Consider the following 71916-nt stretch of genomic DNA (forward strand, 5'->3'; position numbering starts at 1 on the left):
TATCTCCGAAGGGACAGAGACAGGATGGAGGGGTCCAGAGAAGGGCGAGCAAAAAGGTGGAGGGTCTTCATTGAATGACTTGTGAGGAGAGATTGAAGAATCTAAATATGTACACCCTGGAGGAAAGGAGGAGCAGAGGCGATATGATACAGTCTTTCAGATACTTGAAAGGTTTTAATGATCCAAAGACAACGATAAACCTTTTCCGTCAGAAAAAAATCAGCAGAACCAGGGGTCATGACTCAGGGAGGAAGACTCAGAACTAACATCAGGAAATATTTCTTCACGGAGAGGGTTATGGATGCCTGGAACGTCCTTCCAGAGGAAGTGGTGAAGACCAAAACTTTGAAGGATTTCAAAGGGGCGTGGGATAAACACTGTGGATCCATAAAATCTAGAGGATGTGAATGAAGAGAAGAGGCACGGGGGTGGCTTGTGGGAATGTTGGCTACTACCTGGAGATTAATATCCTTATTCAATAAACATACACACAGTTAATGCAACTCCAACATTGCTCTATGCTTCAACAGCAAGAGGAAATGTGGAAAAAAGGATTTGCATCCACAAAAAAGCAGGGGAATAGCTTGCTTGTTACAGCGGTTACTACCCCAAACCAAATAAGCCTGATACTTCACTTGGAATACATATCCAGCGCAGCTCACTGCTTCAACGGCAGGGAGAATGAAGAAAAGATTACTTATATTCAGACAACCAACAAGGAATGAATTACATAGTCGGGGTAAACAAATAAGCGTGGATGTAGCTTGCTTAAGAACATAAGAACATGCCATACTTGGTCAGACCAAGGGTCCATCAAGCCCAGCATCCTGTTTCCAACAGTGGCCAATCCAGGCCTTAAGAACCTGGCAAGTACCCAAAAACTAAGTCTATTCCATGTTATCGTTGCTAGTAATATAGCAGTGGCTATTTTCTAAGTCAACTTAATTAATAGCAGGTAATGGACTTCTCCTCCAAGAACTTATCCAATCCTTTTTTAAATACAGCTATACTAACTGCACTAACCACATCCTCTGGCAACAAATTCCAGAGTTTAATTGTGCGTTGAGTAAAAAAGAACTTTCTCTGATTAGTTTTAAATGTGCTACATGCTAACTTCATGGAGTGCCCCCTAGTCTTTCTATTATCTGAAAGAGTAAATAACCGATTCACATCTACCCGTTCTAGACGTCTCATGATTTTAAACATCTCTTTCATATCCCCCCTCAGCAGTCTCTTCTCCAAGCTGAAAAGTCCTAACCTCTTTAGTCTTTCCTCATAGGGGAGCTGTTCCATTCCCCTTATCATTTTGGTAGCCCTTCTCTGTACCTTCTCCATTGCAATTATATCTTTTTTGAGATGCGGCGACCAGAATTGTACACAGTATTCAAGGTGCGGTCTCACCATGGAGCGATACAGAGGCATTATGACATTTTCCGTTCTATTAACCATTCCCTTCCTAATAATTCCTAACATTCTGTTTGCTTTTTTGACTGCTGCAGCACACTGAGCCGACGATTTCAATGTGTTATCCACTATGAAGCCTAGATCTCATTTTTGGGTTGTAGCACCTAATATGGAACCCAACATTGTGTAATTATAGCATGGGTTATGTTTCCCTATATGCATCACCTTGCACTTATCCACATTAAATTTCATCTGCCATTTGGATGCCCAATTTTCCAGTCTCACAAGGTCTTCCTGCAATTTATCACAATCTGCTTGTGATTTAACTACTCTGAACAATTTTGTGTCATCTGCAGATTTGATAACATCACTCGTCGTATTTCTTTCCAGATCATTTATAAATATATTGAAAATTAAGGGTCCCAATACAGATCTCTGAGGCACTCCACTGTCCACTCCCTTCCACTGAGAAAATTGTCCATTTAATTCTACTCTTTGTTTCCTGTCTTTTAACCAGTTTGCAATCCACGAAAGGACATCGCCACCTATCCCATGACTTTTTACTTTTCCTAGAAGCCTCTCATAAGGAACTTTGTCAAACGCCTTCTGAAAATCCAAGTATACTATATCTACCGGTTCACCTTTATCCACATGTTTATTAACTCCTTCAAAAAAGTGAAGCAGATTTGTGAGGCAAGACTTGCCTTGGGTAAAGCCATGCTGACTTTGTTCCATTAAACCATGTCTTTCTATATGTTCTGTGATTTTGATGTTTAGAACACTTTCCACTTTCCACTATTTTTCCTGGCACTGAAGTCAGGCTAACTGGTCTGTAGTTTCCCGGATCGCCCCTGGAGCCCTTTTTAATATTGGGGTTACATTTGCTATCCTCCAGTCTTCAAGTACAATGGATGATTTTAATGATAGGTTAAAAATTTTTACTAATAGGTCTGAAATTTCATTTTTTAGTTCCTTCAGAACTCTGGGGTGTATACCATCCGGCCCAGGTGATTTACTACTCTTCAGTTTGTCAATCAGGTTACTACCCTGAATCAATTAAGCCTGATACTTTACTTGGAATACATATCCAGCGCATCTCACTGCTTCAACGGCAGGGGGGAATGAAGAAAATAGGATTTATATTCAGACAACAACCAATAAGGATTGAATTGCAGAGGCAGGGTAAACAAGCGTGGGAGTAGCTTGCTTATTACGGCGGTTACTACCCCAAACCAATTAGCTAGATACTTCACTTAGATGCAGCTCCAGCACTGCTCTCTACATCAATGGTGGGGGTGGAAGGGAATTGGAACCAAAAGGTTACCAGTAAGGGCCCTGACCTCAGCGGTCAGAGTAACAGATAAGTATGAAAACAAATAGGTGTGAAAGCTTGCTGGGCAGACTGGATGGGCCATTTGGTCTTCTGCCGTCACTTCTATGTTTCTATATAGCCAGTATAGTGGAAGGTGTCGTCCAGAGCAGATTAAGAAGGCTTTGTGGGAAGCTTGTCCCCCAGGGATGAATCCAAACTGGAATTCATGTACCAGATCTGGTGCCAGCTCTACAAGCCTGTTACCAGAATTTCTCTTGGTACAAAAGGGAGACGAGAGGAGTATAAAGCTAAGCAGAAGGTGTGGATGGGTAGACTGGATGGGCCATATGATCTTTATCTGAATTCATATTCTGTGTTTCTAGTATTTATTAGGGTTGTGCAGCCCCCAAAAAATTGTATTGGTTCATTTCATGGGTACCTCAATTCATTTTATTAATTTTGTAACAAAAAAAAATATTGCTTATTCATTCTATTTGTTTTTTGTTTTACACTGAAGTCAATGGAGGAAGACCCGATTGACTTCACTGTAAAAGAAAAATGGAGGCTCAGGCCTAGGCCCAAGGCTTAGGCCTAAGTCTGATGCCAGAGCCTGGCCAAAACAGGGTCCTGGTCCCTTTGGCCCAGGCCCGATGCCAGGACCCGGTTCGAGACCAAGTTCCAGTTGCCTAGGCCTGGGTCCGGTGCCAGAGCCTATTTAAGGCAGGGTCCCAGTTGCTGAGGCATGGGTCTGGGCCTAGGCCCGGACCAGATGCTGGAGCCCAGCTGAGGCCAGATCCCAGTCACTAACATCTAGGCCTGGGCCAAAGCCTAGGTCTGATACTGAGACATGACAAAGGCTGGATCCTCGTCGCTCAAGCCCAGGTCTAGGTTTAGGCCTGGATCCTACACCAGTGCCCAGCCTGGTCAAGGATGGGTTCAGGTCTCTGAGACCCAGGCCAGGGCCTAGGCCTGATAAAGGGAGCTGAACTGAGGCTGGGTCCAGTCGCCAAGACCAGGGCATAGCCTAGACCCAGGCCCAAAGGGTAAGCCCAGAGGCCTTGAAGTAGGCCTTCCAGCATCTTCTTTTCTTGATCCAGTAACTACAAATGATGTCCTCCCCCTGAACAGCACCCCATGTCTCTAGCAAGGAGGATGTAAATCAGGGTATGACAGTCCTCGGTCCTTGGACATAAAAAAGGCATGAAGGTCCTCACTGGTGGGACAGGATGGTGTGTGTGTGTCTACCAGCAAGGTGTGGCTTAAAGAGTGAGCACCCTCAATGCTGGGACCGAACAGCGAGTCTCTACCAGCAGAACAGCTCAGTCCTGGGATAGGACAGGCGTGCAGCTCTTCCTTCATGGAAGAGTACAGTGTCCATCACCACTGAGGGAGATCATCATTCCTCCAGCTCTCTGCCTCTTTGAGTTGTTCTTTCTTCCCAACAAGGATTGAGCGTCAGTGCTGGAAACGGGGCGAGCAGATGTGGGCTGGGATGGGTAGAGCCCCGTACACCCCTTCTGCTGGCTGTGCCAGCGATAATCCCGAGCACAGGGGCTCATGGCTGCTCAGCAAAGACGAAAAGTATTTGAGTTGCTCCGTGAGCTGCTTGATCTCCTTGCGCAGGGAGGCGTTCTCTCGTTCCAGACTCTCACTCTCCTAGGGGAAGAAGATGAATAAATGTTATCAGAGGGTAGTACACATGATAACCGACCCCTCCCTGCTACACTCCAGTGCACAGGCCCAGCGAAGAGGTGCTGCCTCAGGCAACGTGAGAAAGCGTTCTGCAAACAGAGACTCTCCCAGCGATGGGTGGCAGCGCAGAGCTAGGACGCCTCCCCTTAATGCACAAGAGAGAATAATCAAATTCTGCTGTCACCTCAGTAACAGCGACACAAACTCCCTGCAGTCCCAGGCGCTCTGTGCAGAGAACAAAATCCTGCAAAGCAGGCCCTCAGCAGCTGCAGGAAACCTCCCATACCAGGACAGCACTGACCGCCAGCAGCTGCAGGAAACCTGCCATACCAGGACAGCACTGACCGCCAGCAGCTGCAGGAAACCTGCCGTACCAGGACAGCACTGACCGCCAGCAGCTGCAGGAAACCTGCCGTACCAGGACAGCACTGACCGCCAGCAGCTGCAGGAAACCTGCCGTACCAGGACAGCACTGACCGCCAGCAGCTGCAGGAAACCTGCCGTACCAGGACAGCACTGACCGCCAGCAGCTGCAGGAAACCTGCCATACCAGGCAGCACTGACTGCCAGCAGCTGCAGGAAACCTGCCGTACCAGGCAGCACTGACCGCCAGCAGCTGCAGGAAACCTGCCGTACCAGGACAGCACTGACTGCCAGCAGCTGCAGGAAACCTGCCATACCAGGACAGCACTGACTGCCAGCACTCAACAGCAACAACCCTACCCAGGAAAAGGCAGCACTGAAAATGTTACACAGGACCCTAGAGGCCCAATACACCTTCTGTGTGGGAAAAGAAAGTAAACTGGACTGCTATAGAGAAAATATAAAGAAAGCACACAGACAGACCCTCACCAAATACAAAACAAATGACCAGAAATTAGAAATGTAGAGATCAAAATCAAACTGGAGATGCCTGAAGTCCAGGCTCAGCATGCAATGTAAGCGTGGAGAAATAGGAATGTATTCCCTCTTGCACTGTGATCTGTGATGCAAATTCCCAAAGCTGAGAGAGAAAATCCCGGACCTCCCACAAGGGAATGTGAGCAGGAAAACCTCAGCCGAATCCTGGAGTGAAGGCCGGAAGCAGCACCAGGACCTGGCACCGACCTTGTTACTGTCCTGTCTGTACTGTAACTTTAATTCACTGCTGTCATTGGCTTCATATTTTTTAGGTGTATCTGCTTTATTGTTCACCTCTCTTCTTTTTAAGCTGCGATGGGCCGTGCGGTCCGTCCACGTTTGTTGAATCCCCAGGGATTTATTTATTTTATTTATTTATTCGGTTTTATATACCGATGTATAGTTTTTCAACCTTCACAACGGTTTACATTGTAAAAATTTAAAAAAGAACAGACGATACTTAAATCAAATTACACAAATTAAAATACAATTTGGTCTTAAAATAAAACTGAAATAAACATTAAGTAGTTCATAAATAAAATCACTTACAATAAATGGATTAAAATGAAATAAAAAATAATTAAAATAAAGATAAAATCATTTGCTCAGTTCTATATCAACTGCTTGATTAAAAAGCCACATTTTTAGCTCCTTTCTAAACAGTTTCATATCTCTTTGTAGCCTCAATTCAGGTGGCATAGAGTTCCACAACTATAGTTCAACCTCTATGCCAACGAGACAGCTCTTTCTCTGACAGTAGTTAGTTTGGCACTTGCCACGGAGGGAACAACAAGAAATCCTTTATTAGCGGAACGTAAATTACGTTGGGGGGTGTGTATGCGCAACATTGCATTCAGCCAGTCAATCTGTTCAGCATAAATTGCTTTATGAATCAAACAGAGTGTTTTATATTTGACTCTTGCATCAATTGGCAGCCAATGTGGTGCTACTAGCACAGGAGTAATATGTTCTGTTTTGTTTATTCCTGTTAAAACTCTAGCAGCCGCTGAGTTCTGCAAAATCTGAAACGGTCTTAAGGTTGTTTGAGGGAGACCTAGATATATAGAGTTTCAGTAATCTATAATCGTAAACACCAAAGCCTGGAGCACTGTTCGAAAGTCTGCTTGGTTAAGAAGTGGTTTTAACCGTCTAAGTACCAATAGTTTATGGTATCCTTCCTGTACTTTCTGTGAGATATGTTGTTGGATACTAAGCTCAGGGTCAAGGTAAAAGCCTAGATCGCGTTCTTTTGTTCCTAACACTATTGTAGATTTTTCTAAGGTCATCCTTTTTGCTTGATCAGTAGGTAATTGTTTCCTTTCCAATAACATTATTTCTGTTTTTTCGACATTCAAGCAAAGCTTCATTTGATTTAACACCTTTTTTATAATATTTAAGTACATAGTGGTCATTTTAAAAGTTTTTTTCTACTGTATCTGATGTTGGAATAATTAGCTGAATATCATTAGCATAGATATAGTTATTAAGTTGTAGACCAGATAGCACTTGACAAATAGGAAATAAGTAAATATTAAACAACGTGGCTGAAAGAGATGATCCCTGAGGGACTCCTGTTTCTAAAGGAAAGATTTCAGACACTGTAATATTGATAGAAACCTGGTAGGTACGATTTTTGAGATAAGAAGCAAACCATGCTCTCACTTCGGCCAGTAAAAGGTTGCACGAAAGGGGCGAGGATGGGACTTTCACTGTGAAATCCCCACCTGTGCTGTGGGGAGAGCACTGCACCCGGCCTGCAGGCGGAGGAGAACGAGACATCAGCTGAGGAGAGACAGGGAGGGGTAACAGAAACAGCAGCACAGATGTGCTGGGGCGAGAGATGAGTCCCAGTCAGCTGGGGGCACTGGCAGGAGCGAGAGAGAGTTACAGGGGCTGCGGAGGCTCCCATGCAAACAGCACTAAAGGTTTTTCCACACTTGCAGCTTTACGGTAAGTAGCGGCCTTTAAATGAAAAATAGCCAGGTAAATCCCCCACCCCTGAATCTTTTCGCACATCACAAACCACTTCCCCTGTCAGCCTGTCATGAGACACGCTGTGCATGGTTAACCACAAGTACCTGTGCCAGGAAGCTCGCAGAGAGAGGGATCACAGCATTCACTGATGGGAGAGAGGGCAGTGAGGATCACAGCATTCACTAGTGGGAGAGGGGGCAGTGAGGATCACAGCATCCACTGGTGGGAGAGGATAGTGAGGATCACAGCATTCACTGATGAGGGAGAGGGCAGTGAGGATCACAGCATTCACTAGTGGGAGAGGGGGCAGTGAGGATCACAGCATCCACTGGTGGGAGAGGACAGTGAGGATCACAGCATCCACTGGTGAGGGAGAGGGCAGTGAGGATCACAGCATTCACTAGTGGGAGAGGGGGCAGTGAGGATCACAGCATCCACTGGTGGAAGAGAGGGCCGTGAGGATCACAGCATTCACTGGTGAGGGAGAGGGGGCAGTGAGGATCACAGCATCCACTGGTGAGGGAGAGGGGGCAGTGAGGATCACAGCATCCACTGGTGAGGGAGAGGAGACAGTGAGGATCACAGCATCTACTGGTGAGGGAGAGTGCAGTGAGGATCACAACTTCCCTGGTGAGGGAGGGGGCAGTGAGGATCACAGCTTCCCTGGTGAAGGAGAGTGCAGTGAGGATCACAGCTTCCCTGGTGAGGGAGGGGGCAGTGAGGATCACAGCATCCACAGGTGAGGGAGAGGGGGCAGTGAGGATCACAGCATCCACAGGTGAGGGAGAGGGGGCAGTGAGGATCACAGCATCCACAGGTGAGGGAGAGTGCAGTGAGGATCACAGCTTCCCTGGTGAGGGAGGGGGGCAGTGAGGATCACAGCATCCACAGGTGAGGGAGAGGGGGCAGTGAGGATCACAGCATCCACAGGTGAGGGAGAGGGGGCAGTGAGGATCACAGCTTCCCTGGTGAGGGAGGGGGCAGTGAGGATCACAGCATCCACAGGTGAGGGGAGAGGGGGCAGTGAGGATCACAGCATCCACAGGTGAGGGAGAGGGGGCAGTGAGGATCACAGCTTCCCTGGTGAGGGAGGGGGCAGTGAGGATCACAGCATCCACAGGTGAGGGAGAGGGGGCAGTGAGGATCACAGCATCCACAGGTGAGGGAGAGCGGGCAGTGAGGATCACAGCTTCCCTGGTGAGGGAGGGGGCAGTGAGGATCACAGCATTCACTGGTGAGGGAGAGGGGGCAGTGAGGATCACAGCATCCACAGGTGAGGGAGAGGGGGCAGTGAGGATCACAGCATCCACAGGTGAGGGAGAGGGGGCAGTGAGGATCACAGCATCCACAGGTGAGGGAGAGGGGGCAGTGAGGATCAGAGCATCTACTGGTCTGAGATGGGAGAAGGAAGGTAAAGATATTGCATTGGGCCTGGAGGTAGGTAGGGGGAGAGTGCTAGGGTGGGTGGAGAGAGTGTAATTGAGTCTAGGGAAGGGGAGGGATAGAAAATGTAAGGACAAAGGGAGACAGGGAATCCTGGGGCTTCACTGCAGGCTTTTCTTTCATCTGAGAGAGGGAGAGTGGATGGTGCAGTGACACAACTGATTTATGTATTTAATAGCCGTTAAGCCCCTAACAACGGGCTACATTTAAAAAACATTTTTTGGTCCATTTCCTTCCCACTCCCTCCCTCTCATTCTCCCTCCCACCTCTATTCTCCCTCCCTCCCTCTCACCTCCCCCCTCTATTCTCCCTCCCTCCCTCCCTCTCACCTCCCCCCTCTAGTCTCCCTCCCTCTCACCTTCCCTCCTCCCCTCACTCCCTCCCCCCTCCCCTCACCTCTCCCCTCCCCTCACTCCGCCCCCTCCCCTCCCCCTCTCCCCTCCCCTCCTTCCACTCACTTCCCCCTCCCCTCCCCTCTCCCTCTCCCCCCCTCCCCTCCCCTTTCCCCTAACTCCCCCCCTCCCCTCACTCTCTCCTCCCTACCCCCTCATTCTCTCCTCCCTCCCCCCTCCCCTCAGTCACTCCCTCTCTCTCAATCCCCTCCCTTTTCAGCTCATCCACAACCCGCAGACGGAAGATCTCTGGAGGGGGTCCTTCCCTCGCTCCTCGCTGCCGCCGCCGCTCCTCGCCGCCGCCGCCGCTCCTGCTCCTCCCAGCACCATTTTTTTTTCAGGCACGCTCCGCTCTGACCGACGTGCTCGCCCGCGCATGCGCGGTAGAGCTGCTCTCTACGGCGCATTTGCGGGCCGTCGGTCAGAGCCCATTTATAAGGTAGATTTTAAACTATTTAATGAGACCTTCTGGAGGGAGGGACGGATGGGAGGTGGGATGCACACAGCATATCTTTTTAAATCAAAGCCCATGGAGTGGTAGGTTGGCTACTCAGATTCAGAGCCTGCTCTTGCAGTGCTTAGATTTGCTGGCCAAGTTATGTGGCTAATGCTGAAATCAACACTCCCTGCCTTATTTATTGTCTGTTTATTTATTTGATTTATATTCCACCTTTGAGGCCCTTCAGAACAGATTAAATTCAGGCACAGCAGTTAGAGGACTCGCAATCTAAGGGCCTCATTTACTGAGCATTCTTCCCAAAGACACACAATGGGAGAAAAGTCTCAGTAAATCAGGCCCTAAGTTTATACCAGAGGCAGTAGAGGGTGAAGGGACAGCTGAGGGAGGATATGATAGGGGTCTATAAAAGTCATTAGTGGACTGGACAGGAAAATGTTCGGTTATTTATTCTTTCAGACTATAGAAGGACTAGGGGGCACTCCATGAAGTTAGCAAGTAGCACATTTAAAACAAATCGAAGAAAATTCTTTTTCACTCAATGCATAATTAAACTCTGGAATTTATTACTGAAAGTATGTGGTAAAGGTAGTTACTGCAGCTGGGTTTAAAAAAAAAGTCTTGGAGAGGTTCTTAAACTGCTATTATCCAGCTAGACTTGGGAAAAGCCACTATTTATCTCTGGGTGTTAACAGCATTGGATCTATTTAGTGTTTGGGATCCAGCCAGGTACTTGTAGCCTGGATTGGCCACTGTTGGAAACAGGATGCTGGGCTTGATGGACCCTTGGTCTGACCCTGTGTGGCAAATTATTATGTTTAGGATTTGAACGCTGGCTTTCTTGGGTCGCAGCTTGCTGCTCCCAGTGCTAGGCTACTCCTCCACCACCCAACTTTCTCCCAACAAGCCCCAGGCTTCTCCAGAATTCCACTGGCTGTATTTACCCACCTAGTGAGGTTTTAGGTGACTAAGGCTTTTATCTGGCCTGCGAGATCCCTTTCAGCACTGGCCTGTGTGTGAGCAGCAACACCCCCATACCACAGACAGATAGTGAGAAGCGGTAATCAGGGATGCGTCAGGGCCTGGCTTCCTTCTGCTTCTCTGTCCTGCGTGTGTGACTGACGTGAGGGATGCAGCCCGGGAAGGTCAGGGGTGCTGCTCCGTTAAGGCTGTTCTTATGACTGCACGCACCGTTTTTAAACTGTTTTATTGGGATGGATTTTACAGTTGTGTTGTCAGAGTTGTCCTGTTGCTGCAGTGTCCATACTGTAATTCGCTTGGAATGGAAAGCTTCACTATAGGCAGAATGTAAGAATTTACAAATAAATAATAACTACATTTGCTGCATACGTACTGAGTATGCTTTTGCAGTTTGGTGTTATATCACAGAGTTAAAAATTTTGTTATCTGAGGTCATGTGACGTGGCGAGAACGCGAGGACCGGGATCCTTGGTAACTCCGGGGCCCCAATCCCTGTATCGAGCTGTGTCTGCTTTTAAAATTCGTGGCTATCAGCAATAAATATATATAGCGAATAAAAGGGCATAAACTATTCTAGAAAAGCGATTTTTGCAACAATTCGAGATTTGGATGGTGACAAAAGCAGTCAGAAAGGAGAAAGCCAAATCTGTGGTGAGCAAGATGGCAGGCTGCCCTAGTGATGCGCCGTCACCAGCGTCAGTCGGAGGAGAAACGGGAGATATTGCTACTAGCAGTCTAATTGCAATAGACACTAAGGGGTAGATTTTAAAAAACTACGCCCGCTCGTACTTTTGTTCGCGCGACCAGCGCAAACAAAAGTACGCCGGATTTTAATAGATACGCTCGTAGCCGGGTGTATCTTTTAAAATCCGGGGTCGGCGAGCACAAGGCTGCGCAAAGTTGGCAGGCTGCGTGCGCCGAGCCGCGCAGTCTGCCTCCGTTCCCTCTGAGGCCGCTCCGAAATCGGACCGGCCTCGGAGGGAACTTTTTTTTTTGTCGTCCCCCCCACCTTTCCCTCCCTTCCCCTATCTAACGCACCCCCCAGCCCTAACTAAATCCCCCTCCCCTACCTTATTTCGTTGAGTTACGCGTGCCTCTGGCAGGCATAACTTGCGTGCGTCACCGGCTCCCTGCCCCGGCACAGGCCGCTGTGCCGGAGCACTCGGCCCCGCCCCCGGACCGCCATCACGCCTCCGGACCCTCCCACGGACAGCCGCCATGCCCCCGACACGCCCTCCCAAGCAAAGTCCCGGGACTTATGCGCATCCCGGGGCTTTGCGCGCGCTGACAGCCTATGCAAAATAGGCGCGCCGGCACGCAGGGCTTTTAAAATCTACCCCATAGACTCGGCATGCGCAGGGGGAGCTTGGGGCAGGTTTTCGGGGGTACGCGTGTATCTTACGTTCGTACCCCTTTGAAAATCTGCCCCTAAGTTAGACAAAATATTCGCCCAATCTGATGACCTACAAGCGTTATTTACTGATAATACCCAGCATAATGCCGATGTCGAAACGCATCTCACAGGAGTGGATGAGCGAGTGCAAGCCTCGGAGCACGAGATGGCTGTACTTAAGTCGTAAGTGGCAAAAGAGGACCCCAAATTGGAAGACCTCGAGAATCACTTTCATAGGAATAATCTGAGGTTCCTAGGTCTCCCTGAATCTATTAGTGACCGCGAGTGAACATGGACGCTGTGTATGGGAAACTTATCATAGACAGAGTGCAAGGTTTGAGAATGCGTGGAAGGAGTCAGGGGAGGCCTAGGCCAAGCCCCAGGCCCGTGAATTTCCAGCATAAAGAGGAGGCACCAAGGCACGGTCGTCAAAAGCAAGCGTTGACCTATGAAAGGCAGCCAGTGCTACTTTTTGCAGACTATTCAGAGGAAAGCTTTTGCGCCTTTACGTGCTAAATTGGTGCAGCAGCAAGTGTGTTTTGTTTTACAGTTCCCGGCGCGGCTGAAAGTCACAACAATGCGACTCATGCATTTGACACTAAGTAGGAAGCAGAATTCTTCTTTCATTCTCGATTAAATGCACCAGAAATTCGAGGGGGCGAATGAGAGACTTGCGATAACGCAATAAGGCCACAGCTATGAATGTTTTTGTGAACAGGGAACCTAAAGAATGGAGGAAAGGGACTTGGTTTGGGGGTTTTTTTCTCTTCTTCTCTTTCCATCCTTCTTCCCCGGGAGCCTGTGTGAATTTTGGGTATGAGGGTAAGCCCGTTTTTAAATACCAGACCTGATAATGCAAGAGTTGAATTGCCCAATTAAAGTTATGCACTGTTTATAGATATCAGGGGAGTGGGGGCCCAGCACAAGCAGATCACGTTTCCTCTAGTTCATGCTGAGCCAACGCTGAGACTTAGGCTTAGACCTCTGGGGTGTAACAGGGGGGTTTTGAATGGGGAGGGGCGAGTGGGAAGGGTGCAGTTGGGGAAAGGGGAGACAACTGGGGAGCCACAATGTTGTTAGAGAATTCATGTGCCTCATCTGATTTGGGACTGAGGTTAGATGGGCTCGGGGGCTCTAACTGGTTCTGCACGTTGCCAAACCTGAATGGGTTAAATGGCTTTATGTAGCCTGCGACCTATAACCTGGAATGAGGGAGGCGGTGGCTGTGTGACGAAGCAATGGAAAGGTGGAAAGCGCAGCTGGCCGTGCTGCAGGAGACCTGCCTAGAGGTGGCAGATCATAGGGACTTGCACAGACAATGGGTGGGGAAAGGCAGGGGCCGCACTTCTGATGGCGAACACCGCACCACTTCAAGACGCTGGAGTGCTTACAGATACTGAGGGCCGATACTTGGTCATTTAGGGAAACCCACAGTGTGTTGCAATATCTATGCCCCAAATAATTACGAGCATTACTTTTTTCCACATCCCTATAGTGCTGACTTTAATTATGTTTCCAATAACCAACTGGATCGCTCCACAATAAGGGAACATCAGGAACGGGAATAAATTACTTGTGTTTGAATTTAGATTTGATAGACGTGTGGCAGACACTCCACCCTTCGGACAGAGAGTTTACACACGTGTCTCGTGCCCATAACACGCAGTCTCAAATTGATTACACTCTTTTGAAGCGCAAGGCTTTTTCTGGGGGTTTGGATTCTAAAATTGGTCCCCTAATTGTTTCTGGCCATGCACCTGTGTGGGCAGGCTTAGACGGCTTTTGTCCTGAGGGTGTCTGTCCAAATAAAGATTTAGCGTTTCGAGAGTATCTACCAAAAAGGTGGGACTTTTTTCTTGCAAATAATGAGATGCATCAAGAAACGCCTATATTACTTTGGGAAACTGCCAAAACAGTGCTGTGGTGGGGTGATATAATTTCTTATGTCGCAGCGAAGAACAAAGCTATAACTGCGAGTATCTTGGCATCAGAAAAGCAATTGCTTCTTCATAATCAAAAGTATGAGTGGGTTTCATATAGGGTTACTGGAGAACAATTTATGGCAACCCAGTCAGCTTTAAATACATTACTCCATCGGAGAGCCAAAATAAGAATTATATTATTATAGGTGTAAATTTTATCAATATGGAAATAAATTGGGGAAAACTTTGGGTAACTTAACAAAAAATTGGACGCAAGTCCAATATGTGGCAAAGCTGCACAATGAAGCAGGAATTATGTTAAATTCGGGAAAAGATATTAGTGCAATCTTTAAAGATTATCATCAAGCTTTATATACAGCAGCTTCGGAGACCCAGAAGTTACTAGAGTTTACTTGCAAGAATACTGAGGACCAATTATTGATATTAAACCAGCCAATACAGTTGCAGGAAATAATGCAGGGCATTAAGGATGCAAAATTACTGAAGGCTCCAGGCCCAGATGGATTTTCATTGGAATTTTATAAGCTTCTTTCTCAGAAAATAGTGGCTCTGTTGGGAAAAATGTTAGAGAGCTTGGTGGAGTTAGGGCGCTTTCCATTAGCTTCTAACCAAGCTTTAATCACAGTGTTACCGAAAAGGGGCAGCGATTCTAACCAAGCTTTAATCACGGTGTTACCGAAAAGGGGCAGAGATTCTAACCAAGCTTTAATCGCGGTGTTACCGAAAAGGGGCAGCGATTCTAACCAAGCTTTAATCGCGGTGTTACCGAAAAGGGGCAGCGATTCTAACCAAGCTTTAATCGCGGTGTTACCGAAAAGGGGCAGCGATTCTAACCAAGCTTTAATCGCGTGTTACCGAAAAAGGGGCAGCGATTCTAACCAAGCTTTAATCGCGGTGTTACCGAAAAGGGGTAGAGATTCTAACCAAGCTTTAATCACGGTGTTACCGAAAAGGGGTAGAGATTCTAACCAAGCTTTAATCACGGTGTTACCGAAAAAGGGGCAGCGATTCTAACCAAGCTTTAATCGCGGTGTAACCGAAAAAGGGGCAGCGATTCTAACCAAGCTTTAATCGCGGTGTTACCGAAAAGGGGTAGAGATTCTAACCAAGCTTTAATCACGGTGTTACCGAAAAGGGGCAGCGATTCTAACCAAGCTTTAATCGCGGTGTTACCGAAAAAGGGGCAGCGATTCTAACCAAGCTTTAATCGCGGTGTTACCGAAAAGGGGCAGCGATTCTAACCAAGCTTTAATCGTGGTGTTACCGAAAAGGGGTAGAGATTCAAACCAAGCTTTAATCACGGTGTTACCGAAAAGGGGCAGAGATTCTAACCAAGCTTTAATCATGGTGTTACCGAAAAGGGGTAGAGATTCTAACCAAGCTTTAATCACGGTGCCCCGGGACCTCCACTTACCGCGTGGCCCGGTGTGGCTGCAGGAGATCCTCGGCCACTCAGGCCCAAAGCGCGGCCTACCGTGGCACTCTCCCTGAGAGGGAGACGCTGCAACGATCCGCGGCTAGCCCCGCCCCTAGGCGCGCGTGTGCGCATGCCGAGGTTCACAATTTAAAGGGGCCAGCGCGGGAAACTAAAGACAGCCCTCCTGATGACGTCAGACGCTGCCGGGTTATTTAAACCTGGCAGCTACAGCTATGCCTCGCCTTGCAACGAGGTTCACTCAGTTCCCTGAGTTTCTAGTTGCTGCTTTGGATCTTGGATCATCCCTTCTGACTTCTGGCTTCTGACCTGGCTTCGTCCATTGACCCCGTTTTCAGCTTCCGCCCCTGGTTTTGGTTTCGGACTTCTGACTTCTGGCTTCTGACCCAGCTCTGTTCAACGACTCTGACTTCAGCTTCCGCCCCTGGCTTTGGCTTCAGACCTCTGACTTCTGGCTTCTGACCTGGCTTCGTTCTTGGACTCTGACTCCAGCTTCATCTGCTTCCTCAGGTATCTGGTTCTTGCTGACCCAGAGGATTCTCCTAAGTCCCAGCGGCTCAGGCTCTCACGGGCTCCTCCCGAGGGAGCCACGGGCTTCTGAGGGTGAAGACTCTTTCAGCCTCCTGGGCCCTGCCATCCTCATCGACTATCTCTTCGGCCGCTTCCTGGATCCTTGGTCGCATAGGGTCCCACCTAAGTCCAAGAGGTCCGGATCCCTACGGGCTCCTCCTGGAGGGACCTCGGATTTCCAGTGGTGAAGCCTTCTTCGGAGTCTCTCTCCAATGCTGCCTCCTGGCTGTGACGCTCACTGTGGGTCCCCACAGTGCAACACCTGCAGTCTCAGCCGGCCCAAGGGTTCACGACCATAACAGTTTGCAAGGCCATGGACCCGGCGGATCTCGCAAGCTTGAAAGCCATCCCGGGTATTGCACAGAAGTTGCAACAGCAACAAACTTGCCTCGATTCACTGATGGCAACCGTGCAGAGGTCAGCCGACCACGTCGACGGAGCCACCACTCCCAGTTCCTCGGTACCTGGATTTGTGATGCCCATACAGATGCCAGCACCCTCGCGGTATTCAGGGGACGCGAGGTTATGTCGAGGATTCTTGAATCAATGTTACATTCGCTTCAATCTACTACCTGCTCAGTTTCCCACAGTCAGATCAAAACGAGCTACATTTTCTCCCTGTTGGATGGGAGACCGCTGGCATGGGCCTCTTCGCTGTGGGAGCGTCAGGACTCCCGTCTAGCCAACCTGGTACAATTCGTCATCTCTTTCCGACAGATCTTCGATGATCCCTCCCGCAGGCCCACGGCTGCCTCGTAATTATTGCAGCTACGCCAGGGCAATCGTCCTCTCTCCGAGTACGCGATAGAGTTTCAGACCCTAGCCACCAAATTGAACTGGGGCAGTGACAGCCTGCACAGCATATTTCTGGAGGGCCTCTCCCCTCAACTTCAGGATGAGTTGGCGGCCAGGGATTTCCTGGACGACTTGCATGATCTCATTGATCTGGCGGGTCGCGTTGACCGCCGTATCCAATGCCGGTTCTGGGAGCGGAAGCCTGCCCAGAGATCCGGGAACTTGGGAACCACACCTTCCCGGAATGGGCACTCCCCTTCTGTCTCTCCAGGGGCTCAAGATGCTGAACCTATGCAAGTGGGTCGGGGCCCAATCTCTCAAAAGGAGAGGAGAAGATGTCGGTCCCAGGGGCTGTCCCTGTTCTGTGCTGGCAAGGGGCATTTCCTTGCCCGCTGTAGTGAGCGTCCAGGAAACGCCCAGACCTAGGGACAGTCGGGGAGCTAACCCTAGGTCATACCACTTCTGCCTCCCCGTGTACTGTCCCAGTAACCTTACTTCTTCCCGAAGGGGAGTTCGATACACTAGCCCTGGTTGACTCCGGAGCCGGAGGAAACTTTATCCTCAGGGATTTAGTCCAACAACTCCAGATTGGGGTCCAACCCCAAAGACCCCTTCTCCATGTGTCTTCCATTCAGGGGAGACTCCTTCCAGGTACCATCTCTACTCGTACCAAGCCTCTCACGCTACGCACTGGTATCCTGCATGTGGAGGAAATTTCGTTCCTCATCCTGGAAAGGTCAATGCATCCAGTCATCCTGGGGCTACCTTGGCTGTTTAAGCACTCTCCCGTAATCTGTTGGGATACCCTCCAGGTGGCATCCTGGGGGCCCTCGTGCTTCGACTCCTGTTTGACAGCCGTTCCTCGACCACTGATACCTCTCCTGGCGACTTCGTTGGCATTGCCACCCCACTATCAAGACTACCTCGATGTCTTCTCCAAGGAGAAAGCCGAGATCCTCCCAGAGCACCGCCCTTTCGACTGTGCGATTAACTTGCTTCTGGGTACCACGTTGCCACGAGGATGGGTGTACCCGTTGTCACTCCCTGAGACGCAGGCCATGTCCACATACATCCAGGAGAACCTGGATCGAGGGTTCATTCGGCCATCCAAATCTCCGGCTGGAGCAGGGTTCTTCTTCGTATCTAAGAAGGACGGGTCCCTCCGACCCTGCATAGATTACCGTGGCCTGAACAGCATTACCCGGCATGACCAGTACCCGTTGCCCTTGATCCTGGAACTCCTGGACAGACTACAGGGGGCCAAGGTGTTCACTAAATTGGATTTCCACGTGGCGTATAACCTGGTGAGGATTCGGCCAGGCGACGAATGGAAAACCGCATTTAACACAAGGGATGGCCACTACTAATACCTGGTCATGCCCTTCGGTCTCTGCAATGCCCCGGTGGTTTTTCAGAACCTCATGAACGAGGTTCTAAGGGAGATGCTACATACCTCCGTAATTGTCTACCTTGACGATGTACTAATATATTCCAAGGACTTGGAGACGCATCGCCACGATGTTCGTCAAGTGCTACAGAAACTGCGAGATAATCGACTTTATGCAAAATTCGAGAAATGCCGATTTGAGCAAGAATCACTGCCCTTTCTTAGGTATATTGTATCCTCCACAGGGTTCCATATGGATCCAGAGAAGGTTGCGGCCATCAAAGATTGGCCTCACCTATGGGAGTCAAAACGCTTCAGCAGTTCCTCGGGTTTGCTAATTTCTACCGGCAATTTATCCCCCACTATTCCCAGATGGTGGCCCCGCTGACGGCCCTCACCCGAAAGGGGGCCGACGCTAGGAACTGACCAGCGACGGCCCTATGAGCCTTTCAAGAATTGAAAAAAGCCTTCCTCCAGGATACATGCCACCGGCACCCAGACCCTCAACGTCAGTTCATCATGGAGGTTGACACCTCTGACATGACTGTCGGGGCCGTTCTAAGTCAGTTGTCCAGTAGGGGCAAATCCCTGCCATGCTCCTACTATTCCCGCAAATTTTCGCCCGCAGAAAGGAACTACGGCATAGGGGATAAAGAGCTACTGGCCATCAAACTGGCATTCGAGGAATGGCGCCGATGGTTGGAGGGGGCCCAATACCCAGTAGTCGTTTACACAGATCATAAGAACCTGGAGTATCTGTGCTGCGCCCAGTGCCTTAATCCATGGCAGGCGCGCTGGTCACTCTTTTTCAGCCGATTCAATTTTTCCCTCTGTTACAGACCGGCATCAAAGAACATCCAAGCGGATGCACTCTCCCGCACGACGGAGATAGAAGATACCGACAACCCACCTCAATACATCCTGGATCCGGCCAAAGTTCTTCTGGCTGCGTCCGAGGTGGCCCCCGTGGGCAAGACTGTGGTGCCCACTCGTTCACATAGGAGAGTGTTAGCGTGGGCCCACGTCTCCCTGACCGCGGGACATCCAGGCACAGCCAGGACATTAGAACTTCTGATGGAATTCTACTGGTGGCTGCAGGTCAAAAAAGAGGTTCGACTCTATGTTCAGTCATGCCCTACCTGCGCCCGGCAGAAACCTTTGCATGGTTACCCCTGGGGGCTCCTTCAGCCGCTACCCATTCCTAGGGAGCCCTGGACTCATCTATCCACAGATTTTATTGTAGACTTGTCTGCCTCAGATGGGAAGACCGTGATCTGGGTCACGGTCAACCGTTTTTCGAAGATGGCTCACTTCGTGCCCCTTGCTAAACTGTCTTCAGCGCCGGAGTTGGCTAACCTCTTTACACCACATATCTTCTGACTACATGGACTCCCTTCGCACATCGCCTCAGACCGTGGTCCACAGTTTACGGCGAAGTATTGGAGGGCTCTTTGCAGAAAATTCGGAGTACAACTGGACCTGACAACCGCCTTTCACCCCCAGGGCAACGGCCAAGCTGAACGTACCAACCGAACTCTAAAGGCCTTCCTTTGGGCCTTCGACAGAGACCTTCAAGATGACTGGGTCCCCTTGTTACCCTGGGCAGAGTTCTCGTACAACCGCCATAAACACTCTGCAACTAACCTATCTCCTTTTCAGTTGTTCTACGGAAAGACCCCTAGGCCTCCATTGCCACTGCCGCCTGCAGCGCAACTTACGGCACAATTGCTCAACCTCTGGCGGTCCACCCAGGAGAAACTCCGTCGGACTGCCGCCAAGGCTAAAGAATACGCGGACAGATCACGACAACCTGCTCCGGTCTTCCATCCAGGAGAGACGGTATGGTTAAGTACCAAAAACATTCAGCTACGGATTCCCTCTATGCGGCTGGCGCCCCGCTATATCGGTCCCTTCACAGTAGCATAATGAATTGGGTCAGTGTCCTATCGGCTATGACTGCCGTCCACCCTGAAGATCCATAATGTTTTCCATGTGTCCCTGCTCAAACCTGTGGTACTCTCCCCATTTCAGGCCAGACCTCCCGAACCAACCGCCCCTACAGCTGAACAGGATGCTACATATATTGTGAAAGACATCCTGGACGTTCGGTTCCACCGTCACCGGTGGGAGTACCTCCTCTCGTGGGAGGGGTACGGTCCATGGAGAATTCCTGGGAACCTTCGTCTCATATTCTGAACAAAAATCTCCTTCATCAGTTTCATCTGGATCATCCCGGTAAACCTAGGCCTCCAGGAAGGGGGCGTAGGAGGGGGGGTACTGTTACGGTCCCGGGCCGTGCCCCGGGACCTCCACTTACCGCATGGCCCAGTCCAGCCGCGGGAGATCCTCGTCAGCCACCCAGGCCCAAAGCGCGGCCTACCGCTGCGCTCTCCCTGAGAGGGAGACGCCGCTGATGATCCGCGGCTGGCCCTACCCCCTAGTTGCGCGCGCACGCTGGGGCTCACGATTTAAAGGGGCCAGCTAGGGAAACTAAAGACAGCCCTCCTGATGACGTCAGATGCTACCGGGTTATTTAAACCCGGCAGCTACAGCTATGCCTCGCCTTGCAACGAGGTTCACTCAGTTCCCTGAGTTTCTAGTTGCTGCTTTGGAGCTTGGATCATCCCTTCTGACTTCTGGCTTCTGACCCGGTTCCGTCCAATGACTCTGACTCCAGCTTCCGCCCTGGCTTTGGCTTCGAACCTCTGACTTCTGGCTTCTGACCCGGCTTCGTTCTTGGACTCTGACTCCAGCTTCATCCGCTTCCTCAGGTATCCAGTTCTTGCTGGCCCAGAGGATTTTTCTAAGTCCCAGCGGCTTGGGCTCTCACGGGCTCCTCCCGGGGGAGCCGTGGGCTTCCGAGGGTGAAGACTCTTCCAGCCTCCTGGGCCCTGCCGTTCTCATCGACTATCTCTTCGGCTGCTTCCTGGATCCTTGGTCGCATAGGGTCCCACCTAAGTCCAAGAGGTCCGGGTCCCTAAGGGCTCCTCCTGGGGACCCTCGGACTTCCGGTGGTGAAGCCTTTTTCAGAGTCTCTCTCCAGAGCTGCCTCCCGGCTGCGACACTCACTGTGGGTCCCCACAGTGCAACACCTGCAGTCTCAGCCGGCCCAAGGGTCCACGACCGTAACAACATGGGCCTCCCAAGGTTTGAAAATGTTTTCTCAATTTTGAAGCGAAGAGAGAATGATTACAACTTTTCAGGCATTAATAGATGAATATAATTTGGATAAAAAAACCCATTTATACACATACTTGCAAATCAGACACTGCATCCAGTCCCTTAAAGCGCAAGATTGGGCAAATGAAAACAGAGATTATTTATCTGATGTATTTGTTGTGAAGGACCCAATTCGACATACAATATCCTCTCTGTTATGGGTCCTGATTAATAGAAGACCAAATATGGAATGTGGACAGCTTCGGCAAAACTGGAGCAATGAGTTTGAGTTCGACATGATGGAAGACCAATATTTGAATTGCTTTAAGTGAATAAAAACTCTCAAGCTGAGAGAAATGCAAAATGAATTTCTTAGGCGCTATTATATTTCTCGAAACAGCTTCGTATGTATGTATTAAATGTAAGGCTGTGTCTGGGACTTTAGGTCATTAGTTTTGGGTACATCCTGTTATCAGTCAGTTCTGAGGATTACTGGTGAATTACATTCAGAAGATTACAAAGTAATGTTATCACTTCAACCAAAGATACTACTTCTGATAATCTGAGTGAAGTCGCTTTGGGCGAAAGGTTTACGAGGCTTTGGATCCGCAAAATGTTAGCCTTGGCCAAGAAAACTATATTGCAGACTTGGTTAAATGGAAATCCAGCGGTTACCCAGTGGAAGACTCAAATCCATCAGATGTGTCTTTGTGAGAAAAATGTGGAAAAGACAGAACTTTTCTACTAATCTGGAAGCTGAACATTCAATCTCTCCCACACAGAGCAAGAAGCTTGATTCTTAACGAGTAATTAATTGGAAGATGTCTCTGCATATAATAGAAGATTGAGAGGAGATTGGCACGGCAATCATGAGGAGGGAGCCCAGTGTTGTTAATGCTGTCGGACAATTGTTCGGGCCTAAGGGCAGAGTAAACCATACAGCCCCGTCTTCTTCTTCTATACTGTTCATTGGTAAAGTTGGATACTGGTGAAAATGAATAAAAGAAATTTCAACATAAACTTTTGCTATTCTTTTTTGTCTGGTGAGTACTAGGGGGAAACATCCTAGCTCTGTTCTGCACCCATTGCTGGGGGAGATTCTGTTACAGAACTGGGGGTGCATGGGGTTTTTTTTCCCATTCTGTATAGTCCTGGGTTAATGAGAGACCCCAGGCCGCACTCACTCATGGGTTTGAGGTCATAAGAACATGCCATACTGGGTCAGACCAAGGGTCCATCAAGCCCAGCATCCTGTTTCCAACAGTGGCCAATCCAGGCCATAAGAACCTGGCAATTATCCAAACACTAAGAAGGTCCCATGCTACTGATGCAATTAATAGCAGTGACTATTCCCTAAGTAAACTTGATTAATAGCCGTTAATGGACTTCTCCTCCAAGATCTTATCCAAACCTTTTTTAACCCAGCTATACTAACTGCACTAACCACATCCTCTGGCAACAAATTCCAGAGCTTAATTGTACGTTGAGTAAAAAAGAACTTTCTCCGATTAGTTTTAAATGTGCCCCATGCTAACTTCATGGAGTGCCCCCTAGTCCTTCTATTATCCAAAAGAGTAAAAAACCGATTCACATCTACCCGTTCTAGACCTCTCATGTCCAGTAACCAATGGAGCTGAGGTGCTGATATGTGCCAGCTTAGAGTAGGGCCTAGATGAGTTTGCCTCAGACAAACTCAAGGTAGCAAATCAGTGTGATGAAGCAGTGGCCAGAGCCAGAGGGTCACTGGGCCGCACAGGAACAGGCAGAACCAGTGGAAGAAGGGAGGTGATAATTGTGAGGCCTCACCTGGAACAGTGTGTCCAGGTCTGGAGGCTGTGCAGAGAAAGCAAAATCGTGTAGGGTTATCAGCAAAAGCCCTATGAAATGAGACTTCAGCACCCACATACTCAAGAATGGAATCGCGCAGAGATGGAGGGGATATTACAGAGACATTAAACTTCCTTGCATGTATACGTAATACACAAGCACAAAGTACTTTTCAGTGGAACTGGAGCTCTAGAACAAGAGGTCATGATAGAAGGCTGAAAATATGGCAAACGCTCCTAAGCACCTTTTCCTTATAATGTCTCCTCTCCTGACCTTCCTCTGAGCTGTATCTCCTTCCACCCCGCTCCCTCCCGTCCCTCCCCTGTGCTGTGGAGGAGAGAACATTGACTGTGTTTGGGGACAGCTAAAATCTCCCAATCTGTGTCTATAAGAAAAAGTTTTTCATAGATGAGGCCTTTAGATTGTGAGCTGTACCTGAATGTGATCCACTTAACATATAATCATCCCATAACTTGCTCTCAAAGCCTCCCACAGGGCAGATTTTACCACCCCCCTTGGTGATAGGCCTCACAGGTTCTGAGCGCACACCTTTCCCCCTGAATAAAACCGTGCACACAGCTTAACGCTCCTCCAAGCAAATTAAGAAACTAGAGAGGTGCGGAGGCTTAACTCTGGTTTTCTTAGCACCGGAAGTTTAACCCCCCGGTCAGATGTGGTAAAGTTTCTGGGGCTGAACCTGGAGTTCATGGTGCTGGGGATCTTACGCACATAAACATGATTTGCGAGAGCACATTTTATGCTTTTAGTGCTTGTGTTATACGTAGAACGTTTAGGAGCATAAAAGTGTTTGTGCGCGACCTTTATAAGTGCACAAACCATGCTCGTGTCCTGCACATTAACCATGATTCATGCATGCAAGGAAAGGTTAGCATAGAGAAACCAGGTTATCGGCCCCTGAATCCTGGTTTGTCCCCAGAAATCATAAGAATTATCAAGCTCCATTAGGCCCAGTGTCCTGTCTCCGACGGTGACCATTCCAGGTCACAGCTGCCTGGCAGATCCCGTAAGGTAGATCTAACTCCTGTTACTCACTTCCAGGGATAGCCTGGCTAATCGTACGCAATGGACTGATCCTCCAGGAACTTGTGCAGACCCCGCTGTGCTCTCACCTTGATCACCGTCCTCTGGCAGCAGATTTCACCACTTGGTAGGGCGCGGAGGGGAAAGTGCCTTTCTACCATCTGTTTGGAATCTGCTGGTTGCTACGTTCACGGAGGGCTCCCTTGATTTAGAATGATTTCAAAGGGTAAACAACCCTCCTTTATTTACCTGCTCCACCTCACCCGTGATTTCATAAACTCCTCTCATGACCCTCTCAGCCGTCTCTTTTCCAAGCATAAAGCACGGGTTCCTCGTGTTAAACGGGATTTATGTCAGCTGTTTGTTTCGTAAACTCCCGATGCTTTTGCATGTTACCTTACACCACTGGGAGTTAATGCTTTAAAACCAGGCCCCCTCTTATCTCATACCTTACAGGAGTGATCCTCGCTCGTAAGCCTGAGCATGATGAGTCTGAGCTCAGCCTCTCAAGGCCCTTGAGCCAGAGAGCGCCTCCTTCTGGAGCCCCTGGGGTGGAACGTGTGTGCCTGGAAGTTCTTTTAATCAGGCCAGCAGTGCCCAATACGACCGGGGCAATACTGTCGCTTCCTGCCACATCTTCTTGGGCTCTGATTGCATCTTTTGATTCTTGGGGGATCTCCTCTCTCTCTACCTCAGAATAGCGGCCTGGAACTGTTTCTGCTTTCCTATGGATTACATACACACCCCGCTCACATTCTGGGAGCAGTCTCTGCTACCTGTAGAGCGGCATCGGCCTGGCTGCAGGCCTCAGGTGATCAGCACCTACCAGGTGCAGCGTGTCTGCTTTCTGGGTCTGGCGCTGTCGGCTCTTCTGTGCTGCAATGCGATTCTTCTCCCTCCTCTGAACTTTCTTCATATCATCCGAGGAGTCCTGACGGGAATAAGAAAGACATTTACTGGCTCCTGCCAAACAGCTCACAAACCTCAGATTCTCTGCTCCATTAGAAAGGATTTCATGAAATCCCCTCCTCAATAGGTCTCAGCCCTGTCCCCCTCCTCTGCGGCCCAGCCCACGGTCCTCTTCCTCTTCCTCTGTATCCCAGCCCAAGATCCTCTTCCTCTGTATCCCCAGCCCATGGTCCCCTTCCTCTTCCTCTGTATCCCCAGCCCACGGTCCCCTTCCTCTATCCCCCCCGTCCCTTCCTTCCTCTGTATCCCCAGCCCACGGTCCTCTTCCTCTTCCTATGTATCCCCAGCCCTCTTCCTCTTCCTCTGTATCCCCAGCCCACAGCCCTCTTCCTCTTCCTCTTCCTCTGTATCCCCAGCCGACAGTCCCCTTCCTCTTCCTCTGTATCCCCAGCCCACGGTCCTCTTCCTCTGTATTCCCAGCCCACGGTCCCCTTCCTCTTCCTCTGTATCCCCAGCCCACAGTCCTCTTCCTCTTCCTATGTATCCCCAGCCCACAGTCCTCTTCCTCTTCCTCTGTATCCCCAGCCCACGGTCCTCTTCCTCTGTATCCCCAGCCCACGGTCCCCTTCCTCTTCCTCTGTATTCCCAGCCCACGGTCCTCTTCCTCTTCCTATGTATCCCCAGCCCACAGTCCTCTTCCTCTGTATTCCCAGCCCACGGTCCTCTTCCTCTTCCTATGTATCCCCAGCCCTCGGGCTTCTTCCTCTTCCTCTGTATCCCCAGCCCACGGTCCTCTTCCTCTTCCTCTTCCTCTGTATCCCCAGCCCATGGTCCTCTTCCTCTTCAGTGTATTTTTATTCAATTAATTTCTGACTTTTATATACCATACACTCAGCAAAAGCTGACCAGAACGTTGCACAAATTCACAATGTGTAAGTAGACAAATACAATAAAATCATCAATAAAAAAACATTAAAAATAAAGTACATTAAATATAAAGGATCCCAAAAAGAGGAACACAAGGAAGAATATCTGGTAAATCTTGGGGAGATGAAGAAAGTAATCAAGAAAGCAAAAAGTCTGGCAGAAGAAAGGACTGCCAGAGAGGTAAAGTGAGGTGAGAAAACATTCTTTAGATACAGCAGAGAAAGGAGAAAGGTATGAAGCTGTATAGTGAAATTAAAAGGTGACAAGGAGCAATGCCTGGAGAGAGACAAAGAAATGGTGGAAATATTACACAAATACTTCAGTGTTCACTAAAGAAGATCCTGGAGAAGGACCATCGCTGATTAATAAGGCTGTGGATGGGGGTGGTGCAGACGAAACTCCGTTTACAAAAGGGAATGTATTGGAAGAGCTGGGGAAACTGAAAGTGGACAAAGCCATGGGGCCTGATTAGGTTCATTCCAGGATACTGAGGGAGCTCAGAAATGAGTTGGTGACTCCGCTGTGTGACCTGTTCAATAGATCCCTAGAAACGGGAGTGGTACCGAGTGACTGGAGAAGAGCGGTGGTGATCCCGCTTCACAAGAGTGGGAACAGAGAGGAGGCAGGAAACTACAGGCCGGAGAGTCTCACCTGAGTGGTGGGAAAAGTAATGGAGTCACTGCTGAAGGAAAGGAAAGTGATCTATCTACAATCCGGTGGGGCTTGCTGAACCCGAGGCAGCACAGATTCACCAGGGGAACGTCCTGTCAGACTAATCTGATTGATTTTTTGATTGGGTGACTAGAGAACTGGATCAGGGAAGAGCACTCAATGTGATTTATTTGGATTTTAGTAAAGCTTTTGATACAGTCCCACATAGGAGGCTCATGAATAAAATGTGATGGTAAATGTGATCTACCCTGATGAGAGAGCGGTGTTAAGTGGAGGGCCACAAGGATCAATGTTGGGACCGGTCCTGTTCAATATTATTGTGAGCGACATTGCGGAAGGGTTAGAAGGTAAAGTTTGTCTTTTTGCGGATGATACTAAGACCTGCAACAGAGTGGACATGCCGGAAGGAGTAGAGAGAATGAGACGGGATTTAAGGAAGCTTGAAGAGAGGTCAAGGACTTAGCAGCTGGGATTCAATGCCAAGAAGTACAGAGTCCTGCATCTGGGGTGCAGCAATCCAAAAGAGCTTTATGTGATGGGGGGTGAAAGACTGATGTGCACGGACTGGGAGCGGGACCTTGGGGTGACAGTGTCCTGTGATCTGAAGATGGCGAAGCAATGTGACAAGGTGATAGCTAAAGCCAGAGGAATGCTGGGCTGCATAGAGAGAGGAATAACCAGTAAGAAAAAGGAGGTGATCATCCCCTTGTACAAGTCCTTGGTGAGGCCTCACCTGGAGTACTGTGCTCAGTTCTGGAGACCGTATCTCCGAAGGGACAGAGACAGGATGGATGCGGTCCAGAGAAGGGCGAGCAAAATGGTGGGAGGTCTCCATCAAATGACTTATGAGGAGAGGCTGAAGGATCTGAATATGTACACCCTGGAGGAGAGGAGGTGCAGGGGAGATAGGATACAGACCTTCTGATACCTGAAAGGTTTTAATGATGCACAATCGTCAAACCTTCTCCATTGGAAAGAAATCAGTAGAACCAGGGGTCATGAAATGAAACTCAAGGGGGGTCGACTCAAAACCAACCTCAGGAAATATTACTTCATGGAGAGGGTGGTGAATGCCTGGAATGCCCTTCCAGAGGAAGTCGTGAAGATGATAACAGTTAATGAATTCAAAGGGATATGGGATAAACACTGTGGGGATCTATTCATTAGTTTTGGATTGTTCTTTTTATTGGTATGGTTTTATTAATTTTATTGTTTTATGAGGAACAGTAATGCTTCTATTTTTCCATTGTACTACATACAGAATTTGTCTTTTTGCTGTTTCTAGTTCAGTTTTGTCTATACATTTCTATTTATACTTTATGGTGTCTTTATTATATCTGTGTTTTGCATGTGTAGTTTCTATGTAGGAATCTATAGCAACTTGGGTGTGTTGGTGTTTTAGACCTGGTGTAATGTTTGCAGTGTTAACTTTCATAGGCAGAGTTGTTGCTGTTTAAGTGCTGGCAATTAGTGTTATTTTGATGTAGAAAGTTTATTACATTGGCGCTAATCTTTAAAAAGGAGCTAGAGCAGCTTTTAACTAGAAGAAAGGGGAAAAACGACAGTTGCTCAGCAGCGCATAGTTCGGAGAGAGGTATCTTCAAAGGATACTAATGATGCATTAGAATTAGGGCATCCCAACAGTGAAGTTCCAATATTAAGAAAAGTAGTCCAAGTGCCTGTAACTAAAAACTCACCTGAGTTAAAAGATTCCAATTTATCCCTGAGAACTGAAAAGCAGGTGGTTAATGCAAACAAAAAACAAACTTTGAAATGTTTGTATGCTAATGCCAGAACTTCCGTGGTCAATATTGGGAAGTTCTTACTTCTTAGAGTAAGATGGGAGAATTAGAATGTATAGCAGTGAATGATGACATAGACTTAATTGGCATCTCAGAGACATGGTGGAAGGAGGATAACCAATGGGACAGTGCTATACCGGGATACAAATTATATCGCAATGACAGAGAGGAGCACCCGGGAGGCGGTGTGGCACTTTATGTCCGGGATGGCATAGAGTCCAACAGGATAAACATCCTGCATGAGATTAAATACAAAATTGAATCTTTAGGGGTAGAAATCCCATGTGTGTTGGGTAAGTGTATAGTGATAGGGGTATACTACCATCCACCTGGTCAAGAAGGTGAGATGGACAGTGAAATGCTAAGAGAAATTAGGGAAGCTAACCAAATTGGTAGTGCAGTAATAATGGGAGACTTCAATTACCCCAATATTGACTGGGTAAATGTATCATCGGGTCACGCTAGAGAGATAACGTTCCTGGATGGAATAAATGATAGCTTTATGGAGCAATTGGTTCAGGAACCGACGAGAGAGGGAGCAATTTTAGATCTAATTCTCAGTGGAGCACAGGATTTGGTGAGAGTGGTAACGGTGGTGGGGCTGCTTGGCAATAGTGATCATAATATGATCAAATTTGATTTAATGAATGGAAGGGGGACAGTAAGCAAATCCATGGCTGTAGCGCTAAACCTTCAAAAGGAAACTTTGATAAAATGAGAAAAATGACAGAACTAAAACTACACAAACACACAGAAAAAAGTTTCTTTCAATGTGCCAAGAGGGGAAAACCCTTGGGGCTCAGATTGTGATTTATTACCCCTGTAAATGTGTAGTTAAATTCCAGAACGAAAGGTTTGTGTTTTTAGAGCCGCTTGAATTGCGCAAATTTATTGATGCAAAATTACCTAGACCTTGCTGAGATCTGTTAAGGGAATAGTAGAAGTAAGCACAGCACAACTGCTTGATCTTAGTTATAAATGCTTTATTTTTGCTCATGTATAACATTTTTGGATCTCCCTTTTGCTTTATAACAGGGGTTTGCTTAGATTCCAGACTGTATTCTTTTGGAAAATTATTGTATGGAAATTTAATTTATACTTTAAATTTAAATAGAGTGCAGTTCAGGCTTTGAATTACCTGTAATATTATTTGTACCCATTCCTTGACATGCCGAAATTGCTGTCAATATTTGTGAAATGCATAATAAAAAATAAATTAAAAAAAAAAAAAGAGAAAAATAGTTAGAAAAAAACTGAAAGGAGCAGCTATAAAAGTAAAAAGTGTGCAAGAGACGTGGTCATTGTTAAAAAATACCATCCTAGAAGCACAATCCAGATGTATTCCACACATTAAGAAAGGTGGAAAGAAGGCAAAACGATTACCAGCATGGTTAAAAGGGGAGGTGAAAGAGGCTATTTTAACCAAAAGATCTTCATTAAAAAATTGGAAGAAGGATCCAACAGAAGAAAATAGGATAATGCATAAATGTTGGCAAGTTAAATGTAAGACATTGATAAGACAGGCTAAGAGAGATTTTGAAAAGAAGTTGGCCATAGAGGCAAAAACTCACAGTAAAAACTTTTTTAAATATATCCGAAGCAGAAAGCCTGTGAGGGAGTCAGTTGGACCGTTAGATGATCGAGGGGTTAAAGGGGCACTTAGAGAAGATAAGGCCATCGCGGAAAGATTAAATGATTTCTTTGCTTCGGTGTTTACTGAAGAGGATGTTGGGGAGGTACTGGAGAAGGATTTCATGGGTGATGATTCAGATGGACTGAACCAAATCACGGTGAACCTGGAAGATGTGGTAGGCCTGATTGACAAACTGAAGAGTAGTAAACCACCTGGACCGGATGGTATACACCCCAGGGCTCTGAAGGAACTAAAAATGAAATTCAGACCTATTAGTAAAACTTTGTAACCTATCATTAAAATCATCCATTGTACCTGAAAACTGGAGGATATCTAATGTAACCCCAATATTTAAAAAGGGCTCCAAGGGCGATCCGGGAAACTACAGACCGGTTAGCCTGACTTCAGTGCCAGGAAAAATAGTGGAAAGTGTTCTAAACATCAAAATCACAGAACATATAGAAAGACATGGTTTAATGGAACAAAGTCAGCATGGCTTTACCCAGGGCAAGTCTTGCCTCACAAATCTGCTTCACTTTTTTGAAGGAGTTAATAAATATGTGGATAAAGGTGAACCGGTAGATGTAGTATACTTGGATTTTCAGAAGGCGTTTGACAAAGTTCCACATGAGAGGCTTCTAGGGAAAGTAAAAAGTTATAGGATAGGTGGCGATGTCCTTTCATGGATTACAAACTGGCTAAAAGACAGGAAACAGAGAGTAGGATTAAATGGACAATTTTTTCAGTGGAAGGGAGTGGACAGTGGAGTGCCTCAGGGATCTGTATTGGGACCCTTACTGTTCAATATATTTATAAATGATCTGGAAAGAAATACAACGAGTGAGATAATCAAATTTGCAGATGATACAAAATTGTTCAGAGTAGTTAAATCACAAGCAGATTGTGATAAATTGCAGGAAGACCTTGTGAAATTGGAAAATTGGGCATCCAAATGGCAGATGAAATTTAATGTGGATATGTGCAAGGTGTTGCATATAGGGAAATATAACTCATGCTATAGTTACACAATGTTGGGTTCCATATTAGGTGCTACAACCCAAGAAAGAGATCTAGGTGTCATAGTGGATAACACATTGAAATCGTCGGCTCAGTGTGCTGCGGCAGTCAAAAAAGCAAACAGAATGTTGGGAATTATTAGGTAGGGAATGGTTAATAAAACGGAAAATGTCATAATGCCTCTGTATCGCTCCATGGTGAGACTGCACCTTGAATACTGTGTACAATTCTGGTCACCACATCTCAAAAAAGATATAATTGCGATGGAGAAGGTACAGAGAAGGGCGACAAAAATGATAAAGGGAATGGAACAGCTCCCCTATGAGGAAAGACTAAAGAGGTTAGGGCTGTTCAGCTTGGAGAAGAGACGACTGAGGGGGGATATGATAGAGGTGTTTAAAATCATGAGAGGTCTAGAATGGGTAGATGTGAATCGGTTATTTACACTTTCGGATAATAGAAAGACTAGGGGGCACTCCATGAAGTTAGCATGGGGCACATTTAAAACTAATCGGAGAAAGTTGTTTTTCACTCAATGCACAATAAAGCTCTGGAATTTGTTGCCAGAGGATGTGGTTAGTGCAGTTAGTGTAGCTGGGTTTAAAAAAGGTTTGGATGGGGGGACGTGTGACGTCACGAGGAGAGATGGCAGCTTGATTCTTGAGCTCCCGCTGCTCCCCTGCTGAATCTACAGCGATCCGCGCTCTAGTTATATTTTGCAACCATCTATATATATAGGAGGAGAGCTCTCATTGCGAACTATGACCTGCAAGAAAAAAAATCCCGATCTGCAGCGATTTTCCTATCAAAAAGAAGGAAACATGGAACCAGTCGATAACCCCGTTCAAGCAGCCGGAGATCAAAATGGCGGCGCACAGCGAGTAGAGACCCCAGAGACACTCCTCGCACACGATGATCCCTCTAACGGAACATTGTCCGAGCACCCGACCAGAAATGAATTCAGAGAATGGTTTGCAGATTTACGAGCCGACATAAAATCATTTCGACAAGAACTACTTACCCACGTGGAGGAGATGCGCGAAGACTTAAATACTCTGGGGCATAGAGTTGATGACCTTGATGTGCGCTTAGAGGGACATGCCGCGCAGGTACTTGAATCTAAAACCCTCACCGACTCCATCCGAGCAGACACTGATCAAATAACAGCTAAACTCGCTGATTTGGAAAATCGGGCGAGGAGGAGCAACCTCCGGTTCCGTGGCTTCCCCGAGCCGACGGGGCCCGAGGACTGCCACGTGCTAATCCGGGACTTCTGCTTGTTTTTACTTGGGGAGTCTAACAAACAGGGAGATCCTCTATCTTCTGACATACAATTCGATCGAGCACACAGGGCACGGCGATCTCCTCAGGCTAACCGCCCGCGGGACATAATTGTCTGTTTCTCCGCTTACAAAATCAAGGAGCAGGTGGCGGCGGCCTCCAGAGAGCGCAATCAATGGGCATGGAACGGATACAGTATTGCTGTCTTCCCGGATCTCTCTATAGCTACGCTACAGAACCGACAATCTTTCAGGGAAGTTACAGTTTTTCTTCGCACCAAGTCTGTAAAATATAGATGGCTTCACCCTTTTGGGCTTTCATTCTCACTTGAGGGGGTAGCGCACAAGTGCTTTTCTGCAGCGGAGGCTATCCCCAGCCTGACCCCGTTGGGATACACAGCTCCTCCACCGCCTCAGCGATCTGCGAGGCCCATCACCCCTCTTATTCAGCGCCCAGCGTGGCAGAGGGTGGGGAAGCGCAACAGCCGGCTTCGGCGACACTCCGGAGGGTCGTCCTCCAAACAGGGTCTTCCCTGAACTTTCTCATCATTCTGCATTAGGAGAGAGCTTCCTAATATTTATATATTGCACTACTGCGATGGTTTGCCAATGTTGATTTTTTATTTCTTTGTTACTTACTGAGCGCGTTTACATTACATGTATTAGTCTTATTGTTCATCTGGTGTGTTTTTAATTTGCTGTGGGCTTGGGGGAGAGGGCGGGATGCTGTCTCTCTCTCTCGTGATACCATTTACACCCCCATTTGGTAATGGGAGTCAGTCTGCCTGGAGGAAAGGGCAGACAGAATTTCAAGGGAGGGGGTCATGTCTATGGTTTAGCCTGTTGGGGCTTTGTCTTGGTGCTATACCAGGCCGCATATTTTTTGTTATTGGCCGGTGATATCTTCTCTGTTTCCGCATCACACTCTAGGTGGCTGGGCGGAGTTCAGGAAGCCGGCTCCATTTTTTGCTGTGGTCCTGCAACCCCATTCGGTGTCTCTTCATCACCTTTTATGAAACATGGCTAGGATAAATGTCATATCCATAAATACTAAGGGCCTCAATTCACCCCAAAAGAGATCACTTTTTTTCAGAGAGCTGACGGTGTCCAACCCAGATGTTATTTTTGTTCAAGAAACACACCTTACACGGCGATATGAATCTCTAATGCGCTCGAGTAAGTACCAGCACCAGTTTTTCTCTGCTGCCCATAAAAATTCTAGGTATGCAGGAGTTGGAATTTTATTTGCATCCCATTTGGTGTTTGAATGTACAAAATGCATTATAGACCCTCTGGGCCGATTTCTTTTACTCTGTATCACCATGCATGATCGTGATTTCACCTTTGTCTCTGTATACGCTCCTAACAGGGAGCAGGCTGTTTTCTTTAAAAATCTCCAACAGTTGATTACTTTACACTCTTCGGGCCATTTACTCATTGGAGGCGATTTTAATGTAACCCTATCTCCCTCCATTGACACCTCCAAGGGTATCTCCCATACAGCGCCGGTTCACACTAGAGCACTTAAAGATCTCATGGTGGAGCACAATTTAATAGACTCTTGGAGGGCCACTTTCCCCCATTCACGATCCTACTCCTTTTACTCAAAGCCTCACGATTCCTATTCAAGAATCGATTACCTTTTGGTTGACAAAAACATGTCTCATATGCTCCAAAAAGCGGAGGTAGGAGTTATATCGTGGTCTGACCATGCACCTATTTCCATTCAAATTCAACTACCAACAGGTGACCATGGGTGTAAATACTGGCGCCTCAATGACTCCATACTGCATGATCCTGCATTTATTCAATCTACTACCCAGCTTATTCAGGACTTCTTCCTGATAAATAATGGCTCAGTCACCTCACCGGTCATGGTTTGGGACTGTTTCAAATCTTATATTAGGGGTCACTTCATTTCCCAATCCTCCTATCTTAAAAAGAAGAGGGAGGCAGCCTGCTCCCAGATGAGGGCGCAGATTTTAGATCTTACTAATCAGCACAGCTTGACTCGATCTACAAAGGTACTGCAACAACTTACCAAAGTCAGGGATGATTTGCACAGGTTGGAACTGGATCGCATCTCTCACGCACTAAATCTCACTAGGCAAACACACTTTGAGGGGGGAAATAGAGCTGGACGTGTCCTTGCCCAACAATTAAAGAAGCAGTCTTTTCAAAATCATATCCTTAAAATTAAGAATGCAGCCGGACAAATTGAAACATCTAATTCGGCTATAGCTCAACAATTCCTCAAATTCTACCAAGACTTATATTCAGCTGAATCCCATATCCCTGACTTCAGATATTGCCCAATATCTTCAAGCTCTACCGCTGCCTCACCTTACACATGATATGCGGGAGAGTCTTAATGCGGAAATCACGACCTTGGAGATTCTTAGTGTCATTAAGTCTCTCAAAGTGGGTAAAGCACCGGGACCTGATGGACTAACCGCCAAGTTTTATAAATCCTTTAGCCATACCCTAGTGCCGCATTTACAGAGACATTTTAATTATCTTAGGGAGGGGGGAATGCTAAACCCAGATTCCAATATGGCAGGTATTACCATTATCGCCAGACCGGGCAGGGATCCTGCACTTTGTGCATCTTACCGCCCAATCTCCCTAATTAACTTAGATCTCAAGATCTTAGCCAAACTTCTCGCGGATAGAATGAATAACTTCATAGCTCAAATCATACATCCAGACCAGGCCGGCTTCATTCCAGGTCGTATGGCCAGCGACAACGTCCGTAAAATTATTAACATAATATGGGGGGCCACACACCATCAGCTAGACCACCTGTTACTGGCCATAGACGCTGAAAAGGCCTTCGACATGGTACACTGGCCCTTTTTATTTCAAACCCTGCACGCAATGGAATTTGGACCTTTCTTCCATAACTGGCTTAATGCCCTCTATCACCAGCCCTCGGCTAGTTTGAAAATCAATGGCAGATACACTACCCCCTTTCCCGTTAGTAGAGGTACTCGGCAGGGGTGCCCCCTATCACCCTTATTGTTTGCCATCTTTTTAGAACCCCTAGCCATAACCATCCGTCTCAATCAGAAGGTTCGTGGTTTCTCATTCCGATCTCACGAATCTAAAATATCGCTGTTTGCAGACGATATTATATTTACTGTGGGCTGTCCAGCTACATCTCTCCCCCTGATAGAGGCTGATCTGGCGCGCTTCAGCTCTCTGTCTGGCTTTAAAATAAATTGGGACAAGTCAGAGATTCTGAATATCACTTGTCCTCCGGACCTGGTGCGGTCCTTAAAGGCTGCACATGCTTTCAAATGGGCATCAGTGAAGCTTAAATATCTAGGGGTCTATTTAAGTAATTCTCTTTCGGATCTTTTTGGGCTTAATTATACTCCTTTGTTTAAACAAATTGAACTGGACTTGGAGAAATGGCAATCCCTACCCTTTACATGGATCGGAAGATTGGCAATCATTAAGATGACTGTACTTCCCAAACTTCTCTACCTATTTCAAACGCTTCCGGTGATGGTTTCTCGCACCTTGCTGCTACAATGGCAGAGAAAGTTACTGCGCTTTTTGTGGAGGCACAGACCGCCGAGAGTGGCGCAAAAGATTTTGTACCAGCCTAAGATAGCAGGGGGCATGGGCCTTCCGAACCTGTCTTGGTACTACGCAGCGGCACAACTGAGGCCTATTCTAGACTGGCACTGCTCCCCTATCATAAAACCCTGGGTGATTCTTGAGCAAGAATGGATGGACCCGATGCCCATATCAGCTATACTCTGGCAACCAGTCAAGACTTGGCGGCCGGATACCAGATTGACACCATGCACACGTCAGACTTACAATGTGTGGAAGCAGTGGAAACATAAATTGGTCGGCTACACCGACTACTTTTCAATGACGTGTTTATTCCATAATACCATGTTCCCGGCTGGCCTCCCCACTCAGGCATATGAAGCATGGAAATCCAAAGGCATCTGTGGTATCAGACATATATTGCAACAGGGATATCTCCTTTCCTTTTCAACCCTGCAGGAGATGTTCCAGCTTCCCTCGGGAGAATTTCTAGCCTACATGCAGCTACGGCATTTCCTCCAACATATCAAAGCTGGCGGACACCTGTCTTCATCCCGCTCTCTATTTGAGGGCTACTGTGCCTCTCCCCGACCAATTGGAGGCCTGATATCTAAGATATACCAGATTTTGGGCTCTCGCACATTCACCAAACACTCTCATATGAAGGCCTGGGAACTTGACCTACAGAGATCAATCCCTGAAGAGGACTGGATGGCGATCTTCTCTAAAATTTCACGTGGAAATATCTCCTCTCGGATTATCGAAGCCAACTATAAGATCTTTTATCGTTGGCATTTAACGCCAGCACGTCTTCATCAATACTACCCTCGGGTGCCACCTAACTGTTGGCGGAACTGTTCTCAACCTGGTACATTCATACATATGTGGTGGGACTGTCCATGTATTGCCACTCTTTGGTCCTATGTATCCACGTTACTTTCGAATCTTCTTCAAACTCCTTGTGATCTCTCCATGGAACAGGCACTTTTGTTTGGTGTTAAGGATACTCTCACGACATCGGAACAGACGTTAATGCAACAAGTATGCACAGCCACGAGGATGGAAATAGCCTATCACTGGAAGCGTTCTCAGCCGCCCACGTCGGCTGAACTTTTAAAACGCCTGGACGGGACATGTACTTTATATCGCCTTACAGCTCTGAAATATCATCGTCTCTCCAAATTTCAGCAAGTTTGGGGACCATACATCACCTGGAGACCATTGATCTTTACTTCACGCTAAGGAATTTTCTGCTCTGCTTGACCTATCAATTCTTGCATTTATTTTGCGGATATATTTGATATTTGTTGACTTTTTGCTGCCTTTTGCTAAGATATGGAAGCCTGGCCTTGCACCATACTGTTGAATAGACATGACGGGGGGGGGGGGGGGGGGGGGGTGGTGAGGGAAACTTATGTGCTGTTTTGAATCACTGACACTTCACGGTAATGTTTTTCTTCTGGTTCTTATATTGCTTATGGTTGGTGTGTAATTTACTCTCTCTGTAATGGAATGTTCTTACAGCAATAAAAATTTTCAATTGAGAAAAAAAAAAAAGGTTTGGATAAGTTCTTGGAGGAGAAGTCCATTAACGGCTATTAATCAAGTTTACTTAGGGAATAGCCACTGCTATTAATTGCATCAGTAGCATGGGATCTTCTTAGTGTTCGGGTAAGTGCCAGGTTCTTGTGGCCTGGATTGGCCACTGTTGGAAACAGGATGCTGGGCTTGATGGACCCTTGGTCTGACCCAGCATGGCATGTTCTTGCTTTCTTAGCTTGGCTCATTAGATAACTGGTTGGTTACACAAGTGGTTAATCAGATTTCTCCTAAAGCAATCACTGATATTCTCTGAGGATCCTTCCTCCCCATCACTCCTACAGTCCCCACCGCAACCAGGTAAGTCCCCTCGATACAAATTCCAATTCCTCTAGGGAAGGCGGAACTGGATCAACCTCTGAGGGCTAAACTGCATCAGATGGCCACAGTGGATGTTACATCACCCACATAAGGGTTTGCAGCTGGGACATCTGTCTGGGGGTTTCTCCAGACCTGAGACCTGGGAGGACCAGGCAGTTTTACAGACAGGTGCAGACTGTCTCCTCCTGTCCTGGCAGTGCTACCAGATACCATCCTCTCTAATTGTATTTCTAGGAAACCCCAGCAACCTACGGATCTAGAAGAAAGCTGCACCCACTGCTCTGGCAGAACATTTCAGAGCAGCAGAACCAGGAGATGCTGGGATCTTGAGATTAAAGCACTCAGGAGCTAATACTGCCCAAGAGAATGCAGCGGCTGAAAATGTCAATGCACAAGGGATGAAAATACCAGCAAGAAACTCCAGCAAAATAGAGAGAACGCAGGGGATGAAAATACCAGCAAGAAACTCCAGCAAAATAGAGAGAACGCAGGGGATGAAAATACCGGCAAGAAACTCCAGCAAAATAGAGAGAACGCAGGGGATGAAAATACCGGCAAGAAACTCCAGCAAAATAGAGAGAACGCAGGGGATGAAAATACCGGCAAGAAACTCCAGCAAAATAGAGAGAACGCAGGGGATGAAAATACCGGCAAGAAACTCCAGCAAAATAGAGAGAACGCAGGGGATGAAAATACCTGGCAAGAAACTCCAGCAAAATAGAGAGAACGCAGGGGATGAAAATACCGGCAAGAAACTCCAGCAAAATAGAGAGAACGCAGGGGATGAAAATACCGGCAAGAAACTCCAGCAAAATAGAGAGAATGCAGGAGATGAAAATACCAGCAAGAAACTCCAGCAAAATAGAGAGAATGCAGGAGCTGAAATTACCAGCTAGAGACTCCAGCAAAACAGAGGGAATGCAGGAGCTGAAATTACCAGCAAGAGACTCCAGCAAAACAGAGAGAATGCAGGGGATGAAAATACCAGCAAGAGACTCCAGCAAACTAGAGAGAACGCAGGAACTGAAATTACCAGCAAGAGACTCCAGCAAAATAGAGAGAATGCAGGGAACTGAAATTACCAGCAAGAGACTCCAGCAAAATAGAGAGAATGCAGGGGCTGAAATTACCAACAAGAAACTCCAGCAAAATAGAGAGTTCTCAGGGGCTGAAAATACCAGCAAGAGACTCCAGCAAAATAGAGAGAACGCAGGGGATGAAAATACCAGCAAGAGACTCCAGCAAAATAGAGAGAACGCAGGGGATGAAAATACCAGCAAGAGACTCCAGCAAAATAGAGAGAACGCAGGGACTGAAAGTACCAGCAAGAGACTCCAGCAAAATAGAGGGAATGCAGGCACTGAAAGTACCAGCAAGAGACTCCAGCAAAATAGAGAGAACGCAGGGACTGAAAATACCAGCAAGAGACTCCAGCAAAATGCAGAGAGTGCAGGAGCAGAGTATACCAGGGGAGACTCCAGTAAAATGGTGAGAGCGCAGGAGCAGAGTATACCAGGGGAGACTCCAGTAAAATGCAGAGAGCGCAGGAGCAGAGTATACCAGGGGAGAGACTCCAGTAAAATGCAGAGAGCGCAGGAGCAGAGTATCCCAGGGGAGACTTCAGTAAAATGCAGAGAGCGCAGGAGCAGAGTATCCCAGGGGAGACTCCAGTAAAATGCAGAGAGCGCAGGAGCAGAGTATCCCAGGGGAGACTCCAGTAAAATGCAGAGAGCGCAGGAGCAGAGTATACCAGGGGAGACTCCAGTAAAATGCAGAGAGCGCAGGAGCAGAGTATCACAGGGGAGAGACTCCAGTAAAATGCAGAGAGCGCAGGAGCAGAGTATCCCAGGGGAGACTCCAGTAAAATGCAGAGAGCGCAGGAGCAGAGTACCCAAGAAAGAGATCTAGGCGTCATAGTAGATAATACATTGAAATCGTCAGCTCAGTGTGCTGCAGCAGTCAAAAAAGCAAATAAAATGTTAGGAATTATTAGGAAGGGAATGGTTAATAAAACGGAAAATGTCATAATGCCTCTATATCGCTCCATGGTGAGACCACACCTTGAATACTGTGTACAATTCTGGTCGCCGTATCTCAAAAAAGATATAGTTGCATTGGAGAAGGTACAGAGAAGGGCAACCAAAATGATAAAGGGGATGGAACAGCTCCCCTATGAGGAAAGGCTGAAGAGGTTAGGGCTGTTCAGCTTGGAGAAGAGACGGCTGAGGGGGGATATCATAGAGGTCTTTAAGATCATGAGAGGTCTTGAACGAGTAGATGTGACTCGGTTATTTACACTTTCGAATAATAGAAGGACTAGGGGGCATTCCATGAAGTTAGCAAGTAGCACATTTAAGACTAATCGGAGAAAATTCTTTTTCACTCAACGCACAATAAATCTCTGGAATTTGTTGCCAGAGGATGTGGTTAGTGCAGTTAGTGTAGCTGGGTTCAAAAAAGGTTTGGATAAGTTCTTGGAAGAGAAGTCCATTAACTGCTATTAATCAAGTTTACTTAGGGAATAGTCACTGCTATTAATTGCATCAGTAGCATGGGATCTTCTAGGTGTTTGGGTAATTGCCAGGTTCTTGTGGCCTGGTTTGGCCTCTGTTGGAAACAGGATGCTGGGCTTGATGGACCCTTGGTCTGACCCAGCATGGCAATTTCTTATGTTCTTATGTTCTTAATACCAGGGGAGAGACTCCAGTAAAATGCAGAGAGCGCAGGAGCAGAGAATACCAGGGGAGAGACTCCAGTAAAATGCAGAGAGCGCAGGAGCAGAGTATCCCAGAAGAGACTGCAGTAAAATGCAGAGAGTGCAGGAGCAGAGTATACCAGGGGAGACTCCAGTAAAATGGAGAGAGAGCAGGAGCAGAGTTTACCAGGGGAGACTCCAGTAAAATGGAGAGAGAGCAGGAGCAGAGTATCCCAGAAGAGACTGCAGTAAAATGCAGAGAGCGCAGGAGCAGAGTATACCAGGGGAGACTCCAGTAAAATGCAGAGAGCGCAGGAGCAGAGTATCCCAGGGGAGACTGCAGTAAAATGCAGAGAGTGCAGGAGCAGAGTATACCAGGGGAGACTCCAGTAAAATGGAGAGAGAGCAGGAGCAGAGTATCCCAGAAGAGACTGCAGTAAAATGCAGAGAGCGCAGGAGCAGAGTATACCAGGGGAGACTCCAGTAAAATGCAGAGAGCGCAGGAGCAGAGTATCCCAGGGGAGACTGCAGTAAAATGCAGAGAGTGCAGGAGCAGAGTATACCAGGGGAGACTCCAGTAAAATGGAGAGAGAGCAGGAGCAGAGTATACCAGGGGAGACTCCAGTAAAATGGAGAGAGAGCAGGAGCAGAGTATCCCAGAAGAGACTGCAGTAAAATGCAGAGAGCGCAGGAGCAGAGTATACCAGGGGAGACTCCAGTAAAATGCAGAGAGCGCAGGAGCAGAGTATCCCAGGGGAGACTCCAGTAAAATGCAGAGAGCGCAGGAGCAGAGTATCACAGGGGAGAGACTCCAGTAAAATGCAGAGAGCGCAGGAGCAGAGTATACCAGGGGAGACTCCAGTAAAATGCAGAGAACGCAGGAGCAAAGTATCCCAGGGGAGACTCCAGTAAAATGCAGAGAGCGTAGGAGCAGAGTATCCCAGAAGAGACTGCAGTAAAATGCAGAGAGCGCAGGAGCAGAGTATACCAGGGGAGAGACTCCAGTAAAATGCAGAGAGCGCAGGAGCAGAGAATACCAGGGGAGAGACTCCAGTAAAATGCAGAGATCGCAGGAGCAGAGTATCCCAGAAGAGACTGCAGTAAAATGCAGAGAGTGCAGGAGCAGAGTATACCAGGGGAGACTCCAGTAAAATGGAGAGAGAGCAGGAGCAGAGTATCCCAGAAGAGACTGCAGTAAAATGCAGAGAGCGCAGGAGCAGAGTATACCAGGGGAGACTCCAGTAAAATGGAGAGAGAGCAGGAGCAGAGTATCCCAGAAGAGACTGCAGTAAAATGCAGAGCGCGCAGGAGCAGAGTATACCAGGGGAGACTCCAGTAAAATGCAGAGAGCGCAGGAGCAGAGTATCCCAGGGGAGACTCCAGTAAAATGCAGAGAGCGCAGGAGCAGAGTATCCCAGAAGAGACTGCAGTAAAATGGCGAGAGTGCTAGTGAATAGGAGAATTGACTGTGCAGCCCGGCATTCCTCTAGAGACCGTCTGACCCGATCACCCCAGGTTCTCTCTCCTGGCTGATACTCAGCATCTTCTGAGTTTTCTGCATCCCAGTTCTGCACTGAATCTTTGCTGCCTCATTTTATCTCTTCCCTCGGGAGAGTTCACCCTGTTACAGTTCTTAGTGCAACATTGCTTAGCCCCCGGGCCTCTCTCTCCTCCTGTCTGGGACAGGGTCAGATGCAAGCAGGGGCCTCTATCCAATTCCCTGGCCACCCAATGAGAGAACTGGACCCCTGCAGCTGCGCTCCAGGATCCTCGGCCAGCGCTGAGCTGAGGCTAACGGGCCCGGTCCCTGGTTCTAGTTTTCTGAAGAGGGATGGAGACCTGCGTGCGCTCGGCTGGATCCCGTCCTGCCTCTGAATACTGACAGGACAGGGGCCATTGTAGGGCCCCGGAATGCCTGTGTGCGTAGCTGTGGCCCCAGGCTGGCAGGGAGTTACAGTGCTAGGGCTGGGGCTCCCCACAGTGCAGGGCCAGGGCAGTGCCCCCCCCCCCCCCTTCTAAGAACAGTCCTGATGCCGAACAAATGCATCTTTGCTTCTCCATCATCGTCACCCAGCTCTCAGACCTAGGAATGGGGTCCCCTCCCAGCTTCCCTCGGGGCTCTCTCCTGTGCCAGCCCTCCCCTCGCCTGCGCATCTGCCCCCCAGAAACCTTCACCTGCTCCCTCGCTTTCATTCCCATCTGTGCCAGGGACAGGAGAGCGGCCTCCCAGTGACCCTTCCTTCCTACTCTCCTGCTAAGGTGTCCCCCAATCCCTTCTGTCAGCCTTGCATTCAGCCTCGTCTTCCCTCAGGACCACAGTCTGAGGATCTTCTTCTGGTGCCTAAGCCTTCTTCAGAGTCCTAAAACCCGTTCAGCCCCCTTTAAAGAGATTGCACCGTCCTCGCAGCTGTAGGGTGCCCAGCTGGGCTCTCCCCCCTCCCCAGCCCGGTAGCTACCTGTTTGCTGCTGAGTGGAGGGGAGCTGCAGGAGCTGTGGTCGTTGCTGTCTGAGTCCTGGCACTCGTCCCTCTCTCTCTCATGCATGCTGCCTCGCCAGCTCTTGCCCACTGCCGTGCACATCTCAGCCTCTCGCGGCCTCGCTCTGTGGTTTCCACTGAGAGACAGTGTGGGGGACCTGAAGCTGGAAGTCACGTGCGCGGAAACTTTGCAGAAAACATATCTGGGAAGAGAGACGTGTGAAATACCCAGAAAAACCCCAGCACTTTCAGAGAGACAGAGAGAGAAAGTAGGCCTGCAAGGCGTGCAGGGCTCGTTCAGGACCAGCACAGAACCGTGCAGGATTCAGCATCGCCACGGAGACCGAGGAAATGCTGGGTCAGACCAAAGGTCCATCAAGCCCAGCATCCTGCCACTGGCCACGCAGGGTCGCCATTAATGCCACACACGTGCAGGCCCATGGTGGGGGGGAGTGGCAGCCTGGGCTAGGACCACTGTTTCCATATTAACTCATCTGCACTCACATTGCAAATGCAGAGCAGGGCCGGCTGATTTTACAGAAGCATTCGGATGCTGTAAGCCACTGAGCAGATGCCTGGCACACAGCCAGCCGTGGCAGGGGCAGTTTGGAGGCAGGGCTGTCAGAAGGGGAAGAGGGGGCATCCTGCTGCAGCCTGTGCGCTGGAAAGGGAAGAATTGGGCTGTTAGACTCTGCTTCTGCCAGGAGGCGCTGCCTGTTTGCAGGCAAGGCTGACAGGCCCATGCCATGAGATGCGCGCAGAAACCGGGCGGCCGATATGAACGTCTGTTTCCTAATCATCCCCTGTGCAGCTGACGCGGCATTCAAACGGGCATAAAATCGGAGCGCCTCTGGCACTGAAAGGTTTACTGCATGGCGCGCAGGGAGATCCAGACTGTGCGCTCCCAGGAAACGTGCCTGCTCACATGAAGTTACAGAAATCATCCTGCTGCACTCCTGCACTCTCTATATACATTGCTTTATTTTATATTCTAACCCCAAATAACTAATTCTTACACTAATCTATCTAAACATTAACAACCCCACCCTAACAGGGGCACATTTACTGCAACACAGAGGGAAAAATTGTTATATTTCTCATGAGCCCTTGCCTGCCAGTAAAGTTTACTCCACCTCCAGAACGGGGGAGTTGCGCTCTGGTGGCTGGGAGCGCTAGGGGTGAGATGTGTGCCCCTTGCGGTAAGACGGACCTTGTCTAGGGTTGGAGGTGACCAGGCCCCTGCCGACCTGCATGCCAGAATGAGGCCAACCAGGCAAGGTTGGTCTCTGAGTGGTCCTCCGACTACTCCCAGCCCTTTCGGACCTGCTGCAGGGAGCAGCACAGGTGGCAGGCCGGACAAGAGACAAGGGCGGACAAGGGCTGAAGCTCGAAGGCTGAGACGAAGGCTTCAGGACTCAGGAGAAAAACACAAGGCATCAACAATAGGAACGAAAGACCTCCAGAAGGGCGAGCGGGTGGAAGCGCTCCCATGGAAGGCATCTGGAACTAGAATAGATGGAGGCTCAGTGGCACTGAGGCGGAGGGGGCTGCCCACCAGCACCGGGCACTTTTGAGATGCTTCACTGAAGAGAAAAGCTAGAAAAAAAAAGGAAAAAAATCAGCTTTATAATGTGAATGGAGATCACTATGAAGAAAAACAGTGAGCATGAGACCCGCCCCCTTGTGATGTCATCCAGCCCAGCGTCGAGCCGGTAAACGGCGCCATTCCACCTGGCGTCACGCGACAAAAGGGCACTCCCCTTTGTGCACCCCTTGGTGCAACCCTTGGTGCTACCTTTTTTCATTTTTTTTCTTTTTAACTTCTATGTTTCTTCCACTTTTGTTTACCTTTCTCTTTTTTCATAGTTGTTATCCCTTGTTAACAATTTTCATTGTTATTAATGTTAAATGTATTTGACAAAGGTAACTTTTTTCCTGCATCTCCTGTTTTAATGTAAACCGGAATGATTTGTATATTATACAAGAATGTCGGTATATAAAAATTAAAAATAAATAAATAAATAAATCAGGAACGTCCGAGGCAAGGATAACTTACGGACCTTGGGAAATCCAGACGAGACAAAAAGGACTTTGAAGACTTAGACAAAGAGAAGCGGGCACTGTTCCTCAGGGCACCCTACACAGCCCACTACTCAGGGCGGACCCAATGGGCTGGTCACGGACCACCTTGTCCCACTGCGCGCCCTACACAACCTTAGGAGGCTGGTCATGGACCACACGGGAGCAGGGCAGGCTCAGGAAAGGAATCCAACTGACCGAGGCTCCAATGACCGGAAACAGGAACCGGACGGAACGGATTTACCCTCGGGGTGGCCATCTGGAGGACTCGGGGAGCTGGAACATTACAGGAACAGACATCAGGAAGATCAGGTACACAAGGACCTCTAGCTATCGAGGACGTCAGACCTTCTGGAACATCAGAAGGGCAGAGACGGAGGACATCAGAGAGCGGGATCAGGAACAGCAGAGACGAAACGAAGAGGGATCCCTTAGAAAACTGGAACACCAAGCAAGAGCAGGACCATGAAGTCCAAGGGGAAGGAGAAACTCCTCAGACGACTGGCTCAATGCGAAGGCAAAGCTGACTGGAAGTTGAAGTCCTTTTATAGGGCTGAAGACAGGCAACTCCCTGGGAGGAGTTTGGATGGGCCACACCTAGCTGGCCCTATAACTGAGAAGTGCTGCGGGCCGGCCCCTAGGGAGAAGGGCATGGCCCAAACCAGGAAGTCCATGCAGACCCAAGCAAGCCTCAGGCAGGCCCCAAGGACATCAAGGCCTCCCAGACCCTGGAGCAAATTCTGGATAGTTTGTAGGCGAGACCCTGGCTTCGGAGCGGCCTCCAGGAAAGAGGTGAGAAGCCTCCCGTAGCACAGATACAGGAGGATTTATAACAGGGGGTTCATTTTCTGGTGTAAAAAGAGTGCATTGGACACCCCGTCTTTGGGCTCGCTTTCCTGCATCGAGCGCTAATTGCTAAAGTCTTTATTTCCGTGCATTTGAAATGCTGTGGGCGCTAACCGGTACTGAGGGGGAGGGGTGGCTGCACATCACTGGGAAACATCTGAGGGGGCAGAGAAAAATGCAACAGGAGAAAAATTCTCTTGCCAAGGCTCATTAAATCCTTTTGCGACTTGTGGCAGAAGTCAGTGTGAGAGAGGTATGTCCATGAGAGAGAAAGAGAGAGAAGTGTGTGAGAGAGGGAGAGACCATATGTGAGACAACATATACATGAGACATGCCATGCTGGGTCAGATCAAGGGTCCATCAAGCCCAGCATCCTGTTTCCAACAGTGGCCAATCCAGGCTACAAGTACCTAGCAGGATCCCAAGGACTAGAGAGATTCCCTGCTGCTCATCCTAGGAATAAGCAGTGGATTTCTGCAATTCCACCTTTATAATGATTAATGAATGTTTCCTCCAGGAACTTGCCTAAACTGTTTTTAAATGTTGCTATACTAACAGCTTTCACCACATCCTCTGGCAATGAATTCCAGAGTTTAACTAACCATTGTTTTAAATGTATTACCCAATAACTTCATTGTGTGATCCCTGGTCTTTGTACTTTTTGAAAGAGTAAACAACTGATAAACGGTTACTGGTTCCACTCCACTCATTATTTTATAGATCTCTATCACATTTCCCCTCAGCCATCTCTTCTCCAAGCTGAAGAATCCTAACCTCTGTAGCCTTTCCTTATAGGGCAATTGTTCCATCATCTTGGTCGCCCTTCTGTGTACCTTTTCTAATTCTGCTATATCTTTTTTGAGATGTGGTGACCAGAGAGAAAAGGAAAGAAGTCTGTGAGTGAGAGAGGGTGAGACGGAAGAAGAATGTGATAGAGGGAGAGAGAGATCTGTATGTGAGAGAGGGAAAGAATTGTGTGTGAGAGAGAACATGTTTAAGAGAGGGAGAGAGGTACAGTATGTGTGTGTGTGAGAGAGAGAACCATGTGTGAGAGAGGGAGCAAAGTGTCTGTGTGAGAGAAGAAGAGAGGGAAAGAAGTGTGTATGAGAAAGACATGTTTAAGAGAGAGAGGAAGAGATAGAGATTACAGTATGTGAGAGAGAGAACTCTATGTAAGAGAGGGAAAGAAGTGCGTTTGAGAGAGGGAACTGTGTGTATGAGAGACAGCATGTTTAAGAGAGTGAGGAAGAGAACTGTGTATGAGAGAGACTGGGAGAGAAGTCTGTAAGTGAGAGGAGAGAGGAAAGGAGTATGTGTGAGAGAACTGTGAGAGAGGGATAGAAGTGTGTGTATGAGAGAGAGCATGTTTAAGAGAGAGAAGGAGAGGGAGAGAGGTATAGTATGTGTGTAAGAGAGAAAACTGTGCGAGAGAAGGAGAGAAGTGTGTGTGTGAGAGAGGGTGAGAAGACTGTGAGTGAGAGATAGAGAGAGGGAATAAGTATGTGAGAGAACTGTATGTGAGGGAGGGAAAGAATTGTATGTGTGTGAGAGAGGGAAAGAAGTGTGTGTGAGAGAGCATGTTTAAAAGAGAGAGGAAGAGGGAGAGAGTTACAGTATGTGTGAGAGGGAGAGAAGTATGTGAGAGAGAAAGAGAACTGTGTGAGAGAAATGTGTGTGAGAGGAGAGAGGGAAAGAAGTGTGTGAGAGAGAACATGTTTAAGAGAGAGAGGAAGAGGGAGAGAGTTACAGTATGTGTGAGAGGTTGTTATGGTTAATGGTATGTGGGTGGATCCTTGGACACTGTGGCAGCTGACCACGCCCACGGGGGGCAGTCCCGTGAGGGACCATGGTGTCAGGCTAAACTCTGGACGCACAAACACAGATTTGAATCTTTTATTAAACAGTTTGAATGACCACCAGAGGTGGCAGTAGTGAGTAGTGGTTGTAGAGGCCGGCTGGGCGCTTCTCACACAGAACGCTGGAACAGCGGATCCTCTGCAAGGCAGTGCTGTAGTGGAAAGAGACTGAGAGTTATAAGCACACAATAAGAATAACTATGCAGTCAATCCACAACGCATTCAGAGTCCCAATGTAGAAATAGAAGAAGCTCCAAGACAGGGAGAGCTGGCCTTCGAGGAGCGAGTACCTGATCCCTTAGAGCAGAGAGACTCGATAGCGTTGTACTCAGCAGTAACAGAGATTTTTATTTTATTTATTTATTTAAAAGTTTTTTATATACCGCACACTTGGGCAATTATATGTCCATCTAGGCGGTTTACAAACCTACATACATAATAAAAATAAAACAAGCTTATTAATATTAACATATTATCAAATCAAAGTATTAGGTTAAATAGCAGAGTAAATTGATATCAGTTATTGTATTTATAGGCATCGTTAAACAAATAGGTTTTTAGCATCTTCTTAAATTCGTTGCGGCTGGATGTCATTCGGATAAAGTCGGGAATGGAGTTCCACAGGGTCGGGCCTATAACTGAGAAGGCTCTTTTCCTTGTTAAGGCTAGACTGGTTGTCCTAATCGATGGAATCTCTAGTAGACATTTGTCTATTGATCGTAGCTGTCTTGTAGGTTTATATATATGTAGCATATAACAAATCCATACAGAACTGGGGTTGTAGAGTAGATTATGAATAGTGGTCAAGATTTTATATTTTATACGGTGAGTTATGGGAAGCCAATGTAAATGTTGTAATATGGGAGTAATGTGCTCTCTCCTCTGTAGGTTGAAAATTAGTCTGGCGGTTGCATTTTGGATTAGTTGCAAAGGATGTAGTGTGGATAAAGGTAAACCTATGTATAATGCATTACAGTAGTCTAAGTTTGATAGATTCCACTAAATGAGAGGTCTGGCACCAGAGCAGAGAGCAGGCCCTCGAGGAGCGAGTGCCTGGTTCCAGTGAAGCAGTACTGTGGAAAGAGATGGTTACTGTACTCACTGATGGTAACTGTAAGTTAGTTCTTCCAAGTAGAAGGGTAGAGGTTGCAGGCAGCGACACAGGGAACATGGGCCCTTGAGGAGCGAGTACCGGTTTCCTGATAGCACCTGAAAGAAGCAAAGAGGCCCCCGAGGAGCGGGTACCCCGTTAGAGACCCCGAAGGGTAGTAAAAGTTCCAGATATCGCTGGAGTGGCAGAGTAGCTTAGGAACGGAGAGCGAATCCCATCCGTAAGATTCCTGATGCTAACTCAACTAGCTAGCAAATACTGTAGGCAGATATACCCGGAAGTCATGACGTCAGAACAGGGGGACGCCTCTGAGGACGCAACAGTACCCCCCTTCAAAGGGCGGCCTCCGGCCCTTTTACCAGGTTTAGGTTTTTGTGGATGCATCTGATGAAACTGAAGAAGCATCTCCTTAACCAGGAAATTTGCCATCGGCTCCCAAGAATTTTCCTCGGGGGCCATAACCTTCCCAAAACAGAAGGTATTCCCAAGTTTTGCCACATCTTCTTACATCCAGAATAGCTTCAACCTTATATTCAAGGTCTTCTTCTGTGGTAATAGAAGTTGGTTCTGGAGACTTGGATGAGAACTCTCTAAGAATGAATGGTTTCAAAAGTGAAATGTGGAATGCGTTGTGGATTTTCAGTCAAGGTGGTAACTTCAGACTGTATGTAATATTGCCAAGACATCGGAGAATTGGAAACGGTCCAACGTAGCGTGGAGCAAATCGAGTAGAAGGTAACTTTAGCCTCAAATGCTTAGTTGACAGCCAGACTTTGTCACCAGGTTGAAATACAGGTGCTTTAGAGAGATGAGCATCATATGATTTCTTTGCTCATTCACCCGCTTTGATTAGCATGTCTTTAGTCTGAGTTCATAATTGATGGATATCATCATTAGTGGATTGAGCTGCTGGGGATGACACTGAGAGAGTCAATGGAAGTGGCGGTGAAGGTAGTCATCCATAAACCACTTCGAATGGTGTTGATCCAGTGGATGATGCTGTATGTGAGTTAATGGCGAATTCTGCCCATGGCAACAGTTCGGCCCAGTTATTCTGACGGCAACTCACATAGGCACGAATGAACTGTTTTAGGGTCCTATGCATCCTCTCAGTTTGACCATTAGATTGAAGATGATAGGCAGATGTATAATCCAGAGCGATGTCAAATAGCTTGCACAAAGCCTTCCAGAATTTGTCCGTGAATTGAGATCCTCTATCAGAGACAATATGCTTCGGTAGGCCATGTAGGCGAAAGATATGTACGATGAAGAGCTTAGCAAGCTCCAAGGCTGAGGATAAGCCAGGCAGTGCCACGAAATGGGCCATCTTACTGAAACGGTCAATCGTCACCCAGATAGTATTCATTCCTCCAGAAAGAGGCAGATCAACTACAAAGTCTGTAGCGATGTGAGTCCATGGCTCCTCCGGAACTGGCAGCGGTTGCAGCAATCCCCAAGCCTGACCATAAATAGGCTTATGTTTAGCACAGTTGGAGCATGACGCTACATAGGAGTACGTGTCTTCCTTGATAGTAGGCCACCAGGATGGCCAGCCAGCTTGGAATCATGAGCCCAGTGTAGTAGTTTCTTTCTGAGGTGCTTGGGTACAATTGTTTTACCGGCAGGCACAGAATGAGTAGCCGCCAAGATGACTTTCTTCGGGTCGATGATATGTTGAGGTTCTTCAGGAACATCCTCAGAGAGGAAAGAGCGAGACAGAGCATCAGCTCTGGTAGTCTTGTCTCCGGGACGGTATTTGAGCACGAAGTCAAAGCGATTAAAAAACAAGGACCATCTGGCTTGTCTGTGGTTAAGACATTGCGCATGATGGAGATACTCTAGATTCTTGTGGTCCGAGAATACGGTAATTTGATGTTGGTGCCTTCGAGACAAGGCTGCCATTCCTCGAATGCCATCTTAATAGCCAGGAGCTCTTTATCTCCGATCCCATAGTTCTTCTCTGCAGGAGAAAAGCGCCGCAAGAAAAAGGAGCAGGGATGTAAGGCTTTAGAATCTCCAGTTTGGCTCAACACGACCCCTACTCCAACATCTGAAGCATCAACCTCCACGATGAAGGGTCTGTTGGGGTCCGGGTGACACAGACATATTTCAGTGGAAAAGGCAGTCTTTAATTTCTCAATCGCGGAAATGGCCTCCGCAGACCACTTTGAAGCATTAGCCCCTTTCCGTGTCATAGCATTTAAGGGCACTATCAAAGAAGAATAGTTCTTTATGAAGCTCCTATAGTAGTTTGTAAACCCAAAAAATTGTCTCAGGGCCTTCAGACTGGTAGGTTAAGACCAATTCTTGATACTCTCTAATTTTTGGGGATCCATCTGGAAGCCTTGTTTCGATACAATATAGCTTCTTCAAGAAAAGGCACAGATTCTTTGTGAAACTCGCATTTCGACAATTTGGCGTAGAGGCGGTGTTCTCGAAGTCTCAGTAATACTTGTTTGACATCTGCTAGATGAGTAGACATATCTTGTGAAAAGATCAAGGTGTCATCTAGGTAAACAACGACACATTTGTACAGAAGGTCCTGCAGTCGTTCATTTTTATTTATTTATTTATTTATTTATTTAAGGTTTTTATATACCGGCAATCATGAGCACATATCTTGCTGGTTTACATGAAATGGGAGTGCATTAAATACATCAACTAGAAGTGTGGTGATCGAAGGAGCAGTTACAAATAACAAGGGTAGCAGAACTTGGATAAGAAGGAAGAGATAGGAAAGAATAAACGGTTGAACGGTATACAAATAAATTAAATGCTATGTAAAAATGGCATGATTAATGGCTGAATATTTGAAGTCTATAGGAGTAATGAAGAGGCACATCAGCTTTCATGGCAGGCAGGAAGAGAGAAGGCAAAGAGGCAAAGAGGGTTTGTCCTCCCGAGCCTCTTCCTTTTATTGTACATTCATACAAAGGCAGATGATGTGTCATTACATGATTGGCTACTTTCCCATAGCAACAGAAGAGTCATTACACCATTGGCTTTGGCTCAGGGGGTGTGCACGGATCATTTCATTGGCTGCTGAAATCTATACCTCCTGACTTTGTCCTGCCTCTGACTAGGGAAAACCCTGCCCTACTTTCAGGCTATCAGGATTAATTATAAGCCAGAGAAATACATGAAGTCAGGTATCCTCTCCTAGGCAGAGAGGCTTAAGCACAAGTGATGCTTTTATTCAGGCAAATGTCAGGGAGAAGGGAAGTTAATGTTTAAACCCTGAAATGGCTTGCTGGCAAGCGCATATTTCCCACATCTCACCCTTTCTGTTTTTGTTTAGGAAGCTCAATAAAGCTTTAAACCCTTACTGAAATCTGTTATGTCTTGGTATGGGCTGGAAATAGGGGAAGAGGGATATGAAGAGAAGAAAGCTGATTCGACGTGGTGTGCCAGCTGCCGATGAGCTTCTGAATCTCCATATCACCCAGAGCTGGTGCAGGTGGTGTGCCAACGCTGCAGGGCTCAAGATTCCCTATTAGGCATCTTACAAGACATCTTTATATCCGGGCTGAGAGCAAGGTTTCAATATGGATATGAGGTTGGGTATGCACTGAATACAGCATCACAGGCAAATAATTAAGACAATTACAGTAATTATAATAGAAATCACCCCTTTGAGACCAGAAATATCAGGGAGTCAGGACCATAGCCAGTCCCATGGAGAAGTTGGTATTCTGTCTGAAAGTGGTGCATCAGCAACCATGGTTTCTATCTGCTCTATGGTATGTGTGAGGTTTGCTTTATAGTCTGATATGTACACACAGCAATGAGATCCAATTAATGCACAAACACCACCCTTTAAGGTTAAAATGGTTTCTAAGGTATAGCTGTTCTGTAATGCTACTTCTCTAATCTGAGAAACTTCTGTTGTAAGTAGTTTTAATGCATGGACTGTCTGATTAAATAGGGCAGTCGTCCAGTTAGCTAGGATGTGTAAGTCTCTGTAATTCATAGCTGTTCCCATTGGGGGAAACAGGCTTCTAGCTATCTGAGTTTCTGTATACTTTTCTATGGGATTATTTATCGCCTCCCTTTTGTTACGGAGCCTTGCTTTGGGTAAATTTTTGACTGCATAGTATGAGGGGAGGATGTAGCCTAAAGTGCATCTGTCTCTCCATCTTGGGGAAATGTACATATATGCTCTACGCCCACAAAACATCCATATGTTTCCTAACAGATTAGTGGACATGTCATTGGTTATCATTTGGGCTATATAACTACAAAAGGTAAATCCTTCATCCCCTCTATACTTTCTGTACTTGCTTGGGTCTCCCACTGCACATCCTGAAATCTGCCAATTGCATACATATGTGGTATAATAATGTAAGTGTTCAGTGATTAATACAAAGGTTCAGTTACAATATGGATATTTCCCACCTGAATCCCTTTCCCATCCCCTGTATCATAGTCCCAACAAAGAGCGGCAGTCTCTTGAATACAGCTACCAATGTGTAGTATGGTATTATTAACTGGAGAGTTAATGAAAACCTCTCTGTAAAGGATAATTAGTCCATACTGTAAGGTTAAATGGTACAGCATGCATCAGTAGTTTTCTGCAGGCTTGGGTTGGCATGTGTGCGCAGATCCAACAGTCTGTTCGATTCAACAGGTGTGAAAAGTTCTGATTCGAGGATGTACATGTTGTCCTGTCAGAGTCCTTGTTCTGAATTCGCCATAGCTGGAGAAATAAGGCAAAGGAGGAGGATGCAGAACACAATTGTTAATGAGTTGGCATTCAGGCAAGAAAAAGCGGCTAATAAGTTCTCTGGAGTTTTCTCAAGGCCTTGCTGTTCTAAGAGTTGTGCAGATTGGTTGGATAGGGCCTTGATCTGTCCCCAGGTCATGTGATGCTGCTTTTTGCAAGGAGTCCGATCTCTGTCCTTCTGAGGGCTGTGGAGGCTCATGGAGAAGTTGGGGATCGGGTCCTGTAGACCTGGACACCTTTCCATCGTTCCACGGCTTGATACACCTGTGGAAGCAAGCAGAGAAACATATCCTCGTTCCCCATTTTAAGGGAACGGGACCGTACCAGACATTAAATATGCTATACAAAACTGATGGCTGTGGGTGACTAACCCTAGTCCCATAATGATTACTCATGGCTGTGGTCTTAAATTTGATATGTTTGAGATGATTTAAAGTGATTAAAACAATACTTTGTTCAGCCAGTCCTGTTTAGGGGAAAATCCAGGGGCAATCCCCCCTTTTTCTTTTTGTTTGGTCCAGAGCTCTTAAGGGTATGATTTGCTCTCTCCACAATGGCTTGCCCTGTGGTGTTGTAGGGGATGCCAAATACGTATTTAATATTCAATTATTGACAAAATTCATGCAAAGGAATGGCTGCAGTAAGCAGAGCCATTATTAGTTTTCAGAACGTAACCCCATTATCAAGAATTTTTTATGCAGTGATCAATTTTCATTCAGTAAAATAGCAATAAATGTAAATTAATCGTTTAAAGGAAAAGTCATTTGTAGTAAGCTGAATCAAATGACAAGTATATTAGACATTACATTAAACATATGTTACACAAGACTGACATATATTCATTCATCTTGCAAATATTAATTTACACAAAACTGACACATATTCATCCATCCTGTAAATATTCATTCATAGTCTTCTTGGCATCAAGACAGACAACAGATAACACATAATATGAGCTAAAAATCTTACCAAAAAGTTATCAAAAACAAAATTAGATCAAGGATCAAAAGTCAAAAGGTGTTAGAAAAATGTTAAAATAAACTGCAAAGTGTCATCTTCACATCTCCTCATGGCAGGAAGGCTGTAAATCTGGAAAATATCAAAAACTGGCATACAGCAAAAAATTACTAAGGTAAGGATTAAAGTGAAATTCTTACTTTTTTAACCTTGAAGAAATCAATTCTATGATTCAATTTAATAAAATCAATTTGGATTTGCAAGAAAAGGTTTGTGAGGGATTGCTTTATATGTAGCAACCTCTATCAGTAAAAATTTTAAGGTTCAGAATTCTGTATAAATTTTGTGAAAAAGAAAATAAAACTGAAGTGTCCTTAAGACATGAGGACTGCAGATCTGAAAAATAAAAACTATTATACAACAGAATTATTAAAACAATAATATAATATAACTTGTAGAATAACATAGCGCCTCCTAGTGGAGACCCCATCATTACTTTATAGATTGCAACTATTGTTCCAGGTTGCAATCAATAATACTCTGAGCTTACTTTCAATGTGGAATATCAGAATAGAATTTCTTCTTATAATTATTAGAATAGGAAATTAAACACGCTGTTCGCTCAGCTCTGTCTGCTGCATGCTAAAGTGACTGTAACTACTATTAATCTGTCTGAGTTATAACATATATAAACTAGAGAGAGAAACTGCAGAACTAAGTCCAGGTTTTTTTTTCTTTCTTTTCAAAAGTTCTCCCTCCCTCCCCCATGAGTGGCTAGCAAGAGTTACAGAAAAGGGGGGGGAGGAGCAGTGTTTCTCAAAAGAAAAGAACTGCACCCAAGGAGTTAATCCTTCAGTCAATAGGAACTTAAAGATAGCTTTGTTTAACAATAGATACCATCAACCACAGACAATGGCTGGCTGATTCTTTGCAGACAGACACCACTTCAATTCACTTTAGGGAGAATCACAGTAGAAATATAAGTTCTGTGTGCTGGCAATTCAAACTATAAACTTAAATCTCAGAGAAATGGAGTCATTTTAAATGTGAGCCAAATTAACTTTGCAAAAAGTGAAACTTTCACATGAAATTTACACAGAATATTATTCAAATTTCAGTACAGTTTTAACATAAGGCTGTGCATACACTTTGTGGGGGAAAATACTCTCAAAGTATGCAGATTTTTTGTAACTGAATTTCAAATACTAATAGAAACCATTTTTTCCAATTCTGTACTGTTTGTTAAGGGAAACCATTTTTTTTTTTTTTTTTTCATTGCAGACTTTCTGTAACTGAATTCAAATAGAAACTACTCCTTAAGCATGCAGTCACTCTGCAACTGAACATCGAAGACCAGGAGAAATCATTTTTTCCAAATTTGTACTGTTTGTAGAGAGAAACCATTTTTTCCAAATTTGTACTGTTTGTTAATAGAAACCATTTTTTTTTTTTTCATAGTGATATTTTCTTTGCTTGTAACGCAGGAGTCTAATTAAATCCTTTTTTTCATATTGATATTTTCTTTGCTTGTAACACAGGAGTCTAATTAAATCCTTTTTTTCATAAGGATATTTTCTTTGCTTGTAACACAGGAGTGCAGCTGCCTGGCCCAAGGTCTTACACGCTGATTTCTTTGAAGACCTGGGGGCATAGTCACTGCACATGGCATTCCGGGCTGCACTCAACTCTATTGCTGCCACACCTAGTTCTTTGTTTCTTTCTGTAATGGGAAAGGCTTGAATCCCTTTCAATAATTCCTCCCTTGTGAGATTTCCATGTTCTAGGTGGAATCCCATGCTGACCGCTGCACATAAATTGTTACCGGGAGCAGTGGTTTGAGATAGTAATTTACCTGCACAAATTGATGATGCAGAATTAATGACTGGCTCAGGCAATGGCAAATGAATGTCCAGGGAGTGGTTAGTGGGGAAAGGGGTTTGCAGGCAAGATGGAGGAAGGCTAGTTTTTCTGACCTCAGTGTTTTCTATTTCCTGGGGTCTTTTCTCTGAGGTGGATGCAGAGGAAGCCACAGGAGCCATGTGATTGTGTGTCCCCAGATGTTCTATTTCATTTTCTGTCCCCCTTTGTTCATGGTTCTTTTCTGTGATGGGGAAGGCTTGAAGTCCTTCTAATAATTCTGTTTCTGTAAGGTTTTCTTTCTGCAGTTTCTGCTGAAATTCAATGCTAATCGCCCCACCCAGGCCAGGTGGTGGCTCTATTGTTCTCAAGGGTTGCTTTTCTGAAGAAGTGTGAATGGGCTTGGGTGTGGGTAGCTGATACAAAGAATTTGCTGGCTCTGAGGAAGACTGAGAAGATGGGGGAAGGGTATGTCTGCCTGCTTCTAAAAGCACATGGTTTGAAACTGCTGTTTTTAAACCTTTTTTTTCTATGCGTTCGATGGCTTCTGTACATTTTTGCCAAATTAATCTTTGCTTTATGGGAGCTCTGGGAGCCGTATGAAGATAATTGCCGATTGAAATCCAATTCTGGGTATTTAGAGTTCCAGCCTCCATCGAATACCAAGGGCAACGGCAAGCTATTTCACTTATTAATTTTTCTAAGTCCCCCAGGCTGACTTGCGCTATTTTTCTTCTGGTGATGAAATAATGATTATTGATGATTTTCTGCAGCTGCTTGGCATGTAGCCTCTACTGCATAGATAAATCACTGCCCATGCTTACGAGTGTGGGGAACAAACTTGCTGAGAAATACTTTTAAAAATACTAAAAAATACCTTAAAAATACTTACGATTGCAAATCTGTTGAACTGTAGGTACCTAGGCTATGACCAGCCGAAATAAGCATGGGGTTTATCATCACGTCGCAAGGGTCACCAGATATAGGAGTAATGAAGAGGCACATCAGCTTTCATGGCAGGCAGGAAGAGAGAAGGCAAAGAGGCAAAGAGGGTTTGTCCTCCCGAGCCTCTTCCTTTTATTGTACATTCATACAAAGGCAGATGATGTGTCATTACATGATTGGCTACTTTCCCATAGCAACAGAAGAGTCATTACACCATTGGCTTTGGCTCAGGGGGTGTGCACGGATCATTTCATTGGCTGCTGAAATCTATACCTCCTGACTTTGTCCTGCCTCTGACTAGGGAAAACCCTGCCCTACTTTCAGGCTATCAGGATTAATTATAAGCCAGAGAAATACATGAAGTCAGGTATCCTCTCCTAGGCAGAGAGGCTTAAGCACAAGTGATGCTTTTATTCAGGCAAATGTCAGGGAGAAGGGAAGTTAATGTTTAAACCCTGAAATGGCTTGCTGGCAAGCGCATATTTCCCACAGAAGTCCTTGGTTTGTATCTATGACGTGATATTAGATTGTGTCTGGGAAAGCTTGCTTGAATAACCAAGTCTTAAGTCCTTTCCTGAAAGTTAAGAGGCAAGGTTCCAGTCTGAGATCTGTGGGAATGGAATTCCACAGAGAAGGGCCAGCAGTGGAGGTGGCACGATCTCTTAGAGTGATGTGTTTGGTCATTTTCGCAGGGGGAACTTTGAGGGCGCCTTGGTAGACATTTCTGGTAGGTCTTGTCGAGTTGTATACTTGGAGGGGGATTTGTAGATCGAGGGAGATGCGTTGATGAATAGTTTTGAAGATGACACAAATGGCTTTGTACATGATATGGAAGTGGACGGGTAGCCAATGTAACTCTTTCAGAATGGGGGATATGTGGTCTCTCTTTCTTGCACCTGTTAGTAATCGAGCTGCTGAATTTTGAACCATCTGTAGTGGTTTGGAGTAGGAAGAGGGCAGACCTAGCAATAGGGAATTGCAGTAGTCTAATTTTGCAAAAATGACTGCTTGGATGATCGTTCTGAAGTCTTGGGCATGGAAAAGAGGTCTTATCCTCTTCAGAACCTGGAGTTTATAGAAGCAGTCTTTGGTTGTTTTGTTGATATGGGCCTTGAAGTTTAGCCGGTTGTCTATTATCACTCCTAAGTCTCGAACTTGTGTGGTAGGTAGGTTGGTGGGAAGAGTAGTGTTGGAGATGTTGGTTTCCGGAGAAATGAGAAGGATTTCTGTCTTAGAAGAGTTTAAGATGAGGTGTAGGTTGTTTAGTAGTTGTTTGATTTTCAGGTGGCATGATTCCCAGTAGTCAAGAGTTTCAGAATATGTATCTTTGATGGGGATGATGATTTGGATATCGTCTGCATAAAGGAAGTACTTTAGATTGAGGTTGGTGAGGAGTTGGCAGAGAGGAAGAAGATAGATATTAAATAGGGTCGGAGATAATGAAGAACCTTGAGGGACTCCTATGACAGAGTCAAATCTAGAGGATTCCTTGTTTTGGATTTTAACTTTGTAACCTCTGTTATTGAGAAAGGTTTTGAACCAGGATAGGACGGTGCCGCTGATTCCTATAGACGAGAGTTGGTTTAGGAGGATGGCGTGGTTGACCATGTCGAACGCTGCTGAGAGGTCTAACAAGATCAATAGGAATGAGTTTCCTTTGTCAAGGCCCATTAAGATATAATCTGTCAACGAGGAGAGGAGGGATTCTGTGCCTCGATTTTTTCTGAAGCCGTGTTGTGGGGTGAAGAGAAGATTGTTGTCTTCGATGAAATCTGAGAGTTGAGAGTTCACTAGTTTTTCCATGATCTTGGCGATGAATGGGAGGTTAGCTATGGGGCGGAAGTTGTTGGGTTCCTTCGGGTCAAGGTTAGGTTTCTTTAAGAGCGGTGAGATTGAGGCCATTTTGAGGTCATCAGGGCAGATTCCTTGGGCTAGAGAGCAGTTGATGATATTTGTCAAAGATGTGGCTATTGTGTCTGGAATAGATAGAAGTAATTTGGAGGGGATGTGGTCTGCAGGATGAGATGAAGGTTTCATTTTTCTCAGGATGGCTTGTATCTCAGTGGAGGCTACAGGTTCAAAGGTGTTTAAGCTGGCATTTTTGTGTGCAGGTTGTTGATATGTCTGGAGGGCTGCTGTGTCGGGAGGCAGTTGTGTTAGGAGATTGGAAATTTTATTTTGGAAAAACTGAGCGAGTTCTTCGGCTTTGGACTGAGCCATATTGCTGGGGATTTCTCGCGGTATGGTTTGAGTGAGGCTGGAGACATAGGCGAAGAGGGCTTTAGCGTCAAAGACCAGGTTGTGAATCTTGGATGCGTAAAAATCTTTTTTTGATTTTGAGGTGAGGGATTTGTACTGGTAAAGTGTGGATTTGTATGATGAGATGGTGGTGTCGCAAGGGGTTTTACGCCAGGTCGCTTCTTTTTTTCTTAAAGTTTGTTTAAGTTTTCTGAGTTCGTTGGTGAACCAAGGTTGTCTGTTGGCTGCATTGGTGTGAGATTTTTTTGTAATTGAAGGACAGAGCTTGTTGGCTATATTTTCTGTTATGTTGTTCCATGAACGAATGGCAGCGTTAGGGTCGGATAAGTCTAATAGGGGGAGCTGGGAGACTAATTGGGTGTTGAGGTCTTCTGGAGAACATCGCTTTTTGTAATGGAATGAAGGAGAGGGGATGTTAGGAGTGTTGGTTTCTTCCAGTGCGAAAGAGGTGGAAATAAGAGAGTGGTCTGACCAAGGGACCTTTTTGTTCTTCAAGTTGTACGTGTTCGTAATCCCTTTGTTGAAGAAAATCAAGTCCAGGGTGTGACCCGCTTTGTGTGTGGGTTCATTGACTATTTGTTGGAATCCCATGGCAGATAGGGCTGTGAGGAGGGTTATACAGCTGTTGGATGGTGAGGGGTTGTCAATATGTAGATTGAAGTCTCCTAAGATGATTGCTGGAGAATCCAGGTTGATGAGCAAGGTGGAGATTTCAAGGATAGGGGAGACATTGGATTCTAGGAACCCTGGGGGGGCGTAGACAAGAAGGATTTGAAGATGTTGTGAGGTGAAGAAGCCGACTTCCAGTTTTGAGTTAGAGCTGAATGGATGTTGGGAGAAGTTCAGACTTTTTTTGGTAGCCAAAAGGATTCCACCTCCTCTTTTTTTCAGTCTCGGGAGTGAGAAGATGTCATAGGTATGTGTAGGTAGTTGGTTTATTAACGCTGTATCTGAGGGCTTGAGCCATGTTTCAGTTACTCCACAAATATCTGGCTTGGCGTCGTTGAGATAATCATTAAAGATTAGGGATTTTTTTGTTAGGGATTGTGCATTGAAGAGTGAGAGTGAGAAGAGGGAGAGGCCTAAAAGCTGTGTGATTGGAGTAATCGAGATGGAGGTGAGGGTTTTTAAGTTCTTGAGGAGGGCTCGTCTGGCAGATAATCTTTTAGGTGGGAGGCGGTGTTGTAATGTTGGTATTGGGAGTACTAGAGACATTGTGAATGGTTAGCTGGCTGGTGCCGTGGATAGGCGGATGACTGATGGCTGGTGCCGAGGATAGGCGGATGACTGATGGCTGTTGCCGAGGATAGGCGGATGACTGGCTGGTGCCGTGGATAGGCGGAAGACTGATGGGAGGAAAGGCTGGGATTAGGAAGAAATAATTAATTGGTTAGGGCTCTGGATGAGCGTAGAATGGTTGTTTGCTGTATACTTGCTGAATGTTAGCAGTGAGGGTGTTTGCTGAATGCTTGCAGGATGGTTGATAGCTGAATGCTTGCAGGATGGTTGTTTGCTCAAGATGATTGTTTGCTCAGGATGGTTGTTTGCTCAGGATGGTTGTTTGCTGAATGCTTGCAGGATGGTTGTTTGCTGAGCATTTGTTGGACGCTTGCAGGATGGTTGTTTGCTCAAGATGGTTGTTTGCTGAATGCTTGCAGGATGGTTGTTTGCTCAAGATGGTTGTTTGCTCAAGATGGTTGTTTGCTGAATGCTTGCAGGATGGTTATTTGCTGAGCATTTGTTGGACGCTTGCAGGATGGTTGTTTGCTCAAGAAGGTTGTTTGCTCAAGATGGTTGTTTGCTGAATGCTTGTAGGATGGTTGTTTGCTGAGCATTTGTTGGATGCTTGCAAGATGGTTGTTTGCTCAAGATGGTTGAGGGGTTGTTTGCTCAAGATGGAGAGGCTGGATTGAATGCAGGAGTGGCTGTTGGAGAGGTTGGAGTGGATGCTGGAGAGGCTGGATTGAATGCAGGGTGGCTGTTGGAGAGGCTGGAGTGGATGCTGGAGAGGCTGGATTGAATGCAGGAGTGGCTGTTGGAGAGGCTGGAGTGGATGCTGGAGAGGCTGGATTGAATGCAGGAGTGGCTGTTGGAGAGGCTGGAGTGGATGTTGGAGAGGCTGGATTGAATGCAGGAGTGGCTGTTGGAGAGGCTGGAGTGGATGCTGGAGAGGCTGGATTGAATGCAGGGTGGCTGTTGGAGAGGCTGGAGTGGATGCTGGAGAGGCTGGATTGAATGCAGGAGTGGCTGTTGGAGAGGCTGGAGTGGATGCTGGAGAGGCTGGATTGAATGCAGGAGTGGCTGTTGGAGAGGCTGGAGTGGATGCTGGAGAGGCTGGATTGAATGCAGGGTGGCTGTTGGAGAGGCTGGATTGAATGCAGGAGTGGCTGTTGGAGAGGCTGGAGTGGATGCTGGAGAGGCTGGATTGAATGCAGGGTGGCTGTTGGAGAGGCTGGAGTGGGTGCTGGGAGGGTGCAGGGGAGGTAAGTTGAGAGGTGGCTTTGTTCCAGCCTACGGAATCCCCTAGCCTAGGACCTTTGCTGGCTGCTACCTTTATGGCTTTAGATTTATCTAAGGGTATGGCTCAGGGCTTCTCGGGGCTGTACGAAGGGGCGAAACAAAGGGGCCTGCCCCTTTGTCGCGCTCCTTTGGCGCGCGACGCTAGGCGCGTGGCGCCAGGCTGACTGCGGATTTAAAGCCCCTCAGGGCCTGCTCCTATTGGAGGAGCTGGATCGGTGGGCGGATCGTTTTCGGCGCGGTTTCCCTTTCAGGTAGGCAAAGTTTCTTACGTGGCTGCTGCCGCGTTGTCGTCGCCGAGTCCCCTCGGGTGGGGAGCGTGTAGCCCTGGCCTTCCCCCGGCGGGGCTCGGCGCCGATCGCGCAGGCCTTCCCCGATCACCGCCGGGCAGAAGAAGCATCACCGATCACCGCCGGGCAGAACATGAATCACGCCCCTGCCGTGATTCATGTTCTGAATCACGGCAGGGGCGTTGCACAGGCCGAAGGGCATTTCAAAATATTCAAAATGGCCATCTCAAGTGTTGAAAGCTGTTTTCCAATCGTCGCCTTCGCGAATGCGAACCAAGTTATAGGCTCCCTTTAGGTCAAGTTCTGAGAATATCTTGGCTCCTTGAAGTCGATCAAAAAGCTCTGAGATCAGAGGTAAGGGGTATCGGTCTTTAATCGTGATCTCGTTCAGACCTCGATAGTCAATACAAGGACGCAGTGTGCCATCCTTATTCCCCAAGAAGAAGAAGCCTGCGCCCGCAGGAGACTTAGATGGTCTAATGAAACCTTTTTGCAAATTTTCCTCAATGTACTCAGACATGGCTTTGTTCTCCACCCTGGACAATGGGTAGACACGTCCCTTAGGAGATTCAGCATTAGATTTCAGTCTTATGGCGCAATCATAAGATCTATGTGGCGGAAGGATGTCAGCAGCTTCTTTGGAGAAAACATCATGAAATGATGCATACTGAGGCAGCAGTCCTGGCATCACTGGAGTTGTAGGCATACAGAGAATAGGAGTGACCTCCTTTAGGCATTTGTCATGGCATTCTGGGCCCCAATGGGAGAGTTCCAACGTGGCCCAATTAAATTGCGGCATATGCAGCTGCAACCAAGGAAACCCCAGAATGATAGGGTACATGGCCTTCTCCAAAACAAAGAAGGAAATTAATTCAGTATGGAGAGCTCAGGTGCGGAGGGATACTGGTTCGGTACAACAGGTAACATCACCCGGTAACGGCTCCCCGTGAATAGATGATAAGAGTAGTGGAGACTTCAGAGTGGTGAGGGGAATCCTCAAATGTTCCACTAGTCGTTGAAGAATAAAATTACCTCCTGCCCCTGAATCGACCAGGGCAAGGGTCTGAAATTCCAGAGGTCCACAGATCAGAGAGACAGGGAGAGAGAGCGGAGGAGGGGGCGTAGTAAGGCCTAAGAAGAGTCCTCCCGCAGGACTTAGGCCCGTCCATTTCACAGATATATCGGGCATGTTTGGACTGCATGATCAACTTGTCCACAGTACATGCACAATCCATTCCTCTTCCGAAATCTTCTCTCTTTGGATGCCAGGTGACTGCGACCAAGTTGCATCAGTTCTTCCCCACTGGCAACAGGAGTCAAAGGAACCATCCTGAGTGCAGGTTTAGCACGAACTTCCTTCTGAACAGGACCTTTACAAGGCTTGACTTCTTGCACCTTATCACGAAGCTGGTGATCAGTCCTAGTAGCTAAGGCCACTAGCTCATCCAGCGAGTCAGGTGTCTCACGAGCAGCCACAATCATACTTCATTCATACCAACCTTTCCCCTCCTCTAGAACCCCCAAGTCAGCACCAGGCAAGTTTGTAACCATTAAGGAGAACCCCGCCTGAACCTCACAGGGTAGCACAGTATAATAGGCATGCCAACAATCACAATACATTTTGTCGGGCACTCTTGTACCATTGGTATAGTCCAGAAATTCCATCTGAAGTAACGAAACCATTCTCTTAGTCTAGGCTGTTAGGGTAGGCGTTGCTGCTGGGTCGATCCAATCGGCCAAAATAGTCCGGCAAGCTAGCATAACAGCAAGATGTTCAAATTTCCGCTTGGAACCCCCTCCAAGTACGTTACCCATCTGTGGACTAGCCAAAAGAATGTGCCCTGTACTGGGTAGAGGTGCGTTCGTACATTGAGAGATTATTTGTAAAACTGAGTCCCAAAAGGTCTTCAGCTTCATACAAGTAAACATACGATGATAGAGGTCTCCTGCCGCTGCTCCGCACTTGCTACAGGAAGGCGTGGACACCAATTTCATTTTGTAACGGCGCACATCATCGCAGAAAAAACAGTGTAAAAGTTTGAATTGGTCTTCCCGTAGTCCCAGATCAGGTAAAGTTCGGTAAGGGCTGTGAAACAAGTTTTCAGGTGTGCCAAGGTGACTTCTGTACCCAGCATAACCGTCCAGCATTTTGCCAGCGATTCAAGCCTTATGGAACTGTTGTCCCAACTTTTTCCAGCCAGTAATAGTATTAGTCATCCATGAAGTATCAAATATTTTTGTAGCATAAGTTGATTCAGCCACTAGCGCCTCTGCATCCCAGGAAAAGGATTTCAAATAGTGTCGGACCTGTAGGTAGGCATAAAATTGTCTAGGTGGCAGGTGTTAGGTGCGAGTTAAAGTATCATAATCTAATAAGAGGTGTGAAGTGGGATCATAGAAATGGAAGGCAAACAATACCCCACAATTCGCCCGCGACTTATATAAAGCTTTACTCTCAGTTCCTAGCAAAAAGCCCGCATTACCCAAGAAAGGTAGCAATAGAGAGCTCACGCCTGGTAAGCCTACCAGGCGACGGAACCATCTCCAGGCTCGAACACAAGATGTCAATAAGACCTTAGGGAAAGTAAAGGTGCAGTTGAATAATGCTTAAAGGAGAGTTAGGGCTAGACATGCTATCTAACATTCCCTGTGCACAGTACTGATATTGACCCGTGAGCCACTCGCCTATGAAACGCATCTGGCAAGCTACATTGTACAACCTAAAATCTGGCAAATTTAGGCCGCCCTGTTCCCAGGGTCCCTCCAAAGTGGTATAAGCCATGCGGGCCCGCCCCTCCTTCCAAAGAAAGTGATGTATACTAGTCCTAAGTCTTTTAAGATCCCCAACCTTTAGCCAACATGGAAGCATATGAAGAAGATATAGAATTTTGGGAACAAATACCATTTTTATCAAAGCACATCTTCCAAACAGCGATAAAGGAAGAGAATGCCACAGTTTCAATTGCGCCTCCAAGCAAGCAATACACGGGGAAATATTCAGATCATATAACAGTTCCAACCGCCTCGGGACCCAAACTCCTAAGTACCTCAGCTTGTCTGGGACCCATTGGAATGGAAATTGACCGACCCAAGTATCAGGCAGGTGATCATTCAGAGCCAAAGCTTCAGATTTGGTAAAATTGATCTTTAACCCAGCTACTAGGCGAAATTTCTCAAATAGATCAATGATAACTGGAACACTCGTGCGGGGCTTTCCCACAAATAGTAAAATATCATCTGCAAACATAGCAGTTTTCAGTGGGTATCCATCCACACTAATTCCAGTAAACTGTGAGGCCCTCCTTAATACATTAGCTAAAGGTTTTAGGGCCAGAACAAACAGTACTGGGGATAGAGGGCATCCCTGCCTGACCCTGCAATGTAATGGAAAAGAAGGTGTGGGCGATCCATTGAGTAAAATAGTAGTGCTAGGATTACTATATAAAGTCAGAAGCCATTTGTGGAATTCTCCAGTGATGTTGTATCTTTGTAATGCCCAAAACAGGTATTCCCAGGAGAGAGAAGCAAAAGCCTTTTCGGCGTCTAGGCTGAGGACTAATGCCTCCGCCCTTGGCTGATAACTCAATGTGGCCAAAAGGCGACGAACATTTCGTACCCCCTGTCTCCTCTTAACAAAACTCGTCTGGTCTCCGTGAATAACATCGGGTAAAACCTTATTTAATTGGGATGCCAAAACTGCAGCTAGAATTTTGACATCTGCATTAAGCAGAGAAATGGGGCAGTAAGAGCCCACTTCCAAGGAGTCTTTACCTGGTTTAGGAAGGACCGCGATAGTGGACTGATTGGCAGCCACAGTAATATGATTATCAAGCAGCATTCCTGAATAATATTTTTGTAAAGGGGACAAGAGGGTAAATTTCAGAATTTTATAAAACTCTGACCCTAGTCCATCTGGCCCCGCTGCTTTACCTAATTTAAGTGTTTGAATTACCGTGTAGATTTCACTCTCAGGGGGCCATTTAATGCCTCCCCTTGTTCTCGCGATAACTGAGGCCATGGAAGATCCCGAAAAAGAGCATCTGCAACCTCTACGTTCATGGATTTAGGGCCATATAGGGATGCGTAATACTCAAGAAAGCGAGTTGCAATAGCTTCGGGCGCCGTCTGATGCACCCCTCGACCATCCCGGATACCAACTACAGCCGCATGGGCACCCCGGGGGCGAATAAGATGGGATAGCAGGCGTCCAGCTCTGTCCCCCTGTTTATAGAGTTGAAAACGATAATAGCGCAGCGATTTAGACGCCCGCTGGTGAAGTAGTGTGTTTAGCGCTTCCCGTGTTCTATCCATATGGGCCTTGGCATCTACTGTCATCCCTGCTATGTGCTGTTGTTGCGCTCTTTTTAAAACATTTATCAGGCGCAATATTTCTACATTACATTTTTTGTTGCGTTTAGCTACGTAAGCAATAATAGCGCCCCTCATGACCACTTTCCCGCCTCCCACACTGTCGCAGGTGAAACCTCCAGAGTTACATTAAATGCTAAGTATTCCTTCCAGCACCCCTGTAAGTATTTGTGGAATTCCTTATCTAAATATAAGTCTGGACGTAGGTGCCACATTGCAGTGTTACTGTCACCGGGGCATAATCGGAGATGGAGATCACTCCAATAGAGGCGTCAGTCATGGTGGGGAAATATAAGTCTGACACCAGCAAATAATCGAGCCTGGAGTAAGTCTGATGGGGATTGGAGAAGAAAGTATACGCAGCATCCTCTGAGTGCAAGACCCGCCAGACATCCAAAAGCTGCAATTCTTGGCATAACAAATTGACTCCCATCGTCTGGTCTTTTTATGAAGCCTGCTTAGCGGCCACCATATTAAAGTCTCCCCCCACAACCAGGCAACAGTCTGAAAAAACAGCCAAATGCTGCACCAAGAGCTAAAAAAGGCAGGTGAATACACATTTGGGGCATAAATGTTACAAAGAGCCAGCTTCTGGTGATATAATTGACCCACCACTATGACATAGCGCCCCTCAGGGTCATACAAAGTGGGGCGGATTTTCAGAGCCCTGCTTGCCTAAATCCGCCTAAATCCGGGCGGATTTAGGCGAGCAGGGCCCTGCGCGCCGGTGCGCCTATGTTCAATAGGCCTACCGGCGCGCGCAGACCCCGGGACTCGCGTAAGTCCCGGGGTTTCGCGAGGGGGGGCGTGTCGGGGGCGGGCCCGGTCGGCGCGGCGTTTTGGGGGCGGGCCCGGGGGCGTGGTTACGGCCCGGGGCGGTCCGGGGGCGTGGCCGCGCCCTCCGTACCCGCCCCCAGGTCGCGTCCCGGCGCGCTAGCAGCCCGCTGGCACGCGGGGATTTACGTCTCCCTCTGGGAGGCGTAAATCCCCCAACAAAGGTAAGGGGGGGGTTTAGGCAGGGCCGGGCGGGTGGGTTAGGTAGGGGAAGGGAGGGGAAGGTGAGGGGAGGGCAAAAGAAAGTTCCCTCCGAGGCCGCTCCGATTTCGGAGCGGCCTCAGAGGGAACGGGGGTAGGCTGCGCGGCTCGGCGCGCGCCGGCTATACAGAATCGATAGCCTTGCACGCGCCGATCCAGGATTTTAGTGGATACGCGCGGCTACGCGCATATCTACTAAAATCCCGTGTACTTTTGCTTGCGCCTGATGCGCCAGCAAAAGTACGCCAATTCGCGCGGTTTGAAAATCTACCCCAGTGTGCGTAGATTGAAACGGTAAACTTTTATGAATGAGGATGGCCACTCCTTGCTTCCGAGAATTGAAAGACAAATAATAACACTGCCCCACCCATTCACGGTGTAATTAGCATGTTCAATGTTGGCCAAATGCATTTCTTGCAAGAATGCCACCTGTGTGTGCATGTGCTTAGGCATAGTAAATATCTTTTTTCGCTTGATTAGCGAGTGTAAGCCATCCACATTCAAAGACACAAACTTAACCGCGCCATTACTGACAACTGTGCGAAAACATAAGACAGTGAAACGTATTTTTCCAAACTTCAAGGCCCCCCAGCCCGGGCCTTGAAGAGTCCAGTACCAAAACCTGGTAGCATCCCAACTAGTACGCCTAACCAGAGACTCTAGAGGTTCCCCATTCACACACCTCGTCCCCCCCCTTATCCCAACAACACACATGCCACACATACTAACACTCATTCCAAACATTCATCCCTCCCTGCTCCCTATCAGCACTTCCCACCACCACTCCAGGAGGCTAAAAGTCCCGTCCCCCCCGCCCATCTAAGATCATCTGAGCCCAGGGGTACCCACCTCCGGCCCCGCTCCTCCTTCATAAATTACTGAACACAACATTTCAACCAGCTTTAACCATTATAACCCCAACCAGGGTAACCATTAACTCTGCAACAATCCCCAAAAGGGTTGACAGCTAGATAACCACCAAACATCAGACGCGATATATTAAACAGATGTCCACACTCTAGGTCCCTAAAAAGTTCGCTCAATAGGGACATGGTATTCTACAGTTCTCTTGGAGATATTAGAACTCTCCTGCCGGACCATAATTGCAGATGAAACGTTCCAAAAGAGGTCTGAGCACTTAAGGTCCAACAGGAAGGCATCTGCGGACCCTTAAATTGTACCTAAGGTTAGTCCGCTTGCCGCGTATCATAAGGGTGTACACATCAGCCACACACCTCTTCGCGATTCGGCAGCGTCAAGATGAAGCAATCTGCCTCTGCTTTAGAGTTGATGAATAAAACCTGGTTATCATACTGGATATGTAACTTCGCCGGGTATAGTAGAGCAAACTTGATGTCACGCTTATGGAGTTCCATGCAAGCCGGTGACAGAACCTTTCGCTGGGCCGCAGTACTGGCCGAAAAATCTTTGAACAGCAGAATTTTGCAGCCCTGATATTCCAAAGTGGCTTTTTGTCGATAGGCCCGCAGCAATTGGGTTTTGTGGTCCCAGTTCAGAATACGTGCCATTACCGGCCGCGGTCTGCCACTTCCCTCACATAGGGGGCCCAGCCAGTGAACTCTCTCACATTGCAGACGTTCAGATTCGAAGGCTAAGCCCACCTGGCCTGGTAGCCATTTTTCCACAAAGTCCCGTAGTTCACCCTCTTTTACAGATTCTGGCAACCCTTTGATCTTTACATTGTTGCGTCGCCCGCGATCTTCCTGTTCCTCCAATTTAGCGAGAAGGTCACGCTGCTGGGTTCGTAGGTCTGCTACTTGTTGCTCCGCTACCACCAAGCGGTCACTGTGATCGGAGAGGGTAGTCTCTACGTTTCTAACCACCTGGAGTGCCCTTCCAGGGCTGCCTTAATATCCTCCATAGAAGTTTGTAGTTTAATGAGGCGTCCATCTAGGCGAGCATCCAGGGCCTCTGTAACCCTTTGAGAAAGTTGTTGTAGGGCAACTTCTGTAAATGAGGTGAATACATTTTCTCCTGCTGGAGCCTCTGCCATTTTGACCACCTGTGGTCTTCGGCCATTACGATCCGGTGTGCAGAGAGTCCCTCGATTCCGCATGCCCTTCTCCCCTCGCCTTGGGGCAGCAGCTGAGGGAGTGAACTATAGCTGGGAGCTCAGATGCGACTGTAAAGGAGCAAATTTACTCGCAGTCAAGATGCTACGCCGCCGCCATATTTGGAACGCTGCCAGCTGGCTCTGTGGAGTGCAGCACTATAAACCCGGCAATCACGGCTCTTCCTCACGAGCTGGGCACAGCAGCACAAGCAGCAGCGACTCGCAACTCCATCTGGAGGTGAAAAAATATTTTTAAAATCTGGCATGGCGGGACCCAATACTCACGGCTGTTCTGTTAGGAGTTAGCAGTCTGCTAGGGAGTTAGCAATCTGTTGTTATTTAGGAGAGTTGTGGGTGGATCCTTGGACCAGTGGCAGATGACCACGCCCCCGGGGGAAGATCCCGAGAGGGACCACTGGTCAGGCTCAGAGTTAGGAGACAGACACACAGTAGTTCTTTTATTAGACAATACAGTAAACCACCAGAGGTGGCAGTAGTGAGCTGGAAGCGCCCGGCTGGGCTGTAGTGCCTCAGATACTGGAACAGCAATCCCTGGAGGCTGAGCTGGAGAGAAACTGAATATAGTGAGTAGGCAGGGTATGCAGAGTTCATGGACAGAACCTAATGGTAACACTCACACAATGTCTCTTGGAAGCCCAGGAGCTGGAATGTATAGGGCCTCGAGGAGCGAGTACCTGGTTCCAGGGAAAGCTCTGAGAGAGCGATGGTAACTCACTGCTGTAGATGGCAGTGATGACTTCCAGGCAGAAGAGAATATGAAGCAAGTCTGGGAACGTGGGCCCTCGAGGAGCGAGTACCGGTTCCAGACTGTCACCTGAAAAACAAAGGAGAGAGCGAGGCCCCCGAGGAGCGGGTACCCCTAGTAAGTCCGAGGAGGCAGAGTAGCTTAGGTAGAGTAACCCGAACCCTTACTAACTCAATCTGTTAGCAAATTCTAAGACCTTATATATCCGTCATGGGTGATGTCATCTCAGGGGATGCCCCTGAGGTTCGCGCTATCGCCGGTACTTGAGTCGGGGCTGTGCTGCGCGCACCCCTAGGCCTCCAGGAAACATGGCAGGTTGCAGCGTCCAGCCGGTCCAGAGACGCCGGAGGACTTCAGCAGAAGGACGCCGTGGCAGCCAATCTTCCCGCGGGCGAAGAGGGAGGCGCCAAAGAGGTAAGGAGGGCGGAGAGAGGACGTCGGTTACCGACGGACACAACAGCGGCAAAATCTCTACTCCGCCACCATCTTATGAGAAGCGCTGCTGGCCAGCACTGCTGACCGAGGCGCCATCAGCGTGAAGTTCTCGACTCACCTCCCAAAAAAAACCTCAGCATTAGGGTCGGCAGCGATTCACCATCCCGGCAGGAGGTAAGGAGATGAAAAATTGCGGCAGAGACGAGGCTTTTTTTAATCTTTAGTCGGGAGCGGGGCCGCGGAGCTCTATCTGTGCACTTCCGGCTCCCTGCTCGTCATCGCTGGAAGTCCAGGCTTAATTTTTTACGGAATTTTCCTCCAGGAACTTGTCCAAACCTTTTTTAAACCCAGCTACACTAACATCTTTACCACATCCTCTGGAAATGAATTCCACAGCTTAATTATGCATTGAGTAAAAAAAAAAATATTTTCTCTTAATTATTTTAACCAGTATTAACCAATAACTTCATTGTGTCTCACCTGATCTTTGTACTTTTCGAAAGTGTAAACAACTGATTAACATTTACTCTTTCCATTCAGCTCATTATTATATAGACCTCTATCATATCCCCCCTCACTGTCTCTTCTCCAAGCTGAAAGCCCTAAACTCTTCAGCCTTTCCTCATAGGGGAATTGTTTCACCCCCCCCTTTTTTTTTGTAACTTTTTATTTTAGCCCAGTCGGAACATACATCAGGTGTTAGAATGACAACAAGAAGAACAGAAAAAGCAATCCCCCGTGACATACAATACAAAATAGAGACTACCCGCCTAGAAAAAAGGATTAATGAGAAATATA

At 47.2% G+C, this 71916-nt stretch overlaps 1 protein-coding gene across 1 annotated transcript; it reads right to left on the reverse strand.

Moving 5' to 3' along the window:
- Positions 1-3158: 3158 nt before the first annotated feature.
- BATF (basic leucine zipper ATF-like transcription factor) lies at positions 3159-43112 on the reverse strand. The gene is made up of 3 exons (XM_029598400.1): positions 42981-43112; positions 24932-25036; positions 3159-4372 (listed from the first exon to the last, which is right to left on the reverse strand). The coding sequence occupies exons 1-3, from the start codon at positions 43101-43103 to the stop codon at positions 4172-4174; spliced, it is 429 nt and encodes a 142-aa protein (XP_029454260.1). The 5' UTR covers positions 43104-43112; the 3' UTR covers positions 3159-4171.
- Positions 43113-71916: the final 28804 nt, after the last annotated feature.

This window comes from Rhinatrema bivittatum, chromosome 4 (genome assembly GCF_901001135.1).
Source record: "Rhinatrema bivittatum chromosome 4, aRhiBiv1.1, whole genome shotgun sequence".
Taxonomy (NCBI): Eukaryota; Metazoa; Chordata; class Amphibia; order Gymnophiona; family Rhinatrematidae; genus Rhinatrema; species Rhinatrema bivittatum.

Bases quoted from the DNA above. Each gene is read 5' to 3' on its own strand.
- BATF (XM_029598400.1), bottom strand. From the start codon at position 43,103: ATGTGCACGGCAGTGGGCAAGAGCTGGCGAGGCAGCATGCATGAGAGA. The intron at 25,037-42,980 runs GTAGCTACCGGG...TATTCCCGTCAG, and splicing joins CTCCACTCAGCAGCAAACAG to GACTCCTCGGATGATATGAA. The intron at 4,373-24,931 runs GTAGGTGCTGAT...TTCTTCCCCTAG, and splicing joins AAGCAGACACGCTGCACCTG to GAGAGTGAGAGTCTGGAACG.